The following is a 72,089-nucleotide window of genomic DNA, read 5'->3' as shown; positions in this document are numbered from 1 at the left end:
CTAAAATTTACATGGAAACCGAAGAGACCCAGATTAGCTAAACCAATCTTGAAAAAAAGAACAGAGTTGAAGGAACACACCTTCTGATTTCAAAACTTGCCAGGAAGCAACAGCAACCAAGAAGTGTGCCAGTGGTGTAAGGACAGATACAGAGATCAATGAAATAGGATGAAGAGCCCAGACATAAACCCGTGTATCTATCTAGAGTCAATTGATTTAAGATAAAGTTGCCAAGACCATTCAATAGGGGAAAGAATGGTCTTTCCAGCAATGGTGCTGAGACAATTGGATAGCCGCATCTAAAAGAAAAAAGCTGCATCTGTACCTTATACCATATCTAAAAATCAACTCTTAGGGATCAAAAACCTAAATGTGGAGTTAAAATTATAAAATGTTTAGAAAAAAATACAGAAAAAAATCTTTGTGACTTCAGATTTAGCAATGATTGCTTAGACATAACACCAAAACTATAAGCTATAACACAAAAAAATAGATAAATTGGACTTCTCAAAACCAAAAATATCTGTACTTCAAAGAACACTATCAGGTATACCTGGCTGGCTCAGTCAGTAGATCATTTGACTCTTGATCTTGGGGCTGTGAGGTCAAACCCCACCTTGGATGTAGAAATTACTTTAAAAAAAAAAATCAAAATGTTAAAAAAAAAAAAAAAAAAAATTGTATCAAGAAAGTTAAAAGGCTATCTGCAAAATGAAAGAAAATACTTTCAAATTACATTTTTTTAAGATTTTATTTATTTATTTGACATAGAGAGAGAGATAAAGAGAAAGGGAGAGCACGGCAGGGGGAGTGGCAGGAAGAGGGAGAAGCAGGTTCCCTGCTTATCAGGGAGCTCGATATGGGACTTGATTCCAGGACCCTGGGATCATGACCTAAGCCGAAGGCAGATGCTTAACTGACTGAGCCACCCATGTGCCCCACATTTCTGATAAGAAATGTATATCCAGAATATGTAAAGAATACTTTGAACTCAATAATACAAAGAAAAATAACCTACTTTAAAAACGGACCAAGGATGTGAATAGATATGTCTCCAAAGAAGATATACAAATGGCCAATAAACACATGAATAGAAGCTTAACATTATTAGACAAATAAAAATCACAATGAGATATGACCTCATATCCTCTAAGATGGCTACAAGACAGATTATATCTCCCTCAGTACAGACGTGTGATAGAATGGGTGGACAAAATACGAATTTACGATATTTGAACAACTTGATTANCAAGACAGATTATACCTCCCTCAGTACAGACGTGTGATAGAATGGGTGGACAAAATACGAATTTACGATATTTGAACAACTTGATTAGCCCTGGGGACCTAAATGACATACACAAAACACTTCAGAATGTACATTCTTTTCAATTCTGAGAAGCATAGAATATCCCATTTTTGAACAATTTCAAATAATGAAATGTTGACTGCACTGATTTGAGAAGTTTTCTGTAGGACTTTCAGCACCCTAACCACTTAGGAACAAAAAACATAGAAACCGAAGAAGTTCCATATGGAGACAGACTGAGCTATGAATTTGACCTACTTCGGCCCCATGCCCTTCCACAACTATTTCTATGTCTCCGGACCAGTTCCTTAATGTCTGACCTCGGTTTTTCAATCTATAAAATAAATATAGCAACATGTCAGAATTAAATTCTGAACTATCCAACGCATACTCAACAATGTTAGTTTTCTTCCTTCTCTTCCTCTTCCCAATCATCCTAAACATTACAGATGCAAATTATAATCAGTTGCATCTAGATAGAACAGCTACCACAGAAAATGCCACGTGTTTACGACACAGATATAAGATGCTACGTGTCCAAAACTCTAATGTGGCCTAAAGAAATTGTATCCCTCAATGAATCATTAAAATTTCTATCAATGGGCTTTAAGTATAAACATAGAGATCTTTTTTTAATTGTGTCAATGGATCTTTATTTTGACTTTATTTTTATTTTCTTTCTTCACATTTTTATTTAAATTCTAGGGAGTTTTATTTTTTTTAATTTTTTTAATTTTTTTAATTTTTTTATTTTTTTGTTTTAAAGATTTTATTTATTTATTTGACAGAGAGACAGCCAGTGAGAGAGGGAACACAAGCAGGGAGTGGGAGAGGAAGAAGCAGGCTCATAGCGGAGGAGCCTGATGCGGGGCTCGATCCCAGAATGCTGGGATCACGCCCTGAGCTGAAGGCAGACACTTAACGACTTCGCCACCCAGGCGCCCCTAAATTCTAGGGAGTTAACATAGAGCGGAATATTTGTTTCAGGAGTAGAATTTAGTGATTTGTCACTTACAAAGAACACCCAGTGCTCATCATAACAAGTGCCCTCCCTAGTGCCCATCACCCATCTAGCCCATCTCCCACCCACTTCCCTAAATATAGAGATCTGTCAGTGTTTTTCTACCTTTCCTTTCTGAATTCATTTGACAGCAGTAAGAATCATTAAAAACAAAGCATAGATACAAAATCCTGAAGCTCCATTTTCAGTGAGACCAGGAGACAAGATGTGGTGACAGAACTAAGTGACCCCCTATGATTTGCTGGTGTCCATGGCTTTGTGTCATGCCCCCCTCTCTGCATGCAGATTAGACTTGTGATTTGCATCTGGCCAATAGACTATGGCAAAGATCATGGGATGTCACTGCCATGATTAGGTTACTTTGTCTAAGTCTCTGGCTTAGGCTGGAGGGAGACAGCGAGCAGCTGTGTTGAGGAAGCCCACAGGGCAAGGACATGGAGTGGCTGTGATCACTGGCATGGCCTGAAGGGCCTGAGGGCAACCTATAAAAACAATGGCCAGCCAAAACGCGAGGCCCTCCATTCTACAGCTGCAAGGAAATGAATTCTGCCAACAACCTGGAAGAGCTTGGAAGCCATTCTTCCATAGCCAGCCTCCAGGTGAGCCCATAGCCCAGCTAACATCTTGATAAGAACCTCATGAGACCCTGAGCCCAGGACGAGGCTAAGCTGGGCTCACGCTCCTGCCCCATGGGCTCGAGGTAACACATGTGTGCTGTTGTAAGCCACTAAATTTGTGATTTCTTACATGATGATAGAAAATGAATATACAAAAATAATTCCCAGACAACAAAATACATACAAGGACTAGTAAAATCAGTGAATCAGAACCAGTGAAATCAAGTAGAAACCTTCTGAGAAATAAAGCAGCAGGGAGTTGGAAAGTGAGTGGGGAAAACCTCAGAAAGTGCCAATAAAAACACATTCTTTGAAAGTGAGAGCTAAAAACAGAAGAAAAAAGGAAAAAAAAGTGAGAGCTCATGCTAACCTACAAAAGCTTTAGAACTTGTTCTCAAATATTGTATGGGATCTGGGTAAGTAGTTGCCATCGAGGACCTAGGTTAGTTTATAGGTAGATGCAAAGAACGCGGGATTACAGAAGGCACGGCATGGATGGGCCATAGCTGAAGAAGCTGAAGAGAGGGACACGATGTCCAGCTGACGGTGCAACCGTACCCTCTCCTTCCCAGGAACCTCCTCGACTGACTCACGGATTCAACAAGTTCCGTTTTTATTTAATGCTGATGCAATTTACTCTTCCCAGAGAGGAAAAACATCACGAATTGCACTGAAAGGGGCAGGGATAGTTTAGGTTAATAGAAGGAATTTGATCAAGGATCACACCGTAGGGCATAAACCATATGATGTAGAGAATAACATTATTATTTGACACATAGCATTTAACCCTTGTGCCAAGCCATTCAGGTGATTAATCATCAAATAGGTTTTTTGTTTGTTTAGGTTCTTGGACCCCTGGGGATAAGATGCCAAACAGCAGTAAAGGTCAAACTTCTAAATGTCACCTGCTAGTTTATGACCTTCAATGTATTTTTCATGAAGTCGGGATATTGAGGTCATTCAACTGACTGTGAGGGCCTCCACAGAGTCATAGGTGAGGGAGTCTGGTAAGTGATGAAGCTGGGAATCCAAACCCAATTCTGACTCTAGGTCTGGTAAAGTGAATGACCAAATGCTCACATTTCCTGAATGCTCACTCCAGGCCAGGCACCGTGCTAAGCATAGTGCGTGTACTGGCCGGGTTAATCTCCGAGCGATCCAGTGAGGTGGGTATTGGTATCGGAACTCACTTCTCTCTGATTGAAAGCCACCGGTGGACTCCTACTTTATTCAGAGTGAAAGTTCTGACAAGAAATGTATGAATTGCATGTCACTTCCAAAAAACTATTTCACAAAATTCTTCTGAGAAATTTCAAAGTCCAGAAATTATGCCAACTTGCTGTGTAATGTTGTTATTAAAGAATAGAAAGAAGCCTGCCAGTTAAAACTGCCTCAAATAAAGAATAAAGTACTGTATTTGGTACCATTGCCCATTATCTCTGTCTCAAGGGTCATAGTGAAATTAGTAAAATACACAGCTCTCCTTGGGAAAAAAAAAAAATTCCTATGGACTCCTCAAAATACAGGGATTCTGAACCTGCCCAGATTTGGGGGAAAAACAAAAAAAGTCATCTCACCAACAGAGGCATGAGTGTGGACAATATCTGCATGTTTAGTATTATTTCAGGTGGAAAATAAAAGAGCAGGAAAAAAATGCCACTTATATTGGTCTCTATCCTGAATTCTTAACCTCATTAATTTTAAAATACAATTTTAGAAAATAGCCCCTAGCCCAAAACTGGGATTTTCACCTAATGCTGACAAGGTATGAAAAATAAATTAATTTTCTCATAGAAACCATCTCAAGTACATTTATTTGATTCATGTTTGGAATAAGCAGCAGCAGGAAGAAAGCACTTATAAATGTCTATCCACCACACATGAATTGCACTGAGCTTTTATGGTGTGTGAAATAAAGCATTTGGCTTTAAATAGAGAAGGAAAAAGGAAAAAAAAAAAAAGAAAACCGAATTAATTGTGAGTGTGGGTAGAGCTGACATAATTAATAATAGATAAAATGCATTAATAATCATTGTATCATACACTAGTCACATTGATGCCTTCCTAAATTATCTAAAACATGTTATTTAGACACAAAAATAATCCCAAAGGGAAAATTAGCTCTCTGGTAAAACAATTTGACAAGTTTCGTCTCTTTTTATATAAAGTGAACACCAGTACACACAATGGAGATGATTTTTAATTTATAATAAATTAAGATATATTGCCAAATTTTAACTCGAGATCTTTGCAGATTAAAATCTGCTTAATCATCAAGATCGTTCTGGATATTTATTTGATAGGCTCCTTGGAGTGTGACTAGTTCCATCTTTTACTTTTCTTACCAGCAAATAGCATTACAGAGCTGCTGGTGCAGAGAGGAATAGAAACTAGTCAGTGGAATACAGAAGGCCCAAGTCATGATGTAAGATTAGGAAGGACAAGCAGGCTGTTTAAAAGGGATATTTTTCAAGCACTATAGCCAGAATCAACTGACTTGGGATGGAGACAAAACCTCAAGGGTAATGTAAATTAGCTATGAAGCAAACACCAGATCTGAAATCAGACCAGGCTCCGAGCTGTAAAGACACGTCAGAAGACAAGTCAGATTCCCATTGTGAGAAGAACAAGAGGCCAAATGCTGGTATTAGCAGTTTCAGTTCTCAAAAAGACTTGCTAGTTCATGCCTACTTCTGTCTTCTCTGCGATATTCCAAAGTCACTCCCATGGGCGCCGCCCCTGTGATGCGCAAATGGGGGGATCTGGCAAGGAGCGGGGCGAGGATGCAAACTCCGTTCTAATTCTGGGAGGCAGGAAATACAAGACAAAAAGAAGAAGAAAAAAAAGGACAAGGAGGAGGAGGAGATGGAGCAGGAAGAGAAGGAGAAGAAATGAAAAAAAGAAACTGAGGAGGAAAATAAAATTTAAAAAAGGGGATCCGGTGGTGAAGAAAAAGAGGAAAAGAAAGAAGAGGAGGAAGAAGAAAATCTTTTACACACGCTAACTCATTGCACGTGTGGCTTAGGCACTGTTATAACTCATGCCCTCCAACAGGCTCTTCCCTTATTCAAACTAAGATCGAAACCACTCTCATAGCCACAGAACGCCCTCCGCTCCGCTGCCATCCCACCCACCTGCTCTCCCTCTTCCTCTCCAGTTCAGCTACACGAGCTTTATTGACTATACCAAGCGAAGTCCTACCTCAGGGCCTTTGTGTTAGCTATTTCCTTCCCCCAGAATGTTCTCTCCCTTTCCTGCCCTCATAACAACTGACTTGCTTACCTCTTTTCAGGTTTTTTGCTCAAATGCCACCCTCCCATAAGGACTTCCTGTAACCACTCTTAATACAATAAAAATCTCCCATAATTCTCTGTCCCTTAGTCTGTTTTTTCTTTGTCTCATTTATTGCAATGTGACATTATACACGTATTTGTGCATTTGCTATCTGTCTTCCCTCCCTCCTTGGAATGCAATTGTTGTGAGAACACCGACTTTGGCTGTTTTATTCACTGTTGTGTCTTGATTCCTTATCTATCTATCTATCTATCATCTATCTATCTATCATCTATCTATTTTTTAAGAGCGAGGGGTGGGAGGAGCAGAGGGAGAGAGAACCTCAGGCAGTCTCCTTGCCCAGTGCAGAGCCCAAAGCGGGGCTTGATCTTACAACCCTGAAATCACGACCTGAACCAAAATCAAAGTCGGATGCTTAACGGACTAGGCCACCCAGGCGCCCCCCACTGCTGTATCTTTAGCACCTAGAATCACACTTAGCCTGCAGTAGACGACCAAGAAATAATTGTCAATGACTGACTCACTCACTCACTGAAGAGCCTTGCTTTGGACAGTAAACTGAAGCACAGAGAGATAAAGAAGCTTATCCAGGTTACTTGGCAGATTAAATATCTTCCCATGCCAGGCCCAGCAAATTTTGTACCTATTTAGAACAACAGAAATTTCATTCAAATTTTAAAGTTCTGTTTTGTTTGTGTATACCTGTAGGGGTTTTTTTGTTTTGGTTTGTTTTGTTGTTCTCCCCTTTAGAGTGTTGTTCTTATGTTTTCTTAGCCTCATCCATCAAGATAAGAGTCTTACTCTATTGTCAGATATTTGGGATGTGTGTTGATGTGTCGATTGGAGATAGGAAATTAGACTAATTGGCTGAGATAATAATTTGATTCAATAATTTGAATTGATTCACATTCTTAGATTACTTAGCAAATCCCGTCAGAAAGATGGGCTAGAGGAGCATACGAGTTTTTCAAGAGTCAGTAAATACAGTGAAAAAAGTGGGGGGACCCTGGTTCTCAAGGTCTCAGGCACAGAGATCCTGCACTCTGATCCCCGATTTCTGTAAGTAGCACAAACTCTCTGAAGCTCAGACATAATAGAAGAGCGAGGGATAACCCTAATTTTAATCTGATAAAATTTACATTTTTATTTCATTTCTGCCACCCCGCTGAACGGGAGGTGGAAGAAGGTGTCGAGACAAAGACGATTTATGAAAAAATACTGACATTTTCTGCATCTGAATTTGTGATCATGGATATTAAGTAAACACATATAAAACAGGATTCCTTTGAAATGTTATTTGATTTTTCTGAATCAAGAGGGTGTGGGGGACTGAGGGCCCCCCAGTGAAGAATTCAGCATTTTAAGAATCGGACTGGAAAGGGTATTCGTTTCACTCAGGGACACATCGCCCTTGTGGGTCAGATGCGTCCAGCATCACCAAGTTAGAATCACAGAACAGAAATGTGACTAACCTGGTTTGATTCCAATAAAATCACATCACTTTTTTTTCTTTATTTCCCCCTCTTCCTATGCCTCAGATACTTGAGCCGTTTTCTTGCCTCTCCCCAAGTAACCTTAGATAATTATATATTTGCTTTAACTTGTCTGTGATGATCTATATTAAGAAAAAAATTTTTTTCAATTAGAAATTGAAACTAGGCATTTCTGTGAAATTGCCCTTTCGCTTGGAACCTGTCCTATCACGTCCGAGCGGCTTGCACGGTCTACAGGCCAGATGCCGGTCTCAGCAGAGCTCTGTAACCAGCAACTTAACTCCGACTCATATTTACTTCTACACATGAAGTGAGTCTATTAAAGTTAGAATGTAGATCTATCTTTTAAGAAACGAAATGTAAATACACTAATGTCACATAGCATATATTTCCTTGAGCGTACTTTGAAAATGATGAAATCAATACAAATTTTGTGGGCACTTAGTAACAAATATTCAGGTTTCTTCCGGCATCATATTACATCTATTAGCTTCCCCAGATGCAAAGCACCGGCTCATAATACCCACGGTGCAGATTTACTGCCCAGTGTGCATCGTACACGGGAGAGAGGGAACCGTTATAGGAGAGAGAGGTTGCAGGGGTTTCTGCCAACGTTTGGCTTTTTTCAAATTGGCTTCCAAAGAGCCTTCTACTCTTGAAGTCAACGGAACAACAGGGCTTCTCGGGCACAGCCCACGTGTTCGTGCTGCCCCCGGTGTCTTTTTCTGCTTGTGCTCAATCACGGGGGAGGTGGGTGTGACTGCACAGTGTGTCCTCCACTCCCTTCGAGATGGGAGCTGGGAGGCACCGGCAGAACACCAAGCCTCTCCTACCTCGAGGGCTCATGGAATTTACCTCGCCCAAAGAGCACTGCAAAACCCGTTTTTCTTGAAGGGAAGTACTTTTCTTTTATCGTTGTTTTCCAATAATGGTGAAACACACTTAGCCCAAGACCTACAACAAAGGTTTACGTGCACAATATAGTATTGGTAACTCTAAGCACAATGTTGCATTTTCATCTTGCAAGACAAACTCTATCGTGGGCAACAGCAACCCCCTGGTTCCTCCCCATCCTACTCGCCCCCAGCAACCACCATTCTTCCGCTGGCTGATTAGTGGTTCCCAGAAGCTGAGGGAATGGGGAAATGGGAGCGGTGGCTTAAAGCGTTTTCTTTTTGGAAATTGAAGGATGAAAATGTTCTGGTTGCACAACTTTCTGAATAAATGTCACTGAACTGTACACTGTAAAATGGCTCAAAAAGAGCACCTGGCTGGCTGGGTCGGTGCAGTACGTGACTCTTGATCTCAGGGTTGTATGTTTGAGACCCATGTTGGGTGTAGAGATCACTTAAAAATCAAATCATTAAAATGGCTTAAGTTAGGGGCGCCTGGGTGGCTCAGTCATTAAGCGTCTGCCTCTGGATCAGGGTGTGATCCCAGGGTCCTGGTATGGAGTCCCACTTCAGGCTCAATGCTCTTCTGGGAAGCCCACTTCTTCCTCTCCCACTCCCCCTGCTTGTGTTCCCTCTCTCGCTGGTTGTCTCTCTCTCTGTCAAATAAATAAATAAAAATATTTTTAAAAAATGGCTTAAGTAGGTGAATTTAATGTTATGTGAATTTTACAATAATTAAAGGGAAAAAAAACAAAACAGTAAAGGGAAAACAAAAGTTTTTAAACCGATGGAATCAAAACGAGCCATCAGAATGGCCAGACCTGCAAACTCTATCTGGATCCTATTTAAGTCACTGCCATTTTGTTTTCTGTCCACACAGCCAACCCTAATCCTGACTAATACAAGAGCCAAAAATAAGCTGTCTAGAGCTGGGATTAACCCTTAAAAAACTGTTTTAAATGTTACCGATGTTCATTGTAAAAATGAACACAAAATACAAATCCACCATAATTCCATTGTCTAGAAAGAATCTGTTCAGATCTTTTTTGTATATATAAACATAAACTCTTCCCTAAAAAAAGAGATCAGGTATTGTAGTATATTCAACTACATTTTATTGCCTATATACCTGACCCTTATGTATCATTCACTTTTACAGGCAGTGTTCTACGTGCTATAAATATAGTATCATTTAGTCCTGCCAATAACCCCCTGAGGTTGGTATTGTTATTCTGCTTTTAAAGATCAGAAAACTCAGACTAAGAAGGGAGTAAGTAGCCTTTCTAAAGTCGCACAGATAGGAGTGGCAGAGCCAGGATTCACAGGCAGAGAGTCTGACCCTGGACTAGACGTGTCCCTTCTCAACCGCTATGAGCCAATATTTAACCAAGTCAATTCTGCTGGATGCTTGGAATTTACCGAATGTTTTGGTATCAGAAAAAAAAAATTCAATGAACATTTTTAAAGACAAATATTTAGACATAAAAATAATAGTGACAATAAAAGTTCCTGAAATTGAAAATATTGTTCAAGTTACACCACAATTTAAAACTTTTGATACAACTCATACATTTTTGAAATGGTCAGCCCTACCTTTGTGGGAAAGCACACACACACCCAGGGAAAAGATTCACTGTGAAATACACAGCACCATAATTTGGTTGTGAACAAAGTTTGAAGGTCATATATTCTGTAAGTGATAGAACAAAGATTGAAATATCTCTTGTTTTGTTTTGTTTTTAACCCATAATGTCTCCCCCCTTGACTACACTGCTCCAGGTAAGAATGCTATACCAGCATTTTATTTCTCAAACACTCTACAATTACAACTACCTTCCAATACTTCTTTACCCCATAACAATCAGACAGAGATATATAGGTTGATATCATTTGTAAGGCTGTGCCCCAAACAGTGATCTCCCCCCAAATGGTTTAATATATAAATGATGTTGACAACCTGGTAATGACCCATTCTCTAAAATAGTCCCCAGGAATACAATGAAGACATTATCGAGGGTCTATTTTCACACCAGTCTTAAGCACAATTTTACAACATGATCATCTTGGAATCATTTAATCTCTAAATATAGCAAAGACAAGATACCGAGTTAACAAGTTTTATTACATCCTATATCTCAACTATTACTTTACACATCCAATTTTTGCTTATTTTAACCTGCCATGTTTCTTTAAAAGCAAAGTAACTTCTTTTAATGGGAGACTTAAAGTTCTGTTAAAAATGCTGCAAATAAAACCTCACTGCATTTTAGACAGTTCACTGCTTCCTTATAAAAATATGAAAAAAAAAAACAATCTGTACATTTACATTAAAAATTCAAGAATATTCACCGGAAAAAAAATGAAAGCTATTTTCACACTGAAATAGCATAATTTTCCCCTTACACATATGAGGAAAGAAGAATACCATGTCATAAATGTTTACATTAAACGTAAGAAGACTTTAAAAGGAAAAGTACCCTTTGAAAAGCCTAAGTCTGAAAAATCTAGATTTCAGGGGAAAATCAGAAAACGGGAAATGTGGCATCAAGTAAGCAACGGAGACACACACTTAACTGAAGGCCTTCTATCTCAGCGTCCAGAGGACTACATAAGGAAGAAAGTAGTCCCCATGATTGCCTTGTTTGTTCTGCACAGACAGTTCGGGCCTGTCGTGCAAACGCCTGCAAAGGCATCATGCAATCAGCACTCCCCTTGATTCCAGACTCCAAATAAGGTGAGGCATGAAGAAAGGGTTGGTGATATTTCGCCAAAATCAAATGGGAGCTGCCACTGGTCCGGGAAAAGGAAAAGGGAGGGCCTGGCCTAGGAAAATTTACGTAGTAAACAATATTGTCTTTATTACCACTCCTGTCCCTTTGTTGGCTTCTCTCCTTGCCCTTGAAGGCCTGGGTTTTCATGTTGCTGACTGCCCAAATACCCTACTTGGGCCTGTACTCACCCGAAGTCTCCTGTGTTCCCAAATGACTACTGGATCTTTTTCTTTCCTGTATTCAAAATCTGCTTCTTCTGTTACTTGAAAAAGCCTTGTAAGAAAGCAATTGCATAAAAATTGGTTCATACTAAAGGGTGATTGACAGCCTGGAGCATTTGCCACCTAAGTGTTATTGAAAATATTGGGAGGGAGATTAAAGAAAGGGGACTGATGAGAGAGCTCGATTTCTTTGAATCCTAGTTTAAACCAGGGCAGTGAGTAGGGAAGTGGTATTTTATCATTTCCAGGCTCAAATCAGAACCTAGCAAATGGTGACGAGCCTTGAGATGGTCATGCCCCACTCAGTCCCTTCAGTAAAATTGTGCTCCCACCTTGGCTCTCTTTATCCCCTGAAATGTGGCCAACAGAGTATGGTTATTTGGCTCTAAATTTTAAAAATGTTGGTAGACAGGAGAGAAAAAGAAAATGGTGATAGAATCCTTTTACCAGAATTGGGTTTAAAAAGGCTTTCAGTATTAGCTCCAAGAAAAGCATTTCATCTTTGGATCCTTGCCACTGGGATTCGGGCAGCCCTAGCTCTAACAGCCTTTGCCAGTTTGCTTCTAATTTGTGTGTGCAGAACGAAACTGCAAAGCAAAGCTACTGTTCCACTTCGTTTCCTCTCTCCTTTCCACTGAAACCAGAGACGTTTCGTTAGCTGTATACAATTTTAAAGAAATTACACAAATGTACATGAACTATTTCCTGATATGCTCAGCTCTGCAGCACAGAAGACCTACGTATAAGAGGCTCTCTCTTTTTAAAACCTTGGATTTCTATGGTAGGGCACACCCAGCCTTTTATTATCATCGTCCCCTTTGGTTTTCATTTTATTTTAAACGTGGCATTGACTAATAGTTTTATATAAGTATATATTTATATAATATGTTTGTGTGTGTTTAGCCTTGTAGCATTCCTATGAAAACTGTCATAAACAGAAATGGCATAAAGCAAAGAAGCAATTACCATTCATTTATATGGGAAATTTTTCAGTGTCTCCAGACCCAAAAATTAACCTCTCTTTGGTTTTCCTGGTAGCCTTAGGATATATCTTACTAAAGGATGCACAAAATAAATGGAGATAAAGCACAGATGCTCACAGACACCATTCAAAGCCCTGGCAGCTGGATGCGGAGAACCAGAGGACAGTTCCCGGGGAAGGAGGCTGGCGGGGCCGTGCTTTCTGCTCTGCGAGCAACCTGCCACTCTGTAAGGCTCACTGCAAGACAGAGCTAAATGCTGTTTTTGCTTTTTGCCTTTTTTCACATAAGCAAAAGTCTTCTTCAGGTATCTTTAGGTTAGCAAAAACAGATACTAACACAAACTTTTGAAAAGCGGGGGACACCACTGTATCTCTCTCTCTCTCTCTCTCTCTCTGTATATATATATATATATATATATATATACATACACAGAAAGAGAAAAAATTCAGTTAAGCCTACGTTTATACTGAACATTGCCACTACATGGGCTAGCTCACAAATTCTGCCTCAAAGTCAAATAAAGAATTTGGGGGGGGTGAGTCCCAATTCTTTGGGTAAGTCCCAAAAGCTGCAAAATTTTTAAGTTAATTTAGTCTTGTTTCTCTTCCAAAATTCCCTTCAACTGGTGATACCTAATATTTCTTGTCTATTTTTTAAACTAACACTTGAAGTGAGTATACAATAATGGGATACTAGATTTATCATAAGATTAGGTGTTATTTTAAGTTTAAACACCACTGCTTTGGGGGGATTTTGCAAATTCTTCCAGATGCTCTATCACAGGAACAAATTTGAGAAGCACTAAATTTTAAGCAACACTTTGGAAGATATTAAATTGCACCAAGGGGTTCTTTGGATTCTTCACAGCTTTTTAAAATATTTATCTGCCTTAATAAGGAGTTATTTACATGAAAATGGTAGTGAGTGGAAATGCACACTCATCCCTCATTGCTACTTATAACTATGACGGCATCTGTTTCTTCAGAATATATGGCACGACACAATTCCTCTAAGGATAACATATTCTAATTGCAAATAACTACCATTGAGAGAAAACAGAAAGCCATACGTGTGAAACCTGCAAGTAAAAATATGCAAGAATAATATTAAAAAGAAGAAAAGCAACTTTTTTTCAGCATAATTTTCATTACTGCATTATCAATAGTAGTCCTGAATCTCAGGGAAAAAGATGTCAAGACTTGTGATTACAATCTCAATAGAGAGAATTACTGTAATTCTCTGTATAGTGAATATAGTTCTATTTCTTGAGAATAAGGAAACTTAGATATATTCCTCATAATAATCCTTTTGCAAACCATAAAGCACACATTCGAAAGCATAAAAACAACACAATGTTTTGGTCTACACTCTCCTGGTGTAGTTTAACACCATAGCTATGTATTTTTTAAGACCTTATTAGGGCAATCAAGTAGATAGAAATGCTCTTCATGATGTAAATGCTAACCAGAAGGAAAATGAAATTCTAGTAGTCTTTGGAGCTACCAACTCAGTGGTACTGATTTTTTAAAGAGCTAAAAAAAAAATGCAATATAATTTAACACAATGTTTGATATAATCCTATTCCACTTAAATCTAAATCTGGAACAAGAACAGAATTTCTAGCCCAAAGAGCTATTCTATATTCAATCAAGCACAGCTTAGCTATCATTGGACTAATATTAACTCAACACATTTACTAGTAAAATATCTATAAAGAATAGCGGGTCCTTTATAGACCTTAATTCCAATGATACAGCATGAGATTTTCTAGCTGCCTATTTACTTGGCAGTAAAGAAGACAAAATACATTTTAAAATTTCAAATTCTTTAGAAAACATAAGCAACCAATTGCTATAAAAATACAAATGGTTAAATAGTACAATTCAAAATTTAGAAAAATTATGTATTTTTTCTAATGTATAGATATATTTAAAATATATCTATGTATCTATATATCTTTATATATATTAGAGATTTAAATTCTAATATATCCATATAGGTATTAGAAATTGAAATTGAACTTTACAATATCCCTTTTGGAAACCTCCAGAATGTCTGGCAAACACGTGTCTAATTGGAGCACTTTAACATTATCTCTTCATGCATGTCTCTGCTAATGTAGTAAATTTGGCTCCCAAATTATTTAAAAAGTCAAGACCATCTTCTTCCTGTTTTTCACTGCAGCAACCTACAGAACCAGCTGGAGAGCCTCTTCCTTCATAGCTGTATGTAAGGACGTAATCTTGAGATGGCACGTGGTCTTCATTCTGCTTACACAGATGCAATTTCTGTAAAATTTAAAAAAAAAAAAGATTGTATTATTGTTTTAAACACTCTTAAACATATGAACATAAAATTTATTTTTTTATTTACCTTTTATGTTTAATTTTTAACCAGTGTGTCCTCTAATGGAGTCCTACACACAAAAAATGCACATGATTGGTCGATATCATAACCGTACCGCAAAGTCAGTACATTTTACATTTCTAGTAATCCATACGAATAAAAAATTATATATATACAAATGTTATACTTAAGTACATTTAAATTATCATTAAATGCTTAGCCCTAAATTTTGTATCTAGAGGTCAGACTGGTCCACAAAATGATGACAGTATGCATGGCAGTTAAGAATTTGACACTGGATATTCCAACAGTTCTGGTTTTGAGTCATAGCTCTGGCTTTACCAACTACGTATATGACTTTGGGCAGGTTACTAAACATCTTCCAGTCTCACTTCTAACTCTCCTTATGTCTAAAATGGGAATATACACAGTGACTATCTCACGATAATGATGAAATAATAATGAACCAAAAATGCTCTTATTTTGCCCAGCACATAGTAAATATTCAATAGACGTGAACTAAAACCACTATTATGTGCAGTTGTAAAGAAGGCAAGAATTACCACATTGGCTTAGGAATTAAGTTTCCAAGATAGCCAAAATGTGACAAAATAAAGAGATGCACAAAACATTTTAGTGAAATTAAAAATAATCAACATCACCCACATTACAAAACCGGGCCTTTGGAATGGAGCACCCAAGGCTTCAGCCACACCCAGCCTCACTGTTACCAGCCTGTCAAACTCCCGTGTCTCCCCCCTCCTCACCAGGGTGCCTGCTCCCTCTCTAACCCACAGCTTATTTCTTTGCCTTATGGTACCAAATGCCTTTCTTCACGACCATTCCAGCCTCATATCCCATCACCTGATGCGCACATTAAAGAACACCCCTAAGATCGCCTCTTAAGTTCCACTCCTTCCCAACCTGATCTTACACGCATACTGACTATCTAGAAACAGAAAAAAGATGAACACTTGACTCTGATGGGAAAAAAAACTGCTATGGACATGTGATCAGCTACAGCCGTGTCTCAGAGCGATGCCTATTTGCAGTCCATTAAAGGATTAAGGGCTTCTGGTCCACTGTGGGGGTGACCATAGTACGGGTACCCTCCGAGGAACACAGAACTTAGTGCCAGATAGAATATTTAATCCCGCGCTTCTCTACCCAGATGGCACATGTGAATCGCCTGAGGAGCTTTAAAAAAATAATAACAATAAGCCAAACCAATTTTATCCAAATCCTTCAAGGTGGAGCACAGGCATTAGTATCATTTAAAAGCTCCCCAGGGGATTCTGATGTGTTGCCAGGACTGAAAATCCATGATTTAATCCCTCTTTACTTTGACATCCTTGCTTTCCCGAATAGAAACACCTTATATTTGAACGGTGCTTTTTACATTAAATAGAGTTCCAATAGCTCATATTATTTAATGTTCACCCTAGAATTGTGTACAGATGCTTTCTTTTCACAGAGAAATGCAGATTTGATTGGGGGAGTTTCGTGATTGTAGGGAATGAGATTTTTTTTCACATTCTTCTATATAAAAATAGTTCATGAGATAAACATCATCTCAAAATGGCATGTAACTTTAATAGGGATATTAAAATCTTCCAACTCTCATGAGATTTTAGAAATTGAAAGAAATATGACAGATGGAATAAAATCTCTTTTATGTTAAATAATGTAACAAAATCAAATGCCAAGGGTGGGGGGAAGTGCAGGGAATGACCAGAGAGTGAAAGAGAAAGGGTACATTGAAAAATATGGAAAAGTAGCTTCTGCGACTCTATGTTAATTTCAACTTCCTATTGTTCTACACTTGGACACTAAATTGCAGAGGCAAAACACTCGGGGAAACTCACTTCACCAAGACGGGGCTGAGTGAAACTATGCCACTCGGAGTAAGTGTATCTGCAGTTGTCCACGTCCACGTGTCCTCCCCTGCAGGAATCCAGGGTGTGAAGGTGCCCGGCCCCCCGGCACGATTCTAGGGTCTGGTGTCCGCCTTTCACCATTTCAATGGTCTCCTGCCCTCCATTTTTCACTCCTGATCCCATGGTACCGCAAAAGCCTTGGCCAGAGTTGTTGACTGTCTGGGTCATAAACCCATTGCCAGAACACTGAAATAAAATAAAATAGGTCCATTTGTATTGAGAGGAAATGGATTCCAAGTAAAGTCATAAGAAGATGAGGGAGACAGAATGTTTATTTAACCTTTTATTGATTCATCCATTCATTAGCAGACCTTTGTATTTTCTAATTCTGTGCCCAGTGTAGGGAAGCAAAGAGGGACATGATCCCTCAGGGGCTCCAAGAAGCTCTTATCCCAGTGAGGAAGAAAAATAGGTAATTACCCTAAGGATGTATACATAGGTGAAGACAGAATTCTATAGAAACACAGAGGAAGAGCATTAAAATCCAAGCCCAGAGGTAGTAAGTGGAGTAGACTAGAAAACACTCCACTGAGGGACTCGTACTTGAGAATGGGAAGAAGAAAGCACTACCTGCAGGAAGGCCTACACGCAAGGGCAACAGGCTTCTTTGAGGGCCCTCAACTTTCAGCCTGCTGAGAATGCCTACCATATAGGGTCCCAGAGAGGAAGCGGAGAGGTTACAGAAGGCCAGAGAATGTTAAGATCCATCTGCCATGCTAAAAAATTAAGACTATCATGAAGACGATGGGGACTCAAAGAAGGATTTTAATAACATGGGAAGGGACATATTTTTTAAAATCATTCTAGCCAATAATGTAAAAGACGTGTAAGAAGAAGACGTGTGTCGTGGATATCAGAGAGGTCACTGAATCATTCTAGGTGAAACATGATAAGGACCTAAGCCAAAGGAGAAGCAACGATGATTTAAAGTGGTTGGACTCCATACAAAGTTAACTGGTGGTCAGATGGATGAAACCGCAAAGGGAAGAGGCAGGAATTATTCCTATGTGCTCTGCTTGTGCAACTAGGTAGATGGTATATTTCACTGAAGTAGGGATCAAGGACACGCTTGTGAGTGAGAGGAGGGTGAACAGTTCAATTGTGAACATGGTAAACTTGAAAAACCTATGGCTGTCCAAAATGAGTATATGAATAGGTGGGTCTGGAGTTCAAGTGGGGGAGCCGAGCTGGAGCTATAATTCCAGAAGTCATCACCATATAGGAGATAGTGGAAGCCACGGGAATAAAGTATAACATCGAGAGAAAATGACAGACTAAATGAAAAGAAGGCTAAGACTAGAACCACAAGAAAAAAAATGTTTTAAGGGGTGGATAAGGGAATTGGAGGGCAGAACTGATCTGAAATAGCTATTGGAGAATAGAGGAATCCAAGGAGCACAACTCTGAAGCCACGTAGAGAACTATGGTAAGGAGAAAACATCAAAGAGTTTAAGAACTGGTTCAGGTGCCCCTCGGACCACTACGTTTGTATCTTTGGGGTAAATACCCAGTAGTGCAATTGCTGGGTTGCAGGGTAGCTCTATTTTCAACTTTTCCAATGTTTGTAGCAGCAATGTCCACAATAGCCAAACTATGGAAAGAACCCAGATGTGCACAGACAGAGGAATGGATAAAGAAGACGTGGTACATATATACAATGAAAAATTATGCCGCCATCGAAAAAAATGAAATCTTGCCATTTGCACCGATGTGGATGGAACTAGAGGGTATTATACTAAGAGAAATAAGTCAATGAGAGAAAGACAATTATCATATGATCTCACTGAAATGCAGAATTTGAGAAAGGCAGAGGATCATAGGGCAAGAGAGGAAAAATGAAACAAGACGAAACCAGAGAGGGAGACAAAGCATAAGAGACTCTTAATCTCAAGAAACAAACTGAGGGTTGCTGGAGCAGAGAGGGGTCAGAGGGATGGGGTGGCTGGGTGATGGACATTAGGGAGGCTACGTGTTGTGGTGAGTGCTGTGTATTGTGTAAGAATAATGACCTGTACCCCTGAAACAAATAATACATTATATGTTAATAATAATAAAAAAGGACTGGTTCAAATAAAGTAATCCACCTATTAGATTCAATCAAAAAAAGTGGCCATTGGTGATCTTTGTCAAAAGCATTTCCAAGAAGTGCTGAATGAACAGGAAGTAATATCATGGAGAAATAGAGTATAAATCTCCCAAAAAGCTCCGTTTCAAAGAAAAAGAGATAAGGAGGGAACTGGAGGAGAACAGAGTCAAGGGAATGTTTGAAGATAAAAAAGACTTGACTGAACATTGACTTCATGCGGGAACCTCGCATGGAACTCTGGGCCGCAGGTGAGAAGTCTAGTTAGAGCAGTAACCTCAAGCGTGTCAGTTCTAATTATGAACTCTTACTTTCAGACAAGACCTCCATTAAAACCTGGCTCCACTGTGCCATCTTCTTACCAATTTGCTTTTCTTCTATTTAATATGCAGAGTCTCTAACTAAACTGGAAGATTTTCAAGTTGGGATGATTTCGAGTTTCAGATATTTCAGAATCTGGAATGTATCTATAAGTGTGATACATGATATCTCATTGCCTTAGAATATTATACCACAAAAGAGAACTGAGAAGTAGCCATTTGGTGGCACTGCTACCCTATATTTTTTGCTTAGGCTGCTGCTACAGTGAAATTCTATTTCAAAAAAAAAAAAAAATCCTCATTATCAAATCTCCTTAACAATTCAATTTTTGTCATTATAAATACATGTTCAGAGATCATGCAAACTAATACCAGGAGAATTGAAACTAAACTAAAACCAAGGTCGAGCCCACAATGCCCTGTTTCACATTTTTTCTATTCTCTGTTCCTTCCTGACCATCTCCATGTGCATTGCCCAGTTTGTTCTCACAGGTGTCAACGACTCCTTTTCCATGTCCGTGATTTCCAGATGTAACTTCTCCAGTCCTGAATTTTCAACTAGCTCCTAACCCCACCTGAATGCCTTTGCTTAAACTTAGCTCCAGAACTAAAGTCATCACCTGTACTCACTGTACTAAAATAAACTTACACGTTCACTAAGAAATTTTGTTACACTTTGTAAAAATACACCTAAAATTATGTTTTGGTATAAACTGATAATTGAGTCCTTTTGAGAAGTGTTCCTAACAGAGAACAGATAAAGACGGGTGTGAGTACATGTGGCAAAGCAGCCACTTAATGCTACCAGCTCTAGCGTCAAACGGCAAAGAACAAATATCACAAACATCTCAATCACTCCCTTCTCGAACGTAAAATAAGAGCGTACTGAGTCACGGATGATTAAGGGACTATATGTATTTTCTGAATGGAGAAATAACTACGGGGTTCCACGTGTAGGCATGTCAAGCACAGGTGGGCTGTGATTTTCCATGACGGTGGGAGGTGGCTTAAGAGAGAAAGTCAGTAAGATAGATGCCTTCACACCAAGATATAGAAAAGGCTTGTTATAAAGTCATTGTCCTTGGTTATGGCCTCTGTCACTTTGACTTCACTTTTTATATTGTTACTCAAAAGTTAACAATCTTATCATTTACACTTTTAAAATATTTACTGTCCCTGTTTCCAATGACCATTACCCATCCTAGCAGAGCTATCCAATGCTTTAACTACTCAAAGACTCTAATCCTCAACCTTCCCCGTCCCTAACATCTTCCTTGTCTCACTAATCACCCTGCTCACTCAGCATCACGCTGTACCCATTATGCCCTCTGTGCAGAACAGCCTTCACTGGCTCTTCCTTACCAAGAGAATAAACCCCAAATCCTTAGTGTGGCATACGACAGCCCCGTGTCCTACTCCTCTCTTAGAACCTCTCTCCCCAAAAGCCTAACTTGTTTCAAGCTTCCATTGCAAAACATCACTTCTTCCATTTCGAATCAATTTCTTCACTCTTTGTTGAGTAATCCCTAAACTTGTTCATCTCCTTTTTTATTCTTAAGGCTGTTTTCCAGCTCTTTTGCTATTCCATCTCTCCACTTTCAAACCCTTCCTATTCCTTAAGTTACAAAGGAATCTGTACCTCTTTCACTAAGCCTTTCGGTTGATCCAGACAACAGAACGCACTTATGTATCTCAAGTGTCTCTGAACAACAGCAGTGCTCTATCATATTGGTGCTATGGTTTACTGGCATGTTCCTACTTACTTTTCCCATAAAAATAGATTCAGTTTCTCATAAATACTTTGAAATCTTTTTGAGGGAAGAACATGCCTTGTAAGAACTTTTTAAATACACATCCCCCTGGGTGCCTGGGCGGCTCAATCATTAAGCGTCTGCCTTCAGCTCAGGTCACAATCCCAGGGTCCTGGAATCAAGCCCCACATCAGGCTCCCTGCTCAGCAGGAAGCCTGCTTCTCCCTCTCCCACTCCGCCCTGCTTGTGTTCCCTCTCTCACTGTCTCTGTCAAATAAATTTTTAAAAATCTTTAAAAAGAATAATTAAAAATAAATAGACATCCCCCCAAACAAGAAGCCTCACACTTGCCGATCTCAAGAGAGAGAGAGTGGCAATAATCTTCCTGTAATCTACCCTCCTCCACTTTTTTAAAAAATATGTATCTCTTTGATATTTTCTTAGTTTATCTTAAAAACTTTTAGTAAGTTTTTTTCCTATTATAAATGGCCAAAGAGTCAGATAAACAAATAGTATCTAGAAATGTACATGGTAGAGAGCAGCTGAAAGACTGTTATTATAATAATTTCACACCATCAAAGAGCAAGTTTCAAATCATAACATTAGAGAGTGGAAGAATGATAATTAAAACAACACATCTGATTTAAGAAGTTTAATAAATGCCACCTACATAAATATTTGAATATTGACAGATAAAATACTTACGCCTACAAGAGCTGACCAAACTAAAAATATAAATATTAACTCTTAAATTACAAAATAATTTCATGACAATCAGTAAAAGAAATTATGAAAGATACTCAAAGAAAAATACTCATTTTAAAAAATTACTTACCACCTTATCATCTCCAGGTGCTTCTGTGTTTGATATAATCAAATTTTGCTGTGCTAAATCTTCAGGAAAACCTCTTTTTTTTTTGGCACCAACAATGCCACATACCAAAGTTAGCAATACAGCTGCATTAAAAAAAGAAAAAGTTTAACATACATAGAATATAAAATATTCATCTTTTATTTTTTTTTTTATTACTTCTGGTACACAGGAGAAAAACAAAGGCCACTAAGCATGGCCCCGTGAATTACCTTGGCTTTTCTAAATTAACAAGCCATGATTTAGCTTAGACTTGAAAATCTGAATTAATTATATGTATATTTTGATTATAGCTCTTTCAAAGAGTTTGAATTCTATCCATAATGTTAAAGTATTTACAATTGTGAGTTAAATAATAAATTTTCAAAAAATTTAATGACACTTATGTAAGACAGACTTTAAAGAGATTTACTGATTCCCAAAAGAATGGTTTGCCTATATGAAAACACGACAGACTTTTCTCCCCAGAACAGATTTATCTCCAAATATCTTAATTAAAACTACTCTGTATTTTGTCTGTTCAGAATTTTCATTCTACATCATACCTGTGGGAGGTTGAAATATGGGATAATAAAATTAACAGAAATCATAACATTCTTACGATGTTCTACAAACCCCTCTATCAAGGGTGGCCACAGCCCCAATTCCAGCCCACCACATGGTTTTGTATGGCTCATGGCCTATGGTTTTTAAATGGTTTTTAAAAATTAAAAGAACGGAAGTTCATTACATGTGAAAATTATATGAAATTCAAATCTTAGTGTCCATAAATAAAGTTCTTCCGGAACCCAGCCATGCCCATCACTAAAATATTTTCTATGGCAGCTTTCCTCCTAGAAGGGTAGAGTTCGTTGATTCTAAGTGAAACCACATGGCCTGCAAAATGTAAAATACATACTATCTAGCCCTTTATAGAAAAAGCCTGCCAACGCCCGCACTCTATGTGGCCCCTTGTTACTTTCTGGTTCCACGTCCAACCCTGCTCTCTGGACGCACTCCACTCCAGCCGCGCTGGTGTCCCTGCCATGCCTTGACTTCTCCAGGTACCATCTCACCCTAAGGGCCTTTGAGCTGACTTTCCCCTCTGACTGAAAACCTTTCCCCCAGGTACTGCACTTGGCTGATTCTTTTACCTTTCCCCAAAATCATCAAGGATAAACTTGTCAGTTAGCCCCGACCAAACCATCCACTGAAAGCTGCAGTCACTCTTCCTAATCCCCCACGATCACCCACACACGCTCCACAGGACTACAGCTCCTAATTATTTTGCTCTATTTTTTCCTCCACAGCATTTCCTTTATTTATTAGTTTAATGTCACAAGGCACAGTGTTTCTGTTTGGTTTTATCTGTTTTGTTCACTGTTGTCTCCCAAGCACCTAGACAGTTTCTGGCATATCATAGGTCTTCAACAGATATTTATTTTGTGGAGTTGCTGAAAAATATTGAAAACTGTACTATTTTAAGCTCTTCACATGCATTAACTCAGTTAATGCTCAGCGCTGCCGCATAAGGCAGGCTACTCCAATTATCCGCAGGCTACTCCAATTATCCCCTTTTACAGATGAGGACACTGAAGCACAGTTAAGTAGCTCGCCCCAGGCCACATGGCTTGCAAATGACTGAGCTCGATTACAAACCCAGATAGTTTAGTTCCAGAGTCTCCCTAGTCCTATCACAGAACAAAGGAACGACAGCTAATCCAGACTGGAGAAGTGGATGGAAATAGAGGGAAAAATATGATGCCATTGGGAACTATACAACCGGCAAGGAGGAGGTTAAAAAAAATCAAAACTAGCAAGATACACCCAAGAAGAGATATTGCTGTGATCCAAGTCATTCCCATAAGGCTGTGGCTAAATGATGAGAAGAGATCACCATGGCTTGTCCAGGACTTTGATTTGGCAGAAGTTTCAGACTTTTATTTAGCCCTAAACAGTGTAGTACCAGGACCAAGAAATGAAAACTTTATGTTGACAGATCTGGTACAGTCTAAGGCATTTTAAACAGCTCTGTCCAAGGACGAAATCGTATCTCAAATAGGATCTTGCTTCCTCTCCTTGAAAATATTCCATCAGAACGCAGAAAATAACATAAAAGCAATTTGTAAATTACCCACCCCTGATGGATAGTTGGACAAGATTACTCTTTAAAGACCCTTTCCTGCACTTAGGTATTTATGATACATTTTAACTTTAAGTACGTAAAAGGACTTACAAAATAGTAGTGCTATCCCCAGCAGGATTGCCAGGATCGCCCATTTTCCGAGTACTACTCCTGCACTCCTTGGAGCTGCCGGACACTGACTGGGATGAGTACAATCACACAGATTAACTCTCAGGGTTTTTGTTCTAGATTGACCTCCTCTATCTTTGACAGTAATAGGAACACTATATTCCTGAAATTCAGCATTCTTCTGATATGAAAGACGGGCAGCTGTATCTGAAAGAAAATGAAAGAATTTTATCTTTAGGGGCGCCTGGGTGGCACAGCGGTTGGGCGTCTGCCTTCGGCTCAGGGCGTGATCCTGGCATTATGGGATCGAGCCCCAACATCAGGCTCTTCCGCTATGAGCCTGCTTCTTCCTCTCCCACTCCCCCCTTGTGTTCCCTCTCTCACTGGCTGTCTCTATCTCTGTCGAATAAATAAATAAAATCTTTAAAAAAAAAAAGAATTTTATCTTTAGTGGACATTTATTTCCCCCTTAGCATTTGTTTTGCCACACTTGTTTCTAAACATATTATTCTCAAGGAACCATCTGCCACATGAAAATGAGTTAAAATGGAGAACTACCTTCGACCTTTCTCAGCACTAATATTACTATGTATGTTCATTGTAACTTCTTACAAGAGAGGCTGAAAGACATAATTTGACATTGGAGTGATCCAGCAGCATTTCAGTAATATTTAATATTCCCTATCTTTCCCTTATCTACAAACCTATGATGGTAGATTGGCCCCTGACATGCACTTCAAGCATTTTTTAATAGTACCAGTTTATGGTACTCATAAAAAATTAACAATTGTTATACACAAAGTACGTCTTAAATTGACATTCTCTTGTCCATTTACTTACCATTTACCCATCCATTATCTTTACATATAAGGTAATTTTTCAAAGTACACTAGACCCTTTGTTATTATGCCTTCCCTCTAGAAGTGATCTCAATACGAGAAAGCTAATTAATGTCACCCAGGCTAGGTACAAGGCTTACATAAAAACAGATGTATCAGTAACATAACAATACGTTTTTATCAACTATGATATTTCCCCAATAGCCTTGATACCTATTTTAATGACTTCATTATCAACTGACCAAAAGCTCTACTACACTTTCCATGCCAATTACAGCCTTCCGAATTTTGCAGTAAGTGAAATGACACAGCAGCACAATGCACATGGTGGAAGTCATCTGTAACTTCTAAGCCCTTCTTAAATGCACTGTTACAGCCGATAAGAATTTCAAAGATTTTTGGCTGCACCTCAAATGTAAAGCTCCCCAGAGGAACGTGAATTACTACTGAGGTTTAGGTGGAACCCTCCCAGATCATACTGTGGCTAAGATAAAATCCCTCAAATTCCTCCCCTCCCTCAAGACCACAAGCTCAGCTGTAGTCACGTCTCGTTTATTCACAGTAATGCAGTAGCCTGTGACGTCCTTGCCACTCAACTCTGCCCTCTTCAAACTGTCCTGCCAATGTCACCTTGTTAAGACATAAATCTGGGCATAGCATTCCTTCCCGGCACAGTCCTAGTGCACCTCCCTGTTCCTACTGTACAAAAGTCAGTCTCCTCCGCCTGGTACATAAGCCCTTCACCACCAGATCCCGTCCGTCCTCCCACCCAATCTCTCAGCATGCCTGCTAAAACCTAAACTCTAACAACACTGGTTTTCCCTAGCATTTTCCTTCTTTATGCATATTTATTAACCAATTATTGATTAAATAAGCACTTATTAAGCAGTTAGTATCACGAAGCACTGGGTTACGTGCTGGAAATATACAGATGAATCACAAATATCCTGAGAAACTCATGTATTGGAGGAGAAAGGTAAACAGATGACAACACAACATGAAAGGAGCTGTAATAAAGGGAGAAGAGGTCGTGATGCGACTCCCTCTACTGCGAGAAAGACCTCATGGATGTGAGCATCTGAGCTGGAATCCTGTCTGTCCTATTATCTCCACATACCTCTGCAGGGTCGGAACAGTGCATGGTAAATGGTTCCCGCTCCACAGGTTATCATGAGTTAATATCAAACTATGAAATGGGAAGGGAGTATTCTAGGCAGAAGGGACAGCATGCACAAAAGTCCACTTGCAGGAAAGAGCATGATACGGTAACAGAACAGCAGTGAATGGTGGCTGAAATACAGAATCCCACACTCCCCCAGAAACCACTATCACAGGAGGCTGTCCTGACAGCTCCAACGCCACGCCTCTGTCCATGTCCCACCATGTTTCCTTCCAGAATACCATGGAGTGCTTGTCTCATACACCCCGATTCCTCATTTCCAGAGTTTGCTTACACTAAAATTTAAACTGCCCATCTCTGTTCTCTCCTCGCCTCATTGGGGTCACTTTAAAAATACACCAGGGGCGCCTGGGTGGCTCAGTTGGTTGTGTCTAACTCTTGATTTCAGCTCAGGTCATGATCTCAGGGTTATGAGATTGAGGGTTTAAGATTCTCTCTCTCCCTCTATCCTTCCCCCACCCACCCTCTCTCAAAAAAACCCCAAAAAACACCAAAAACAATTTATATTAATGATAAGCCACCCAATATTTTACCAAAGCTTTTTTGTCTTTATTGTAAATTTTGCCTTCACAGAAATTACAATTTCTTTCTTTTATATGCAATATATATAACACAGTCCCCATATAATATTTGTAAAAAATCGAGTTAGTCTTCTAAAATACATTAATGAAAAATTAGAGTAAACAAGGAAATCCACTCTCAGTTATTTTAGAGCATATAAATCATTATTGTTTATTAAAACTTTTGGGAGCCTGGGTGACTCCGTCTGTTAAGTGTCTGAGGCTCAGGTCACGATCTCATGGGTCCTGAGATCCAGCCCTGAGTGGGGCTCTGTGCTCAGTGGGGAGTCTGCTTAAAGATTCTCTCCCTCTGCCCCTCTCCCTACTTGTGCACACACTGGCACGTGTTCTCTCTCTCTCTCCCCCTCAAATAAATAAATCTTTAAAAATGAATGAATAAATACCATTAACTTTGGTGAGGGTCCATATTCTGTTTGTTTCTGGAGAAGGGTTTGCCAAGCTGAAATAAAATGGAGCGCCATGGACAGGGTCATCGGGGTCGACAGCGGAAATGTCGGCATACTTCATCTTTGGTTTGCAGACTGTTATGTAACTTTGAAGTATTTCTGGTGGATTATCATTCACATCTTCAACGTTCACGGCAAGTGTTCCAGTACATGATCTGCCGTCTAGGAAGAAAGAGAAAAGGCTTAGTGTAGTTTTTTGCCTTTTTTACAGTTTCCTAATAAAATAAATTAACTACATTCTACATATGATATATGTTTTCTTAAATAAGCTAATTATTACAGAATAAGGGAGATAAGAACGTAGAAAGATAAAACAAACCTACAGAGCATTAAAATGAATACTGCCATCGATAACATCAGCTACAACTGCCAATAAACCTTATGCCAGGATTATTACCAAACAATAATAATCAATGTGTGAACGGCAGACTCTGTGTTTTGTGGGGGGTCCTTTCTGGTAGAGATGTTAATGTGGAGTAAAAAGCCTACAAAAAGTTATTTGAATCCTGATACACATTTAAGCCACTTAGGGAGATTTTTAAAATATGTGATGCTCAGACGCCCCAACCCAGGGTTCTGATTCCGTGTGTCTAAGTCATGTCACAAAATGATTTTTTTAAGTCCCCAAGTTAATTATTATTATTTTCATTGAATTAGAATGTTATTCTAATTATGAATTATTCTAATAATCTAATATGAAACCGGGGTTAAGAACCTCTGGGTTGTTTTAAGGAACAGAATTCAAGGAAAGGATCACTTTGACCTAATAACCAATTAAGTTTCTCAAAGATTCTATTGAAAGTGGCATAAAGAGATACACAAGCATCTAGTGAGACCATTTCATCTGATCCGAGACTTGAGTTTCGTCTTTGCCCTCCAACACATGGATCTATAAGCATCTGAGGTCCCGCCATGCTGGGGATATAAAGATAGAGAAGACGTGGCTTACCTTACAAGGTTCACCTTGTTAGATGATTAAGAGAAATAGGAACAGCCTTCAAAGTAATTTCTAACAATTCCAAATACTTATCACAAAAATTCTGCACAATAATAATTGGGTTATTCTCCAATTCCTTTCTAAAATACCATATTAAAACTTTTTAAAAAACTCAAAAACTTTTTTTTTACCTTGGTCTATTGCCAGGACTGTAATATTATATAAGTCATTTCTGGGAGTCATCGCCTCCCGGTCCAGGACTTTGGAGGTTGCAATTGATCCCAAAATCTCATCAATGGTGATCCATCCTTTAGGATCATGCAATTTTTTGTACCTATTAATGTAAAATAAAAAGTCTTCAGCAATATAAAATGTATTAAAATAAGTTACCATCTCAATTATTGCAAATACATTACTCGTATGTGCTTATAGACTTCTTTGTACCTTAGGCCGTTGCTACTTCTAGTTTCAGGGTCATACGCCTTATAGCCATTGACCTTTGACCCCACTGCTGAGTTTTCTTTAATCTGTACATATTGGGTCGCAGGGCTGCATTCAGGCCCTTCATCCTGATCCCTCACGTGAACTGTGACCAAGGCTCGGTTCATGGCTGCCATTCTGAGGGCGACATCTCTAGTAAACAGAGCTTCATTGCTTACTCCAATTTCCAGGGTCACCTGGTGGTTTTCTTCATAATTCAGCGGCTTTTTTAAAAAAGCACATGGACATCAGCATCAATGTAAAATACACACGATATTCCAAATAACAAGTGAACAACTGTAAATATGAACAGTGCCACATGAATTCTATGTTCCCATTCAATCAATACTGACTTTAATCCTTGGCTAAAGAGAGAGGTGACTCTTCACGAAGGCTTTAGCAAGAGTGGTCTGAAAGTTTCTGCGGGTGGTTTTATGGAGTTTTGGAAAAATAATTCCTGAATTACTTTTATAGTTCATTCTTACAAGCGAAAATTATTCTGAACCTGGAGATAATGCAACAAAACAACAGAATTTTTAGGGCCCTGCTTCAGAGCACTCAAGGACCAGCGTAAGGGGCATCTCACTCCAGGAGAATGCAATTTTGTTTGACTTATTACTTCCTACTGACTATGTCCATTTCTGTAACCACCGCACTATGATCCCTTTGCTATACGATGCTGCTTAACGGGTTCGACTGTCTCTAAAAATATTTAAGTGAATCCCCTGATTAAAATTGATTTTTAGACAGCAAATCAAGCAAAACCCATAAAAACATTATTTTACATTGCATTGCAAACACGAAGCATTTTTTTATGTAATTTTTCGACGCTTACGCTGGGTATTACATTACAGGCTTAAAACTCTGCAAGACTGGAAATCTGGTGGGATGAAATCAGTGATTAATGAAGAGACAGGAATTCTCTTCCACCACAAGGTAGCTTCATGTTTTAATCAATTTAAAAAAAAAAAGCTCAAAAATATCCTATATCTGCACTGAGATATTAATGACTCTCTGGAAAATGACGTGCTGTTTTGTAGCAGACCCTCTATGTTGAGCGGCCGAGAACAGTAGCTTCTTCACTTAAGCCCGTGTGCACCACTGGGGCTGCTCAAATAGAAAGAAATGCTGGAATGGAAAGATTCCCCAGGCCTGAGCTAAAGACTGCATCGGCTCATGCTCTACGGTTCCAGAAAAGTTATCCAATATGGAAAATTATAACACTAGCCCCATGAACATGTAAGCCTTCTAAAAATATAATAATAATAGAGTTTGCCAAGTGTTTTCATTTTCATTGTTATAATGGAATAGCTATTAGGAAGGCAGAGAGAAGTATTTTTTTTACGTTTTATAGATAACACAGCGGCTAACTTTCCAAGATCACACAGCTATGCAAAGCAATTTCACACGGTGCTTACGAACGTGTACTTGCAATCAAAAAGACCTCGGTTCAAATCCTGTCTTACCGCATCCTCGCTGTGCCACTTCGGCTGAGTTTCTTAGTCTCTCCGAGACTAAGTTTTGTCCTCTGCACAATTGTGATAAGAATAACATTTAACATTGTAAGCCCACAGTGAGTACTTTCCACTATAGGTTATAAGACTCTCTCAGGCTGTCACACAGGCTCTTGAAAGAAAAAGGTTATTTTTTGTTACCAGCCAATATAATGCAAAAATAGGAGACACCAACTAACAAGGTAATGTTTGGAAGCTAAAAGAAGTATATTTGAGCAATCTTTGCCTTAACTTACTGATTATTTAATTCTTTTTGGTATAAAGGGATGAATAAAGTTCATTCCTAGCCATCATTATGTAAGTAGTGAAAGAATGATGGATTTCAAAATGTCTGGATTACACAGTGTTTGATTTTAAACTTTTTTCAAAGACTTTATTTATTAGGGAGAGAGAAAGAAAGTGAGCACGAGTGGGGGCGGTGGGGGGGAAGAACAGAGAAAGAAGGAGAAGCAGACCCCTGCCCAGCAGGGATCCCGAGGCGGCTGGATCCCTGCTCTCAGGACTCGAATCATGACCTGAGCCGAAGGCAGTAACCTACTGAGGCACCCAGGCACCCCCAGTGTTTGGTTTTAAAACAGAAGATGCCTCATCAAGGTTAGAAAGTACTTAAAGATATAACTTAACTACATGAACATGAATCTTTAGCAAGAAAAAGTATAAGATAACTTTAAAGACCAGTGTGGCTACCAAAGGAACTGTGTGATGAGTTCACGTATTCTAAGGGTTTGAGGAAATGAAATTTTATTGACCAAAATGTTAGAGACTATTATGAATGGCTCCAAGAAAGAGAGAAGGTAAAATTACCGAAGGAGCTAATCATGACAGAGGAAAGAGATAATTTAAAAAGTAAACCCAGAGAAGTAAAAATTAATTCAAGTTCCAAAAAAAGACTCCCTTGTGCAACTAAGTCATGGTTTGATCAAGCCAAGCAACCCAACTACGGAAAAGGAGAGAGACAAGGGGACCATGACAGCTAAACACAACCTACATAAGGTGCTTAGCGTCATTCCCAGTGACAGATGTGAAAGGTGATCAGTACTTGATAACTGCTTCTAAAATTCTAAAAGCATTTCCTAGATATAAGAACTAGGATGTAATTATAAAATATAAGTGCGACTACCTTATGTTTAAAGGTAATGGGAATAAATGCATATACATTTTATTGGGAGGGATTTTCTTTAGTCTTCATATGTGAAATTAACTTAAACTGAAGCAGAGACAAACAAGTAAAGTCTCACCATCTAATTGCTCTCCCTCCTGGGGAATCCTGAGATAGTACCAGAAGCTGTTCACCAGAACTAAAGCAGATGTTTATTAGTCACACAGACTGAGAAGTAATCTAGGATCTAGGCTAGAAGTTCTGAAAATATTTGGAAACATTTTTCTTAATGTCTCTGTGATCAACACTCCATGGGGGGGAAAATCCACTCTGAATATGAAGAAAATGGAATGTGTTGACACACTGATTTCTCTTAGCATATATTCCTTTGAGAAAGTTTATTAAAATTCACTTTGTATTCGTTAAAAAAACTGACAGTAAAAATTTAATTCCTAGTGTTACTTAAATTTTGTCTTCCGAAGCAAAGATAAAAACACTGAGATTTAAAAAATAATAAAAACGGGTCTTTAATGACGGACTTGAATGGGAGAGAACTGAAGAGCAGCCTTCTAATCGAGCAGCAGATACGGAGAACTCTAGAAGCTCTGAGCTTGCGTCTTTGACTTGAGCTACTGCAGTTGGCATAATCCATCCATCTCAGATCTGAAACTATTTCTTTGACTTATTTCTACAAAGAAGACAAGGTGAGGGTGAGGGGTGAGCAGAAGAGGTGTCCGGCAGAAATCTTTTACAGAACATCTGTTGGCAATCACATCAATTTTGAGGCAGATGCCTGCACTGCATAGGTGTGTCTAACTTTGGAAACTGACGCACAACAGCGCTTTTCACAAGAATTCTACACCACAGACCCTCAGCGTACCCCACTTGAGCTGCAGCTGTGGTGGACACTCCCCCATGTATGCTGACAGATTCACATCTCAAGCACACAAAGATTCAGCTCTTGACATTCAAAGTTTGCTCCAAAGCCGGAGTGTTCTCCCTCAACGAGGCACAGCCATGCCCAGAAGTGCAGGAGAGCTGAGGTACCCTGGAGGGACCTTCAACCGATGAGGCATGAGTATCAACCATGAGAGTTGATGGATAAATGCCCCAGGTAGCATTTTTAGAGGAGATAATTCTAAAGTACACTCTACATGGTTCATTCCAGGACTGAACACCAGAGGTGACTAGGTCAGTAATGCCGACGTAATTGGCTTTTCATTCTTGCCTGTTTTACTTTCCCATTTTTAATCTGGCTTCTTGGGATCCACTTTCTATATATTTCCCTTCATTGAGTTCTTTATATTGAGTTCTGCTTTCTGGAGAGTCCGAGTGAAGACTGGATTGAGGTGGGCCAATAAAGAGGAAAACAATCAGTACCATCTGCTTATTTTCTTTCCTACTATCAGTTACAAAGTTTCATTTTTCTTTAGTTGGTTTCAGTATTCAACTTGAGCAGATCATATTAGAGAAAACTGAAATAGAGGTTTGATGTTGAGAGTAATCTGGAACAAATATATTTGACTATTCACATCTGGGTAGAACTTGCTGAGGCTTATTACATAATCTCTGGAAATTTTTAGAGGAAATAATTATAAATAGCTATTTATGTATTAAAGTCTCCACCATTTTGTTGCTGGCAGGAAAGCTTCCTTTAATCAATGGATGACTCCTTTACCTGCCCATACGATAATTTTTTTTCCTGTTCTGGGTTATAAATATAAAACCAAAGGTCCTTCCCAAATAGGGCCTTTTCTGCCCTCATAACCTGGATCTTAGAATAAAACAATGCAACCAAAAATACAATATATAGGATAAAGAGTAAGTTCCTTCAGTGCTGTCTCATACAACACTCTATTTCATCCTCAACACCACCTATAAAGGATCAGATACAACTAGGCATATTCCAGAGAAAGAGAGAATGAGAAGACTATGGGCTTCTAAATTATATCATGCAAGGAATAAAGGAATCAGGAACATTAACCATAGAGAAGGTAAGTTTCAAATGAACATAGCAATCTTTTCAAAAGAATTCTATTTCTTCCATTAGAAATGGAACCCAGACCATTAGAGACAGAACCCAGACATGGGATATAAGGAGAATAATTTGGACACAGAAGTAAGGACTTCCGAGAGTCAGAGCTCTCCAAATATGGAATCAGATGTCAATGGAGATATGGATATCCTTTGAACTGAAAATGTTCAAGCATAAGCTAGGTAATAATGATGGCAACAAAATTATAGAAGAAAGACAGCATTAGATGGAAACAACTGGACTAAACAGACTAAGCTCTATTTCAACTTGTGGAGTCTTTGATCTGAAGCTATTTAGCTGATTAAACCATTAGTTGAATAGAACTTGTTAGCTCGCCAAGTTATCAATTATTATTACTGTACCTTTACCACACACAAAACACCTTCATTAGTTTCTTTGTCTGTGCTGATTTTGAAATGTCCGTTTTCATTGCCCTTCAAAATGGTAAAATTGGCTCTCCAATTGGCAGTGTTAATTAAATCCTTATCTTCTATTGGTATTCGTAAGATCTCCACATTGTATGCATTTTCCTCTACTGATGCTTCATACTGAAACAGAAAAAACTCATTAAAAACCTCTTTTATAAAGAGAACTTCTACAAAGAAAGTAAAATATTTCTTCCACTCCAAGAACACTGGTTCTTATAGTTTTTATCTGGTTTATTTGAAAGCCACAAATTACAAGGACTGTTGTTTCATTAAGGATTATCTTTGAAATGAAAGAACTACACTACAAATGAAGACAAATTTTACTTGCTTTTGTTAGGAGGAGATAATATAAATACTACTATGAATAAATAAAAGAGATTTATAGGTCGGCTGTTTAAATTTTAATTTTATTCATAAAAAATAAACATACATCAAAATATGACAGGTATTTTGTTAATTCATAAATAACAAATAACAGTTGACAATTAGAGATAGATTCGAAACTATACACTTACAGTATTTTGTTTGAAAGTAGGTGCGTTGTCATTCGAATCTTTTACTGTTATCATACAAGTTGATGTACTCATCAATCCAAAAAACTGACCATCCATGTCTTGTACTTTCATTACCAGTGAGTACTTATCTACAGTCTGAAAATGAAGCAAACATTTGATTAGTTTTGAAAACATATGCTTTGACTTACAAATGAAACCTCAATTGTACACTCTTCTGCTTGTGCATACCCATGCTTTTATTGGATTCCATATTTGTATACACTTTAAGAATCTGGTACAGAGGGAGAAGCTGAAAAACTAAACAGAGGTTAAATTACAAAAAGCTATACTTATAATTTAGACTTATAGGTAGGTATAAGTAATAAGCAGGTTGATTGGAAAAAGTTTTATGGGAGTCGTAGGGGGAGCACAAAATAAGAACATCTGAGTTTTAGAAAGAAGTTTCTTAAAGATTTAGCATCATCTGCAGTAAATTGAGCTGAAAGTCAAAGATACTGTCTAAGGCAGGTGATTCAAATCTGAGGCAGTTGCCATGAGGACAGAGAGAAAGGGTGACAGGCAAGTTCCTTGGGAGTTATCCTTTAGTAGGATGTGATGGTAGATTCTACACAAAATTTAAGAGGAAAGAAGAGTTGAGAAAGATGCTCAGCCGTCCTACTCAGACAGGCAGATGGTGTGTATCATCAACCATTGTAGCAAATGCAAGAGAGCCTGTTCTCCGCAGAAGTGAACACTAGCAAGGTTAGCAAGGAGGGCCAAAAGGAATGAGCCGTGTTTGGCATATACTGGATTTTATGCGTCTATGGGAAATCTAAGGAGAAAGGTTCAGAAGGCACTTGGATGTATGGCTCCATACTTAACGGGAGAGTTCACAGCCAGTAATACCAATCTGGGGGTCATAAGTATGTAGACGGTGGTTGAAATTATAGCAGGAATCAGATTATCTAGGAGAGGTTAAAGGATGAGAAGAGCTGAGGATATAAGGAACAGCAGCATTTCAAGCATGAGGGAAGTAAGAAGACTTAAGCTATGCACACTAAAAAGGAAAGATCAGAGAAACAGAAAAAGAACCAGGAGAAACAAGAGTTTTATTAAGTGCCAACAATAGACAGGGGCTTCAGGCAACAAGTGGATGTGTCCATTAGGAGGTCACCACTGACTTCAGTGAAGAGAGTTCTTGCAAATGGTGTGGTGGTGATGAAATGAACTCATTACTTTATGTCACAATTACCTCTTCTGCCTTTCTCTTCGGTCTTACTACCCATTAGTACTCTTTCTGTTTTGTTTTGTTTCCACTTTTCTACTTTTCCCCATTCTCAATTTCCTGCTATCTCTTCCTCCATTTTCTTATCCCCCTTCCACATTGGAAACCAACATTCCCACCCTGAAATGTTCCTCCTTTAGGCCCCATTGTCTGATACCCTGCTTTTCCTTTCTCTAAATGCACTGGATTTTTTTATTTGTTTGTTTTTATCTCCCTCATTCATTTCTTTGTTTTCTGTGTTGTTCCCATAACACACTTTGCGGTTGTTCCCCAAAAAATCCTGCTGACTTTTTTTGATCAGGAAAACAGATGGGTTTTGACCACAAATCAGTACCTTACAAGCTGTGTACCCCCGAATTACTGAATTTTTCTGAAGCCTCATTTCTCGATCTATGTGTAAAAAATGAGGGAAAATGCTCATTTTTGCTTGATTACTACATAGACTCTACCTATCCTACCTATACAAAAACACATTCACATTGCCCCTTCAAACTTACCCATTTGTTACTACCGTTCTGTGCCTTCTCACATAGTATGTCCTGACCACCCAAAAAAATAAAAATAATGACAAATAGAACCTTTATACTATTTTTGATTTCTTTTCATGGGTTCTCACTATCCCTTTCCTTTTTCTTTGGCATCAAATTCCACTGATTTCTTCTGTACATTATCTCTCCACGTCATACTGATCCCTCTATTTGTGTTAATCAAATGGAAACCACTGAAGTGTTGTAATCGAGCTCTTTAGTGCACATGAAATCGATTAATCTGCCTCAGTCAATAATTTAGGGCTCTCAGTTAAACACTGGCTGACAAAATAGACAGAGCAACAATAACAAAAATCAGAAGATTCAGTGCAGTAATTTGATTCAGGTAAATCACTCTTTTGTCACGTTGGTCCTCTATAGATTGGACAGAACACTTATCTAGTCAAACAAGGAAATTCTAAGGACCATATAATTATGTATCAAGAATTTGAACATAAAGTGCTACATACTTGACAATATGCTAGCTCTCTCATCCAAACAGTGTGACAAGTTTCATAATAATCCATCAACCTTATATCAACTAATCTGTTCCTCCTAAAAAGCACGTTATCAACAATAACTGGATAGGGATCAGTCTATGATCTAAACTCAGGAAACAAGCAAAATTAATTGTCCTACATGAGAACTGAAGCCTTTACTGAGCTGGAACCTTTACTAGCCACACACAAGACTAGAATAATAGTTAACAATAGCAACTTTCATTAGAAATCTATTTTGTTCCTAACTCCTTCTAAGCACCAACGGATCTGCATTAATCCTTTGGCTTCTCTTACCCAAGGAAATACAAGTAATATTTAAAAACATAAAACAGGTAGCAAGATCAGAAATTCTTATTGTCTTACACCTAAATAAACTAAAATAGAAAGACCTAAGATGACGGGAGAGCAAACTGCAGTAAGTGGGGTAGGGATCTCAGCCCCCAGTAACATGAGGCTCCTCAGAGTGGAAAGCTACCTCTCTGTCCAAATAAGGAGCGGCCACAGTGATGACACCCGTGCTGGGATGCACAGCGAAGATCCCCGGGGACCCTGGGCTCTGCTCCAAAATGCTATACTTCAGGCGTGTATGCATCGTGTCCGGTTCATCTCTGTCTGTGGCACAAACCACTCCCACTGTGGTACCTACATGATGGGAAAGAAAAAAAAAAAGAGTCTTTAATTTCCAGAACTGCAAAATATGTTTCAGAGTATTTACACTTGTCAAATTTTAACAATGACAGTGGCAATCTAATTTTAGGTGTGTTTCTTATCAGAGCTATTCCATCTTTAGGTAGGACCAATGAAAATGACTTCAAATTTATAACGTAAAACACGATGGTGCTGGGAATCAAGGTACGCTTTTCCTTTGTTCACCATGAAAATGTTTGATAGTAAGTTACTAAAAACTTATTTAAATGGCAATCAAGAATATTTTCAACATGGGGCGCCTGGTGGCTCAGTTGGTTAAGTGTCTGCCTTGGGCTCAGGTCATGACCTCAGGGTCCTGAGATTGAGCCCCACATGGGCTCCCTGCTCAGTGGGGAGCCTGCTTCTCCCTCTCCCTCTGCCCCCTGTCCCTGCTCCCCCTCCCCACTCATGCCCTCTCTCTCTCAAATAAATAAATAAAATCTTTTTTAAAAAAAGAATAATTTCAACATGTATTTCCACACACTTCAATAACAAACTTAGCTGGAGAGAGAAATCGTGTTTCCTAATTAAATCAAATTTTTAAATTTAATTTCTGATTAATGGATAAATCAAGACTGACTTGGGGTATAACTGTATAAATGGTCAGGTTGACGTTTCATGGTCTAATCTCCATTCTCTGATGTTTCTTACTAGTCTCTGACGTGTCTCATTCTCTTTTACCCACTTAGCATCAACGCCCCACTACCCTCAGCCCCACCTAATCTGCAGGAAGGGATTTCATACTATTCACCCTTCAGAAGGAATTTAAGTCAACTGTATCTACAACTGGAGCTATTAATACTTGTCATCTGGATGGAATGTAAGAATATTGCTCTGGTAAAGGATTACAGCTCTCAAAGCGTACAAATAGGTGGTATTGTATAATGTCAAGGACAGCATTCCAGTGCCCATGAAAACATAATGCATACATCTACTTTGCCTAAGGCCTGTATAAAAGGCTGATTTGAGGAACAACACATGGACATATACAGTCACACATATATACATACTCACACACATACACAGATTTGTTGAAATACTATATTTGAAAGAAATAAAAGCAAATTAATTCAAGAAAATGTTAGTTTTAAATAATTTTTTCACTAAAATGTCTTTAAAATTTGTATATACGTGTGTAAATAAATAAATACATATATACACATACATATATAACATTGTAGAGAATGTCCAATTACTTATTTATAAGTAATAACAAAGTTTTTGCAGTGGATCCATATGAAGACATGAAGTAATCATTTTATGATAAGAAAACAAATGCTATTCATCTATGTTTGCACAGAAAAAGAGTTTCTAATCTTTGTAAGGCAGAATATTTTCTTCCTGCAATTTTACTGACAGGACACAAACACTATTTTAATTCTCTGGATAAGAACTACTTTACTTATCACAAAAATTCTTCCTAAAATATTGACTTCAAAAGCCCTTTTCATGAGTGCTATACTTAAATATTAGCTGAGCACCCTTCGTCCAAACCTCTGTGTGTGAGTTAAGGCGAACTCAAGGAACACCTAATAGTTCAGAGTATCACAGCCCAAACTGGTCTGAACCTTCTTGTGTGAGATGTTTCAAGTGCCTTAGGCTAATTTGGGCATCAAAATATTTGCCCTTGATTCTTGTCTGTCACTATCATAGAGAACAGAATCCTCAAGAAAGACTTTGAAACCAACAATCTCTCTTTGAGAAAAAGAAAATTGTACCAGAGTCATAGTCACTGTGAAGCTAAAAATATTATAGGTCATCTAATGCAATTAACTCCTTTTACAGGTCAGGGAACTCAAAGGGACTTCTACCATTTCCCAGAGTGAATTAATAACAGACCCCCAGTCAAAAACTAGGTTCCTTAAACTCCAAACCAACAATTTTTATTTTTTTAATTGTACCATATGAGTAATAAAGAGGTTAACATCTATGACATCAAATTATCAAAGTAAAATATAAAGGGGAATAGCAACTATAAAAATCTAGTGAAGATCTAAGTAAGTACTTGAAACTTTAATGGGCAAGTTAGCAAAGTCATCCTTTATGAATGAGTCCACATTCTTTCAACTTTATTGTGAATGGTTATTTTCCATATTGTAAGTTTCAGGAGACATCATAATGCCACCTTTGAAGGGCCAACTAACCTGAACACTTTGGTTTTCCATGATCTGAATGAGTGTTTAGCACATGTGATGTGTCTCTAAAGTTACCCGTGTATTCATTCTACATTAGAAGTAGTAAAGTAGTAGTTTTAAGAAAGGAGATAATATAAAGAAGAGCTTTAAATAATTGTGTTTTCAGTAGATGTCACTTAACTCCTCCCTAAATAAAACCTAATAAAAATATAAGTATTAGTTTTAATTTTATTGTAATTCTATTCTGTATGTCCTCTCTTGGAGGTGAGAATAATGATAAACCCACAAAATGGTAAACTGAAATAAAGTATATAAACTAAACATGATTCAAAGCCTGAATAATGATTATTCGCTTTTATAATTAATTGGTATTGTGTTGACGACACCAGACTCCTGTAATATCCTATAGGTTACGCTCTGTTTGGATATGATAGGATTAAATGTATTCTGGTAAATAGATACTGGTTCGATATCTTCCCAGAATAATCTGGTCTTGGGTATAAAAAAAACCCAGTGTCTCAAAAAATGTAGACAAACATATATAACATAATACATTTTACTTTTAAAAGTTACACAAGACAAAAAAGGCAAAACTGAACTATTGGGACTTCATCAAGATAAGCTTTTGCACAGCAAAGGAAACAGTCAACAAAACCAAAAGACAACCAACGGAATGGAAGACGACATTTGCAAGTATCTTATCAGATAAAGGGCTAGTATCCAAGATGCATAAAGAAGTTATCAAACTCAACACCCAAAAAACAAATAATCCAGTCAAGAAATGGGCAGAAGACACGAACAGACATTTCTCCAAAGAAGACATACAAATGGCCAACACAGACACATAAAAAAGTACTCAATAGCACCCAGCATCAGGGAAATACAAATCAAAACCACAAGGAGATACCGCCTCACACACCAGTCGGCATTAACAAGTCAGGAAATGCAAGACATTAACAATCCTAACATTAACAAGTCAGGAAATGACAGACGTTGGCGAGGATGCAGAGAAAGGGGAGCCCTCCTACACTGTTGGTGGGAATGCCAGCTGGTGCATCCACTCTGGAAAACAGTATGTAAGTTCCTCAAAAACTTGAAAATAGAGCTACCCTATGACCCAGCAACTGAACTACTAGTTATTTACCCCAAAGACATTAATGTAGTGATCTGAAGGGGCACCTGCACCCCAATGTTTATAGCAGCAGTGTCCACAATAGCCAAACCATGGAAAGAGCCCAGATGTCCATCAACAGACAAATGGATAAAGAAGATGTGGTATATGTATACAATGGAATATTACTCAGCCATGAGAAAAAATGAAATCTTGCCATTTGTAATGACGTGAATGGAACTAAAGGGTATTATGCTAAGCAAAATAAGTCAATTCGAGAAAGACAATTATCATATGATGTCACTCATATGTGGAATTTAAGAAACAAAACAGAAGATCATAGGGAAAGAACAGAAAAAATAAAACAAGCTGAAAACAGAGAGGGAGACAAACCATAAGAGACTCTTAATCATAGGAAACAAACTGAGGGTTGCTGGAGGAGAGGGGAGTGAGGGGGTGGGGGAACTGGGTGATGTACATTAAAAAGATATGTGATATAATGAGCACTGGGTATTATATAAGATTTATGAATCACTGACCCCCACCTCCAAAACTAGTAATACATTACATTTAATTAACTGAATTTAAAATTAAAAAATAAATAAATAAATAAAAGTTCCCTTACCATAAAATATGGAAGGAAAAGGCTTTTGTGAGTCTAATAAGGATAGATTTAACTAAATGGAAGTCCTGAACTTCTTTACCTCAAAAAAGTAGCTTTGATAAAACTAAAAAGCAACAATACACTGGGAGAATATTTGCAATGTCACAAAGGTTAATATCCTTAACACGTAAAGAGCATTTTTAGCTAGATTTAAAAAACAATTGAGAGCAAGATAAACATCAAGGAAAGTAAGAGCAAAGGGAATGAACATACATCTCCTAGAAGAAAAAATACAAATGGCAAAAGAAAGCACATACAAAACAGTTCAATTAAAAAAATTATCTTACCAACTCGGCTACTTTCTGGAACTTCAAAATTATAAATAGCTTCTGTGAAAATGGGGTGGTTGTCATTTTCATCCTCCACTCTGATGGGCAGTGGAAGAGGTAAGTCTGCTGAATACCCATCCGCAGTCGAGGCATAGGCAATCAACTGGAAAACAAGAAAAAGCAGGACCGATAGTCTATTAACATAAGGTTCTAGCAAGAGAGGACACTGTGATTTACCTGCTACCTTCTTTGTAAATCTTTTTGGTAATTAAACACTTAAATTCTATTCAATTCTTTTTTTAATCATCAAAGCATCAAATGGAAAAGCACTTTCAGTGCAGTAAGAGGGATCCAGTGTTTCAGAGAAATGGCTGCACTTCAAATAAAACTCCAGAGTACGGTCATGTCAGAGACAACTCTGTTGATTAGACTCAGATTATAGTTCTTACTCTCTCCGTAATCAGAGAGCTATATTGGGGAGAACAATTAAACTCACTGCAATGGGAAAGATCCCTAGTGCATCATCTAAAGAAAGCCATGATTCTCAATCTTGCAACTAACAAGATTTTTATTGTTTTACCTCATAGATCACATATTTGTAAGAGATTTTGTAACAAAACACACTTACTAGTTTCTTGCCAATTAATCAAAGGGCAATGTAATGTCAAATAGAATGTATTTCCTTTTTTATATTTAAATTAAATCAGCCAACATATAGTATTTCTATTCAGCATGCGATTACAACACCAAGTTGAAAATTTTCTAACGAAAAGCGAAGAAATGTCATGTGGTGAACATCAGTTACGTTTGCTTACCAGCATCTCTTCCTTCTTTTAGAAAGAGAATCCCTCTTTCTTATGGAGAAATATCCCCCCCTGCACCGTAGCGATGACCACATGACCCCACAGATTTTACCATATTACACTGAAAATTTTCTGAGTTATTCTTCATTGACTATAAGCTCATTCATATCAGAAGACTGACTTATTGACTTTGTTTGGGTTTGGTCTCCCACTTTTGCTTCCTTACCTAATTCTCAGACATGGTCAGAGTATCACATAAGTGGAAGGAAGAACAAAAAAAAATTGTTTTTAATAAATAAACAACACAGAGCAGAAGAGGGTTCCAATCAATGGTGGCCATGTCCGGGAGAGAGGAAAATATAGCAGGACCAGAGAGAGAAAATATCTCATAAACAAAACCAACCCCTGGAAATGTACCGGAATTTACATCCAAATACAACTAAACCTCTTTGTTTCATTTTAGGCTTACCTAACAGAAGGTAAGATAAAGAGCAGATCAAATATTCCAAAATATTGCACTACCTATTTCCTTTGACTCTGAGAGAGAATGCAAGAAGACAGGAAAGAGTACATGGAGTATCAGAAGAAAAAGTTAAATCATTTAAAATCATGTATATCAATAAAACTCCTACATCAAAAACGTCATATTCTTCACGATCCACAGCCCGGGTACAATACAGATTTCCAGTGTCTTTTTCTATGAAAAACAAATTTAAAGGTTCTTGGTCAACTCCACGCCCACTTATTGAGTAGAAGATGGTATAGTTCTGTGCTGCATCGGACTGAACCTAAGAGGGAAAAACCATATTTGTAAACATTTTAAATTAAAATCTGTTAAAATGCTATTTTTTAAAATGTACCTTATGCATTTCTATTTTTTAATATTAAAGAGACTTTAATAAAATAATAATCACATTTATCACTTCATTGGCACACAAAACAATAAGGAGCATCTAGCGAAAGATTTTTTCAAACTTCTCAGATTTAATGAAAATAATGTTCAACATAAAGAGTAACCAAAAAAATGTAATTAAAAACAATAAACCATAATTTTCCATCTAGAGATTTGGCAAAGATAGAAAAGAACAACAGTACCCACTGTTAGCAGGAGCCAGGCCATCAGGGACTCTCACACACTGGTGAAGGGAACGCTAATGTGAGTATTTCTTAGGGAGGGGAACCAGCAAAAACTAGAGGAGTGACATATGAGAATAAACAGGGAAGACTTTTCCTGGCAGAGGAAACACAAAGTACAAAGGGACCGGGGTTAGGGTTGTGCCCGGAGTGTTCAAGGAGCAGTAAAGAGGCCACTGTGGTTAGAGCAGAGAAAGCTAGCAGGTAAGAAACATAAGTGATTCCAAAGGTGTTGACTTTTCCTTGTAGTCAGGTGGGAACCTATTAGAAAGTTTAGACAAGACTAATATATGTAATTTATATTTTAAAAAGGTAATACTTGGTGTTTTGTTAAGACTAAACGTGGGTGAGTAGGTAAGCAAAGAAGCAGGAAGACCATTTAGTTACTGCAAGAATTCATGATAGCAGTACGGGTGGTGAGAAATGCTTAGATTCTGGGTATAATTTGCAGGTATGGCCAACAGGATTTGCTGATCGGCTGGATGTGTGGTGTGAAGATGACACCATTGTCAGAGGGTGCTAATATCCCCTAATATCTATTCTGCCCATGTTCCTTTGTGTTGGAATTTATAGCTGAGTGCAAGATTGCCCAAGAGAAACACATTTCTCAGGCTCCCTTACAATTAGGTATGGCCACATGAAAAGATCGGGACAATGGGAGATGAGCAAAAGTAACATGAGCCCTAGACTGTGTCTACCTCTGTCTTCATTCCTAGGCTCAAAATCTACATGAGAGCCAAGGTTTGGCTAAATTTATTTCTAGGGTCGTACTTAGAGCAGCACCTTCCGTGGGACACAGTAGGTGCTCAATACTCGCTGCTAAATGAACGAGTAAGCTCATAAAGATCATTTAATGGCTGTAGTCTTTTTCATATTATTATTAGTTTTTTAGTGATTTTCTCATTTTACTCATTTTGCTTATACTTCATGACTATCTTCAATCAAACCTGTTTCTTTTTAAATGTCTGAAGAGTTATGAAACCTGAACAAAACAGAGACCGAGAATTAAAACACTCCCAATCAGAAAGAATGTAAAACTTACCTGTTGAAGAAACAAAGGGAACGGGCCCAGTGAATTCTCTTGCATTGAGCAGGGAATAGGAGCCCATCTCCTCTTGGAACGCCTGAGGACGGGTTCTTTAGTATCTCTTTTCCTCAGTACCTGAATTTACAGAAAGAAAATTAAATAAATAAAAGTATCACAGCCAACTTTGTTGCAAAGGAGTGGACAGTCCATCAACCTCATGAGCGAAAGGCCAGATGATAAGATCTTTTTGCGTTAGATGGGGAATAAAGAATGCATCCAGAGTTTAAAGTTTCATAAACGGAAGAACTTCATTTTGTATACCTTTCTAACACTGACCATACTTTCAGGTTAGGAAAATCATCAGTGCACTCTTAGTTCTTCCTCTTCTCTCCCACATAGAGATAGCCAACATGTCCTCTTTATAACAACTCTAAAGACAGCCTGTTCTTTCTGCTAAAACCTCACACTCTCAGGAGAACCAGAGCAAGAAAAGGCTCATTCTTCATTGCCTTAACACTCTCAGCAGCCCTCTCCAAAATGGCAGCTCTAACTGTAGGTGATTATTTAAATTTAAATTGATTGTAATTAAATAAAATATAAAGTGCCATCCTTTGGTTGCACTAGCCACGAGCCAACTGCTCATTAACCATTAATATTCAGCTACCATATGAGGCAGTGCAGATGATAGAACATTTCCATCATCACAAAAAGTTCCACTGGGCTTTTGAGTGGTTTCCATCCCATCTCATGGTGTTGCAGGGAAGCTATTTTATTTCCAGACAATTAATTAATAATTTTATTGAACATGTATTAACGTGAAAAATAGTTATTTAATTTTATCATTAATTCACTTAACATGAATTCACTGTAACCCAGTCTAAACCTTTGAACATTTTTGTGACGACCTTCACAAATGGCATTCCTCATGATGTGGAATCCAGAAGTGCAGCGAATGACAGCCAATACCATGTCATGTATCCTTTTATCCATTCTTGCACACACTTCAGGATCCCCATCCTATTTTAACATCAGAGTCACTGTGACACTTGAAATCAACCTCTTATTCACTGGAAACCACTGTTCTTAACATTAATTTAACATACACCTACTGACTACAAGATAGGTATTACTGAGGTTATAAGCACAAAAGGAATCAATTTGTGCCCTCAAGCAATTACAGATAAATTGTTTGCACAAATTAAAAAAAAATTCCAAATGCTTATAATAGAGGGGTAACAAACTGACATGGACACACAAAAGCAATTAGTTGGACTTTAGAGGTGGAGGAAGGCTTCCCAGAAGAGGTGCCATTTAGATTTAACAAAGAAAAACCCAAAGCCAATGTTTAGCCAGTGTTGGTGGGGGAGAAGGGGAAGAGAGAAAGGGAGGGAAAGCAAACTGAAGGAGGGAGTAAAGAAGAGGATAAAAACCGATTTATCCTTTTGTCCTCTTTGCAATTTTTTAAATTTTTTAAAAGTTTTTAAAAGATTTTATTTGTTTATTTGATAGAGAGAGAGCACAAGCAGGGGGAGTGGAAGAGGGAGAAGAGGCTCCCCGCTAAGCAGAGAGCCATGCATGGGGCTTGATCCCAGGGTCCTGTAATCGTGACCTGAGCCAAAGGCAGACGCTTAACCGACTGAGCCACCCAGGCACCCCCACTTTGCAATTTTTAATGAAAGTATTTAAATGAAAAGAAAAGCATGCCTGACAATATCAATGTATTTTGAATACCTTCTTCTCATGTTCCAGGAGCACCTTAATCTCTTTCTGTGTCTGTGTCTTGGTGTCAGAAAGCCATATGGTGAATGATCTTTTCTCATCGGACAACACCACAGTGCTGGCTGTGTAGACTGAGCCGTCATCTAGAACTCTGAAATCAGGGTCACGGGACTGGATGAGGTCTGCAGACCTGAGGCAGTCTTTCAAATTAACTACAAGCAAAAGTTTCCAAGTTGCAAAGTAGAAACACATGCAAAAAGAAAAAAACAAATATTGAAACAATGTATACACCTTCTTCAAAATCATGAAATGAAATAAATCAATCACTTTGCATTTACCAAATATCTTTAGTTTCTTCCTAAAAAAAAATTGTTTTTCAGTTAAAAAATAATTCTTGATTGTACACATGTATTAAGTAAGGTGTTTTTAAACTTTCATATGCTTCCAGAGGCTTCTGAAAATGATCTTCCTATCAAAGAGGCGTGTGTGCTGCAATCATGACAAAGCTGAGCTACACGCCCCCACACACAGCTGAATAAACAAACAGAAAAGTTTTCCTTAGCACTTCTGAGTCTTTTAAGATTCAGCCAGAAGTTATACACATGAGCCCAAACAGCAACAGAAGGTACGAATTTAGCAAATAGTCAAATAAGAAAAGTCTATCTTTGAAATCTTCCCACTGGCACTCCTGTTACCGCGTCCCACCAACCACCAGCTCCCCTCATGCCCACAGTTCTGTGTTCCTAGTCCTAGCTTTCCAGGGCTCCTCACTGAAACTCTGCATGTGGCTCTTCTCTCCCTGGGAGTTTTCCTCCTGGGAGTAAAAAGTAATGAACTATACATATCAACAGAAGTGGTTTGAAACTTACATCAAAAGTATCGAATTCATCTCATTCTTCAACTATCTGTTTTAACAACACCCAAACAGATATAGGAATGTGCACTTAAGTAATATATTAATGCACACTTAAGTAATCCTCTCAAAGGATTACCGTTACCCGTGTAAAACCTCGTCACTTTAATCCAAATCTGTCACAGATGGAAACACTGAATTAAAAAGAAGTGAACATCTTTAGGAACGAGGACATATTTCTCTCATCTTTACATTTTTAGCATAATGATAACTTCTCATCTATCCCCCAAAGGAACACCCCTCTCTTTTACATCTTGTTTTTTCTTCCTTCCCGAAGGAATTAAAGTGGCATTTGTTTAATAAAAACTAAAAGAGGCACTTAACCAGAAATGGGACATTTTGCTGAAAAAGTAAATTTGGGATGTCTGGGACAAGCTATATCTCTTTAAACAAAACAAAACATGATTCTTTCATCTTGTATTCCCTATATCACATGAAAAGTCCATCTGGCCAGAGCTTCCCAGCTCCTGGGGAAGTTTATAAAGTTCCCCAATTTCTCCATGTGAAAATGGCTGATTAAGTCCAGCCATCTTGTGCTGTTCCTCAATGCAGCTCTAGCATTGATTTAAAAAACTGCTCTGATTTTCTCAGCCACTTATCCATACTTCTCTAATGCTTAGAATACTAAGGTAATAAAAGGGTTACATTCTACATGTAACTTTTTTTTAAGATTGTATTTATTTATTTATTTATTGAGAGAGAGAGAGAGAAAGGGCGAACCTGTGAGTGGAGGGAGGGACAGAGAGAGAGAGGGAAAGAGGGAATCTCAAGCAGGCTCCACTCCCAGTGCAGAGACCCACGTGGGGCTGGATCTCAGGACCCTGATATTATGACCTGCACTGAAATCAAGAGTTAGATGCACGGGGCGCCTGGGTGGCACAGCGGTTAAGCGTCTGCCTTCGGCTCAGGGCGTGATCCCGGCGTTATGGGATCGAGCCCCACATCAGGCTCTTTCACTATGAGCCTGCTTCTTCCTCTCCCACTCCCCCTGCTTGTGTTCCCTCTCTCGCTGGCTGTTTCTATCTCTGTCAAATAAATAAATAAAATCTTTAAAAAAAAAAAAAAGAGTTAGATGCTTAACCAACTGAGCCCCCTACACATAACTCTTAACAAACTGTGCCCCCTACACATAATTCTTCATGTAATCTTTAAACTGTTAAAACATAAATAAATACAAAAATGGGGATTAGAACATTTGCATTGGAATCAACCACAGAATTCAATGGAGTTATAAAGAGCAATCTATATTTAAAACTATCTTGAATTGTATCTAAGTATAAATAGATTAAGGCTAATTCCAAAAGGCAAAGATGGAATAATATGCTCTTTTTAGCATAAGTAAACTAAATTGCTGTTTTAAAGACACTTGTTTTGTGGGGCGCCTGGGTGGCACAGCGGTTAAGCGTCTGCCTTCGGGCTTGGGGCGTGATCCCGGCGTTCTGGGATCGAGCCCCACATCAGGCTCCTCTGCTATGAGCCTGCTTCTTCCTCTCCCACTCCCCCTGCTTGTGTTCCCTCTCTCGCTGGCTGTCTCTATCTCTGTCGAATAAATAAATAAAATCTTTAAAAAAAACAAAATAAAATAAAGACACTTGTTTTGAAATTTCTCACCTCTGCCAACTATTTTGTCTGCCTCTAGTTTGGAAGGTATATTAAATGTCACCTTTTCGCAGGCTTCACAAGCAAAACTGAAGACCTAGAATTAAAAAAAAAAAAAAGAAAAGAAAAAGTGTTACATTAATACAGTATAGAATAAAGAACAAAGTTTCAGATAAACAATAAAAATAAATCCTTTAATCTGCTGTATAGCATAATGCCTATACGTAACAATACCACATTATATACTTAAAATTTTTGTTAAAATAATACAAATTAAATAAAGAGGGTGNGAAAAGAAAAAGGGTTACATTAATACAGTATAGAATAAAGAACAAAGTTTCAGATAAACAATAAAAATAAATCCTTTAATCTGCTGTATAGCATAATGCCTATACGTAACAATACCACATTATATACTTAAAATTTTTGTTAAAATAATACAAATTAAATAAAGAGGGTGAGAGGAAATTTTTAGAGATAATGGATACATTTATGTCATAGATTGTTTTGGTGATTTCACAGATGTATACTTATCTCCAAATTCATCAAGTCATATATGTTAAATATGTATAGCTTCTTGTATGTCAATCTTACTTCAATAAAGTGGTTTTTAAAAAAAGAATAAAAAACAAAACTATATGATTATCTCAATAGGTGCAAGTAATTGACAAAATCCAACCTCTATTTACAATTAAAAGCCGTCAACAAACTAGGAATAGAAAGGAACTTGCTCAACATGATAAAGGACGTCTCTGGAAAACTTAAAACCACCATCATACTTAATGAAGAAAGACTGAATGCTTTCCTTTGACATCAGCAACAAGACAATGATGCCCTCTCTCTCCACTTCTATTCAACATTATACAGGAGCTTCTAGACAGGGCAATTGCACATGCACACACACACACACACACACACACACAAATTAAAGGCCTCTAGACTGAAAAGGAAGGAGTAAAAAGTCTCTATTTGCAGATGATGTGATCTTGTACATAGAATATCCAAAGGAATAAAAATAATAAGTGAGTTCAGCAAGGCTGCAAGATACAAGATCAACGTACAAAAGCCGATTGTATTCCTATCTACTAGCAATAAAGAATCTGAAAATAAAAGCAAGCAACTACTTCCATTCACAATAGATGTTCCATCTTCATGGATCAGAAGATCAATTTCCAAAGCTCACCAGAGTCAATGCAATCTCTATTGAAATCCCAAAAAACTTTTTTTCAGAACTTAAAAATTAATCTTTGTAGAAATGCAAGGGACCCAAAGACCCAAATAAACTTGAAAAACACCAAAGTTGTAGGACTTACATTTCCCAATTTCAAAATTTACTACAAAGATACAATAATCCACAGAGTGGTGCTGGCATAAGGATAAACATATAGACAAATGGAATAGAACTGAAATTCTATAAATTAGCCTTTACTTTTGTGGTTAGCCAATTTTGGGCAAAGGTTTCAGAAAGTTCAAGGGAAAGAAATCGTCTTTTCACCAAAGGGTGCTGAGACAATTAAATATCCCATTAAAAAATGAATTTGTACCCTTACCTCATACCATATATAAAATTACCTCAAAATGGATCACAGACCTAAAGAACTACATTTAGAGGAAAACTGAAAATAAATCTTTATGATCTTGGATTAGGCAATGATGTCTTATAACACCAGAAGCACAAATGATAAAAGAAAAATTAATAGGACTTCATCAAATTTAAAACTTTTGCTGTTTAAAAGATACCATACCACAGAAAGTGAAATTACAACCTACAGAATGGGAGAAAACATTTTCTAATCAGATAGCAATGAAGGACATATCAAAAAATATTAAAAACTTTTAAAACTCAATAAAAAGACAAACACCGCAAAAAAAAATGGGCAAAGGATTTGAGTGACTGTTATCCAAAGAAGATATACAAGCAGTCAATTAGTGGATGAAAAGATGCCCAACATCACTGGGCACTACAGTCATGCAAACTTAAACCACAATCAGATACCCACTAGGATGGCTGAAGGAAACAAGACAGAAAAATAACAAGAGTTGCCAAAGATGTAGAAAAACTGGAACCCTCATGCATTGCTGGTGGAAACATAAAATGGTGCAGCAAATTTGGAACATAGTTTGGCAGTTTCTTAAAAAGTTAATCATATGCTTAACATATAATCTAGCAATTTCACTCCTACCCCTAAGAAGTGAAAATCTACACCCACACAAAAACTTGCACATGAATATTCACAGCAGCATTACTTTCAATAACGAAATTGGCCATCAACCTCCACACATTGGCGGTGAGAAGCTCTTCCCAATTTACAAAGTCACATAAGTAACTTCAGCAAGACAAAATTGGATAACAACAAAGAAGCATTTCACTTCTGATATAATCAAATGTAAAACAAATTCCTTCACAAAATTAAAAGACTTTAAGTCATGGTGGTAACAAACTATAAATATATATGCACGTACGATATGCACAATCATATCTTACATCAATATGTTACTGCAATATAACTGCAATGTAAGATCTTATTGTTGCTTGAATTAGTTCAGTAAAACAACTCAAAAATAGGGTCAACATTTAATAGTGTTGTTTAATTTAAATATAATAAGCAAAAAAAGTCATTTTCACAGTCATAATCAGATTGCTGTGACAATAAAGCAATAAGTTGTTTACTCTTAAAAATAATTCAACCATATTATGTATGCTCAGGTGAATATTGTCCCTCAGAATACAGTTGTCACCATGGGTGAAAAATGGTTTTATTTAATAATGCACCTATTGGTCCAACTATGTTTGAACTCTATCAAAAGAAAGTCATGTTCAATATATTTTAATCACAAATCTTTAAAAAATATTTGAAGTTAAATATGAAGTATTTAAATCAAACAGAACATACTAGAATAAATGTGTATGTACCTATCCAGATTTTTAAATTAATTTTGTAATTTTTGCTTTTTTTTTTTTTTGAAGTTTATTTTTTTTAGTAACCTCTACATCCAACAGGGGGCTTGAACTCATGACCCCGAGATCAAGAGTTTCATGCTCTTCCAACAGAGCCAGCCAGGTTCCCCATTGCTTCATTTTTTTAAATTAAAATTTACACATATGGCTTTGCTCTACTCCATTTCCATTTCTCTTCTTCAAGGAAGGGTTTTTTCTAAGTTGGCATTTAAACTTCCTCTGCAGGTTTTTGTACTTTTATTATGTATGTATGTGCCTGTAGAATATAAACTGACATTGTGTCTTTATGCATCCTTTTGCAACTTGTATTTTTCACTCAAAATATATTTAAGCTTTTTCTATAACTACACAGGTTTATTTTTGCTCATTCCCCTATGATAGTCATTTAGACTGTATTCTTGTTTTCCATTTTCTCTATTACAAATGACACTGTAATAAACAGCTTTGCAGGTGCAGAATATTAGGACAGAAATATATTACTCCAATTTGATTAACTATTACCAAGTTGCTGTCCAAAATACTAACATCAATTTATATTAATGTTGCCAGAATATTTGATTCCTCTGTTTCTCGTATCCTCTACTACAATTGGCTTTTCCAATTTTTGCCAATTCTATAACTGTCACTTTAATGTGCATTTCCTTAATTTCTAGTGAGATTAAGTATCGTTTCTTGTGTTAAGTTGCCATTTACCTTCTGTAAATTATCCATTCCTCTCATTTAATCATTTCATGTATTGTCTTTTTTTAAATTATATTTTACTTGTAGGCTTATGTAGGTTGCTTTTGTACTCTTTTAGTGGTATCTTTCTGATAAACGGTGCTTCAGTTTTAAAGTAGTCAAATTTATTAAGCATTTCCTTTAGTTTTCTTTTTAAAAGATTTTGTTTATTTATTTGAGAGAGAGCTCATGAGAGGGGTAGAAGGAGAGAATCTTCAAGCAGACACCCCCCCCTCCTGCCCCACTGAGTGTAGAGCCCAACTGGGGGCTTGTTCTCACAATTGATGAGATCACGATCTGAGCTGAAACCAAGAATTGGACGTTCAACCAAATGAGCCACCCAGGGACCCCTCCTTTAATTTTTTTAAGTAGTCAATTTCATTAAACATTTCTTCTAGCTTATACTTTGTGTATTAATATCTCCCTCTCTACCCTGTCATAAACATATTATCTGGTATTTTCTTATAAAACTTTCAAAGTTACTTCCAATGTTTTAATCTTTTACTCATACGGAATGTATTTTGTGTGTGATTCACGGAAGATATCTAATCTTATCCTTTGCCATATGGATAGACAACCATGTAGAACCATCACTGAGCTACTCTTCCCTTCTTAACTCACAGTGATAATGCTGCATACATCATATGCCTGGACCCCAAATACAGAATCTATTTCTGAGCCCTCTGCATTATTTCATCAGTATATGTGTTTATCTCTACACCAACACTATATAGTTTTAATTAATATAGCTCTATTATAAATTGTAGTACTTGTTATGGTGGCCCCAATCCCTATCATCTTCCTTTAAATTATGTTTGCTGGGGTGCCTGGGTGGTTCACTCAGTTAAGTGTGTGCCTTCGGCTCAGGTCATGATCCCAGGGTCCTGGGATCAAGCCCCACTTGGGCTCCCAGCTCAGTGGAATGCCTGCTTCTCCCTCTCCCAGTCCCCTTGCTTGGGTTTCCTCTCTTGCTGTCTCTCTCTATTAAATAAATTAATAAAATCTTTATAAATAAATAAATAAATAAATAAAGTTTGCTTTGTTCACCTCCTATTCTTTCAGAAATTCTTATGGTCAGCTGACCAATTCCATGAAAAATCTTTCTGCTTTTTATCCAGGAAACTTGCTGACTTTTACTAGTTCTAGTAGTTTGTAAAGATAGTGTAGGATCTCCCTGGTAGCTAATCCTCTAGCTGGCAAAATGGCAATCAGATTTCTTTCTTTAAATCCTTAACCTCTTTCATTATTGTTATTACATATTTTATCTGATGCATGTGCTTGTTAAGACCTCCAGTAGAATGCTGCATTGGAACAGCTATAGTGACCACTGTGGATTTGTTTCTAAACTTTAAAGAAAATGCTTTTTGTACAGTATGGTGACTAACATAATATAATAAAAAAAGTTATTATAAAAATAAATGAATAAATAAAGATAATGCTTTTACATTTCACCATTCATTAAGGGTTAGTTTCTTCCCTCCTTCCTTCCTTCCTTCCTTCCTTCCTCCCTCCCTCCCTCCCTCCCTTCCTTCCTTCCTTCCTTCTCTTCCTTCTCTTCCTTCCCTTTCTTCTCTTTTCCATTCTTTCTTTCTGTCTTTTTTCATTCATTTATTTTTGTTAGGTATGCTTCAGTATGTTATGCACTGGGCTCTGTGCTGGGCATGAAGCTTGCTTAGGATTCTCTGTCTCTCTCTCTCTCTCTGTCCCTCCCCCCACTCATGCAAGCACATGTACCCATGCTCTCTCTCAAAACAAAAAAAATAATAATAGATTTTGTAATATGAAACCATCTTTACATTCCTGAGATAAATCTTACATGGGCATAGCTTTTTAAATATGTTATTGGTTTGGTTTGCTGCCATTTATTTTAGTGTTTCAAATATATGTCTGTAAGTGAGATCTGTCCACTACTCTTCAATATCATACAATCCTTATAAAATGAGTTAAAGACAATTCCACTTTTTTCTGTTCTTTGAGACAATTTATATAGGAGAGAAATTATCTGTTCCATATAATTATGCAAGAATTTACCTACCACAGTTCTGGGCTTGATGGATATATGAAGGTTTCTGTGTGTCAAGACATTTTGACTTCTAATTCAATATCTTTAATGGTTTTAAGTCTATTTAGGTTTTGTAGACCTCCTTGAGCCAGTTGGTAATTTGTATTTTGTAGGGAACTGCTCATTCTGTCTGTTTTCAAATTAACTGAAGTAATACATTAATATTATTATCTGTTTATCTAAAACATCTGTCCTCTCTATGAATATGCCTCTTTTTATTTCTAATATTGCTTTATCTGCACCTTCTCTATTTCTTACTTGCTCAACCATAGCAGGGTTTATGTACACTTTCAAAGAATTGCTTTTAGTTTTGTTGATCCTCTGCACTGCTCATTTCTTTTAATGTCCTTTGTAAGATATAAATACAAAAGGCTTTATATATACATATAACATATATATGTGTATTTTAAAAAATAATAAAATGAACACTAGGGTGCTCACCTTCAAAGTTAAGAAATAAAATATTACTACTATTTTCAAAGTTTTTATATACCTCTCTCCTCAGGTGCATTTTCTTCCTTCCCACAACCCCTAAAACTAATGGATAATTTTTGCGCTAATCATTTACTTCCCTGCCTCTGCTTAATTTTACCTCATGTCTATGTGTCCTTAAAGAAGATACAGGTTTATTTTGCCAATTTTGGCTTTTACATATACGCAGTCTTTGCACAAATTATGTTTGTGAAATTTATCCATGCTGAGCATACAGCAATAGTTCATTCATTTTCATTGTTATATAGTACATCATTAGAAATAATGCACAATTAATTTATTAATATAATTTTTGAAAGGGAACATATTCATATATAGATTTCAGTTATGTCATGCTTCTTGAAAGCATAATTTATTATTCTATTTGTAGAGATTGGCTATATTATTGAAAATAAAATAAAAATGTAAAGGCACCATTAGATTAACAAAGGTGAATTAATGACCTTTAAAGATTATTTTAAAAATAACTTTTGTATAGAAGAATGCCCAATAAAAAAAACAACATCCAAAAATAATATTAAGGTTAATGAATTATGGATTGGCTATTTTAGTTATAAAAGACTTTCTTTGAATGGAAAATCCTCCAGGTCAACTTTAAATATCTGATTTATAAAGCCTAGACCTGTAGGACTTTAAATTAAAATGTAGCAAATTGAGTTTTAGAAAATAACATAAAGTATTGTCCATGTGGTCTGGGAAAAACTAATTACTTTATTTCATTTTACAGTATTATTCAAATTTTATTAATTGTGTGATAGAAAGCTTATCATTACAAATAATTAAATTCTGATAAGAAAATCTAATGCCAAAAGGAGAGTGAAAATGAGAGGGGTTATCTGAAATTGTTTTACTTTTCTCTTGTGTACAGTTTTACTGTGAATACACACATAGGCTTTCTAAAATGGCATCCTTTTTCAACAGAGGGAAAAAAAGCTAAACAATGGAAATTTATGGAAAGTTTGAAAAAGAAAGAGGTTCTTCTTACCTGAGCACAATAGTTATGAAATTTTAAATCTGACATTTCTCCTATAGACACTTGCCTTCTGCAAAATGGAAATACCTTTCAAACTCTTACCAGCTCAAAGGTAAATAAAAAGACTGAACTTTCTGTACTCTCAATACTTAAATCGTGCTAATTAGTTTCTTTCTAGCCAAACTCTTTGTAAGGCAGGAATCCTAGTTAAATGGAAAGCATGATTAACCGCAGAAGGCCACGGATTCCATATATGGAATGCTAACTGCTAAGGGGATTACAGCAGGACCAAAAAATGTGCATAGGTTTACATGTATTTAGTGCTTCAGAAGGTGTTTCAGGATCTAGCTGGATCTCAACACAAACATCAGCAATCTCCTTTTTAAAGGCTAGCGGATAATGCACCCATCAAATGTACACCAAAACTCTGACTTTCTTAGGATCCTGGTTATAAAATAAACTAGTTCTCATTTGTTTGCCTCAGCCTTTTTGTCACTGATGCAAAAATTAATAGAAATTATTGTACTCTTATTTTGAAAAGACGAATATGTCAAATGTAACAACAACAACAAAAAGTCTGCTAAAGGAATCACATTATTCTTGTTAATTAATGCTATAAAATCTGAAAAGATAGAATGCCCATTTGTCAGCATAGGGGCAGGCAGGATTCACATCCTCCAAGGGCAAGCAGTATGTTATGCTAGAAAGGAAAACAGTATTGTAATTCCTTCTGAAGAGTTCTTTTAGCAAAATGAAAGATTCACTGTGCCCAAGAACATACTATTTAAAATATATAATAGATAACAACTCCCAAAGTGGTTTTGGTATGGTGAACAACAGTAAACACATAGTTGAAAGGCGCTGTTATTTGTAATGTGGCAGGACAGCTGAGCAACTGAGCTAATGCAAATTTGTTTTCAATTTTTGTTACATTCAGAGAAGAAACATTTTAAGAGACATTCAGCACTTTCAACAGCAGGGGATGGTCTGATATGTTTACTTTCTAGTCCCCACCCCACCCCTCTGCTCTTTTCTTTTTTTCTTTTTCTTCTCTTTTCTTTGTGTGTTGGGATCATTAGGAATTTATTTTGTGGCAGTAGTTTAGAGTGTACGGAGGACAGAGAGCTCTGAAAAGGATGCAGATGCAGGAGAAGGGTGCAAATGGGAAGGTGACTCAGCTTATGGGACAGCTGAGTGGGAAGGCTAACCTGTTAAAAGTCTCAGTTTTGTGTTAAAGACTGGCTTTGAAAAGCTCTCACTTCAAACAAGGAATTGTTTTTGAGAGATCCATTAAAGTATCTATAAAATGAAAACTGTGTCTCTAAAGTGTTATGCCATTAATACTATACTGGGAAAGTTGAGAGTCCTATGAGGCAAAGGGAAATACAAACAGTAGATGGTCAATAGAGGTCTTCATTTACCCATCAGGGCAGCAACTGAAGGGATGTGTGCACTGGGGATTCTGAATGAAAGAAATTATTCTATGTACACTCTCCAGTACTCAAGTCTCCAGATATCCCATTTAGTCTAAACTTTAGGAAATTCTTTTTTGAAATAATCCTAAACAAGTACGTCAAATACTAGAGCTGACACGATCTCCATTTGGACTAACACGCACTTTCTTGCCTTGCCACACCCCAACACCTGCAGCACCATTCCTGTCACCGCGACAATTGCTTGAATTTCACACCCTTCCCTCCAGCGAATACACGGGAGATCTTGGGAGCACGACACCTAGGCAGTTTCTACTCCCCATTCTCCAATCCCTTTCGCAGAGAAAACTCAGAACACTAAATCCATGCTTTTAAACATAAAAACTGGAAACTCTTCCAAATTTATCACAAAAGAGCACACTTGGAGGCCAGTTCCCATTTGTAAAGAGTCACTTCATCAGCTCATTTTGTTGGAACAGCTGCCTTACAGATCAACGCCCTCATTTGTACAATTCATTGTCCATAAACATATCTTAGATCATACATACCAACCCAATATTTATAACTCGCTGATTCAAAGAGAAGACAAAGCTTTGATCCATCCACTAGCCCCGCTTGGAGGCAGAGAAATACGTGTAGCCAGAGCCGACCTATGTCGAGTTAGTCAGGTCCTCCCCGCACCGGACCCCCAAACCCATCCTTGGATGCCGGGATGCGGGTCTGCGGCTCCTCTCCACAGCGCTTCTGGAGCGCAACCCGGGTCTAGACTGCGCCGTCAGAGTTCCAGATTTTTCGTTGCGTGTCTCCCAAATTCTCGGAGAACTGTCCCTAATTTCCTCTCCAGGCGAATCTCATCCTGAGTGACGGGCTTCCAGGACACAGAAGACCCGAAGCTGGGCTCCGGGCTTGCGCAGTCCTTCCCGGAGCGGGACAAAGTACCACCCAAATCCACGCCTATCCCACCCCTCCACCCACCCGGACTCTATCCTCTCTGCTCCACCCCAACAGCCCCCCTCTCCCGCTTCACACTACCGACCCCAACTCCAGTCGGGATCCAGCCTTCCCACGCCCTTGCGCCTCAGGCACACTGCGCCCCGGGCCAGGGGACTCCTGGGTGAGCTCTGAATGATCTTTCACAGAAGCAAAATCTAGAAGCCGGTGTTCAGAGTTAATTCCACGCGGAGACCCTGGGGTACCACTCCAAGCCCCTCCACTCACTAACGTCCCCATTCCAGGCGACCCTGGGGTGGGGCAGCCTCTTCAACCTCCCCTCACGTCTGCTTTACTCACTCAGGGATCCTGAAATACCCGACCAAGTACGGTTCGTCCCTCTCCACCGAGACATGCCCCAATCATCGCCGCTAGCCCCGGGAGCCAGGTGAAGACGGCCAGCCCCAGGCGTCCGCGAAGGCCCGGGGCCGCGCAGCCACGCCGGAGCGCCACTCGTAATTCAAACAGTCGGACGCGATGTCCCAAACAAAACTCAGTCCCGAGTCGTCCCTCCAAGGTTCGTTTTCTGCTCTCACCCGTCCGGGCCCAAATTTGCCTTGTCCTGCCCGGGAGGACTGAGCGGGGCCGTCAGCTCTCTGTCCGCTTCACCCCGGTTCCGCTTTCCCCGCGGGACCAGGGCGGGTGCAGCCCTTCCCCATCCCGGTTCCCGCCCGGGCTCCCACTCACCGCGACGGTCAGCAGAAGCCTGCAGAGGGCTCCGCGCAGGGGAATCCGAAGCTCGGCGGTGGCCATCGGGGCGCAGGCCGGAGGGGGGGGGGACGCGCGCGCCGGGCGGGAGGCCGGAGGCGAGAGCCCACGGAGGTGCAGCGGCGCGCGCGGTGCGGGCGTGCTTCGCTGCCACTCCTCTTTAAGTCTCCTTGGCCTCTGTCGGGCTCGCCTGCCCGGGAGCGCGTTCGCTCCTGAAACGGGATTGGACCCAGGAGACGCCGAGCCGCCCCTCCTGGTTATTTCTCAAGTTTTATCACGCGGGGAGCTGGGGAGCTGCCCTAGCCTGCCTCTCCGCTCCCCCGGGGCCGCGCCGAGCGCTGGCTCGCGCGAAAGCGGTCCCAGCCCCACCCTCTGCCGGCTTTCCCACGCCCCTCCTCTGCCCCGCGGCGCTCCCACTCCGCCCTCGGTCCGCCGGGCCGGGCCTCCCAGATTGTCCCGGGGCTTACCCCTTACCTGCGCTGCGTGCGCATTCCCGCTGCAGGACCCAAGTCCGCCTGCAGGGAACCCTGTCCCAGCACGGGCGCTCCGGGGTGCCAGGAACACCTTTGTGAGTGGATCAGCGGAGCCTCCCTTCAGCTCCTGATCGAATGCTGGGCGGTGTCTCTTGGTTAATACAACATTTATATATTCTTTCCAAATTTGGCTAGCCTAGTAAGATAAAGGACGGAGGGAGAATTATCCCAAGTGCCATAAATAACCAGAAGTTAAAACCAAGTAGAAGAAATTCTGATATCTGGCCAATTTAAGTACCTCAAATATGAGTGATTACATTTAGAGCTTTCTTTACTGCCAATTTTGTGACCTTATATGAAGCTTCAAAGAAAGAATTTGTTCTCGTATGTAAATTGTTGATTTAGTAATTACATAGTAATTGTACTAAGGTGCCATTTTTCAGTTTGCTCCAAGGAGAATCTATCACACAAAACCCTCTACTCAGTTGTCCAGGCATTGAGTGAAGGGCTAGAGGAAAGAGTATGTACAAAACCCAGTTCCTGCCCCAAGTTACCCAAAGTCGAGGAGGGAATAAAGGCAACCATTATAGCCCAACATGGTGAATGTTTTGATAGAATGGTCACTTACAACCACACCTAGGCACTTTCCTTCATTTCTCTCTAGATGAAATTTTGTGTCCTCCAAGCCCCGATTGGCAGATTCAGAAGGAACTCCTTCTTAGATGTGTTGCTGCTCCTGAAGTCCATGCCTAAGTTCCAACCTCAGAATCCTCAAATAGTCCAGATTAATCAGGGAAGGTGCCATGGCCTTCATTCATCCTGCCCTGGTCATCCCAGTAGGCTGGTTCACTGAAGTCTGGGGCTTCCCTGAAACTCACAGGGTCTTAAGATTTGGACAATAAGTTCAGCATCCAGTCCCATCTCTGAGGCATTCAAGGTACCCATCAAAAATCGTGTCTCACCTCTGGAGGCCTCTGCATGAAAGAGCTTTCCCAGTCTCTCCATTCCAATTATTTTCACCCCACTCAAGAAGGAAAAGTCTCTCAAAGATACCTCTGGTCCCACCCAGCCTTTAGAAACACAAATGAATCATGGCTTTCCTGTAACATAGATGATGCCATGGATTGAACTGTGTCCTTTCAAAATTCTTATGTTGAAGACCTAACCTCCATACCACTGCATTTGGAGATAGGGCCCCTACGGAGGTAATGAACATGAGCAGGGTTATGATGGTAGGGCCCTGATCTGTTGGAATTAGGGTCCTTATGAGAAGAGCTCCCCTCCTCTTGCTCTATCTTTGTCCCGCTCTGCCTCTGTCTCTGTCTCTGTCTCTCTCTCTCGTTCTCTCTCTCTGTTCTATGTGTGGACACAGTGAGAAAGTAGCTGTCTGCAAACCAGAAATAATTCTCATCAGAAGTCAAATAGACCAACACCTTAATTTTGGACCCTTAGCCTCCAGAACTGAGAACTAATGCTTGAGGTAAGAACCAACAGAGAAAAGGAGAGGGCAGGCGCGTGTTCCAGACCACTGACTTACTAGAGAGCCTTGTAACAGCTTCCTCCGTCAGGGAAACAGGGAGTTTCTTCAGAAACCCTAGTGTTCAGAAGTTCTATGACTGGGAATTAGGTTAGAAAGACAGGCTTATAACAAACGAGGCTGAGGAGTTGAATTTCATCCTGGAAAAGATGAAGAACTTTCTACTTAACCTGTAAAAATGGTTACTAACTACAGTTACACAATCATCACTTTTGGTGAGTTAATGAACTCATTAACTTCATTCGTAACCTGTTTATGTCTTCACACAGGTTTCCATTAATACTTAGGGAATAAAAGTCTTCGGAATGTTTTTCTTTGTTCTAAGTAGCCCTACTTTGCAATGATTTCAATTCTATCTACTAGACTGAGTCTGACCTGTTTGTTACTGTCATCCCTATGACGAAAACTCTAAGAGAGCTATTATCTGGTTGTTTCAGCTGTACTGTGTGATTGAGGAGATGTCTAAGCCTACTGACTATGGAACAGTTACTCTGAGCTTCCATGTTTAGCTTCTACAAAATAAATGTGATAGGAGTCTATTCCAGAAATCCTGTAAGAAAGCATATTGGGGATATTTTCCATCTATATTGCAAATTTCGGTGCAAGACCAATACTGAATAACTGGGTGTAGTTTTAGTTACTGAGTTGGCATGCCCTGTTTTGCCATAGCAGGTGCTTGTCCATCATGAGGAGACTAGATTCGGTTCTAATGAAAAATGCATTTTTATAGTTTAGAAGAATCATCATAGGCAGTTATAATTATAATATAAATGTGACTTGAGAATAAATAAAAATTGCTTTTATTTTTCCTACGTTAATTATAATATAAAATGAGTTTGTTGAAAATCTATTTAAAATAGGAGCCTCAGTTTGAGTAGACCGAGAACTGAACCCTTCTATACAGTTCACTTTAAATCATCATGAGACATAAGAAAGCATGAAGAGTTATTCTGAAATGTCGTTATTTTAATTCCCTGTTTCCCAAACTGCCAAAGCAGTTGGAAGTCACTCCTAAAGGGATAACATACAAAAATAGGAAAGAAACGTCTTATTTTTGCATGTTACTTTCTTAGTTTGAAGGGTAAGAGCAGCAATAATAAAGGATCAAAATGGGAAGTGATTTTAGGCTGAAGTACGAAACTTCAGGAATCCAGGTAAACTCTAAACTTGTCAATAGAAAGCAAACCTAAGGCTATTAAGAAGAGTTGTCTGTACTGAGGCGGAACCTCTGGCCACAGAAAGAGTAATGACCTTAAGGGGCGGGAGCTCACCCCCGGCCCACTGAGAAGCCTGCCTTGCACAACGCAATGCCAGCAGGTGCTGGTCTCACACACTTCCTCGCCTCTGTGGCTTATGTGGGCGGTGACATGGCAAGTGTGGGTCTCCTCAAACACGCCTATAAAATACAACTAGGGCGACTGTATGATGTTTGGAATGAAACTGCTAGTAAAGGAAGAAAATTTTACGAAAAGAAGCTTAAACTAAAACCAAGTAAAAGATTGGTCTTGAATAGTCCTTCTGGAGACATAGCATCAGCTCAGCCATGATACAATAGCTCAGAAGCACTTTGAGAATACTGCTTAGAATAGACGGTCACAGTAATAAGCAGTAATCGGGCAAATTACCTGTTGGATCAGCAGTGGGGAATACTGTACAAGTGTGCACTCAGATGCCAGGGGCCCTTGCAGACTTTAGTTTTGGAAATTAGCTCTCCTTAATCTACCCACTTGCTCTTTCAGAGAGACTCCTTCCTCATACTTGGGAACCAAGCGGTCGTTTTCCTCCAGGAGTAAACACCTCTGCTACTGTCACTCAGGTTCCAGGAGAGGACTTTCCTGTATCACCTTTCCACAGTATGACTAGAGGCCTTCCGCTAATTTCCCAGATCGCCACTGAGAACAGCCTTGACTCTTTGGTCATTTAAAAAGACTGCTGGATGGGGCATCTGGGTGGCTCAGTCAGTTAAGCATCTGCCTTCAGCTCAGATCATGATCCCAGTGTCCTAGGATCGAGCCCCATGTAGGGGTTTCTGATCAGCAGGGAGGCTGCTTCTCCCTTTGCCCCTCCCCTCCAAATACTAATGCGCTCTCTCTCTCTCTCTCTTTCTTTTTTTTTTTAAATAAATAAATAAAATATTTTTAAAAAGTGAAAAAAAGACTGCTGGGAGTAATAGACAATTGAAATCAAGAATAACCTATAACATTGAAGAAGAGGAAACAGAGGGAGAAGAAGGAGAAGGAGGAAGAGGAAGGGGAGAGGAAGGGAAGAGGAGGAGAAAGAGGAGGGGGAGAAGAAGAAGAAGAAAAGAAGAAGAAGAAAGGAGGAAGGGGGAGGAGGGGGAGGGGGAGGAGGAGGGGGAGGACCTATCATACTGCGTTGCTGCCCAGGACAAGAGCCATCCCAGAATCCCTGTCTGCCTCCCTCCTCTCCTGTCTTCCCATGGCAAGTACATGTCCCAGCTCTATCTCCACTGCCATGAAAATGCTCCAGGCAGCTAAGAGAACCTCATGTCTAGACCAAAATGACCCTGGCCTCCCAAGGTAGAGAAGTGTCCCTTCCTGTTTGTTATGTTGGGCCTGTCAGGTCCTCAGTTATCACTCAAGGATTAATTTCTACCCAGAGTAATTAAAAGAGAGAAAACTCACTCCCATACACAGACAGGTGGCTTTTCACTATAACACTGGCAACAATCACACAAAATTCAGATATTTGTACATTTCTCAAATTCAGAATTATCCAATATAAATGAACACCATGACAATCATCCAATCCAGTTAGAATGTATCAGCCTCAGAAAGGATCCTTTTAGTCTGTCTTTATTAATTAATGATTCAAGAACTATTAAAATGGTTTTACTCTCCTTTCACTAAACTCTTCAGACACCCTTCCAATTATCTTCTAAAAACAGGCCTTTTTAAGGCAGGAAGTGGTCTTCCAGTGACTTCTCGCTGGACTGGAAGGAATGGTGATTTCCACACAAAAAACAAAACCCCATTGTACGGGTGATAACTTCTTCCAGGAAGTGGCCAAAAGCAGTATAACAAAGTCCTGACTCAGGGTGAGATGTTAGTCCCTGTCATTGTGGATGCATCCCATAATACTTCACTTCAGTCTCCCTCAGAGACTCCCTCCTCCCACTGGGTGAGGCTGTAGTTTCTCTTGGACATTCTCATGTCCCCAGGAGCTCACTGTGTGCATCTGTCTGTTCAAAGGGCATTGCTCAAGCAGGAAGGTTTACAGGTGTGAGTGGGCTGACTTCCAGGTCCCATGTGTCATTATCTCCACATCATCCTCTGATTCACTGCCCCATCAGCCTTCTTTTCTCCCACACGCTTAGGAGGACCGTCCCTCAACACCAGTTTGGGGAAGCAGCATACCCACCCCCTGGCTCAAAGGCCTATCAACCAGCTCAGGACTGGAAAAGCAGCTTTTCCCATCAGTTCCCTATAGGCACTAAATTATTTACTTCAACTTTCATTGATTTATTTGTTATTAATTTATCTTATTGATTATCAACTATCTATTCATTCTTTTTACTTACTCAAGATTTATTATTCTTGACTTGTCTTTACTTTTCAGCCTGCCCAGTTTCCCAAGCCCTCCTGTCACTAGAAGAGGTTTGCCCCCAATGAGTTACTATGTAGTGTTCACTAAATTGTTTACCCGATGCCACCACAATCATTGGTTCTTTTCTTGTGCTGTTTTCAAGCATCATATTTGTGTTTGCCTTTCAATGTTATAAGCTACTCACGTTCCTAACTGGTAGAGTGTAGTCTTAACTTGCACCTACCTATGTAAGGTTATGCGGGATTCTTCCTCCTCTCAACAACCCTAATGCAAGGGTCCTACCCAAACATTTACAAAAACACGAAAACTGAAGGGCTAGTAATATTCCTAGTAGGCATATGGGCATGTACCAGGAAAAATATTTTGTTGTCACCTTCTACTAACTTTGTTTTTTAAATTTATTTATTTATTTATTTATTTATTTATTTCTTCATTTAAGTAAGCTCGACACCCATTATGGGGCTCAAACTCAAGACTCTGAGATTAAGAGTCACGTGATCTTCCAACTGAAACAGCTAGGCACCCCCCATTTTCTACTAACTTTGTAGTTTTCTCAACATGTTCAGTAAAATTGGCTGTTTCTCCCAGATTCCAAGTTCTGTTCAGATGGTGGTCAGAGGAAGGTCTAATCTTAACTATAATACTTTACTTTTAAAATGAGAATCTTAGACCAAAATCTCCTTGCCAGGCCCTCAAAGTAATAAATATTTTTTGTAAGTGTCAGAATAAATGATTCTAAACTCAGAGGCATCCATAAGAGCTTCTTTATTTCCTCTTCAAGGGAACATTAAGTAGCAATCAGATATTCCCTGGAACAGCTTCTCAACCATATGATGAATTATCTTACCTGAACTAGCTGTATTGTTCCAAAGGTCTAGGCAGAGACTGGAGACCACTGTCTCCCACATTCCTCTCATCCAGGGTAGGCAGACAAGAAGAAGTGGGGAAGAGACAAGGACTATGGATGTAGCCTTGACATCTTTTCTTTTTTATGGTGACCTGCCTTTCTGTCATATTTCCAAGAAAATTGACACCAATATTATCCAATCTCAACTTTTCCTTTCTCACTTGGTACACTGAAAGTCAGATTTTCTCTCTCCGGAGATACTGGAAAGTGATAAGCACACAGTTACATTTTTATGACACAATGGAAGACGAAGGATATCTTATTTTCTGCCATGTTTCCTTCTTATAACATATAAATGGTTTCTGAGAATTAGGTGGTCTGAGCCTTGCTCTACCAGGCTTTCCTGTGACAGTTTTCCAAATTCATCTATTCATGGATGGAAGTACTGTATTATGGTGATTGGCCGGGAATATGCTAGGTCTTTTCCCCCCAAGTTCATCCAAAGGCCTCTAGTTCATTTCTCCCCTTAATCCCTTTTTTAAATTTTGAACAAATGGGGGCAATGTTCTTTAGTTCACAATAAAACTTTGTACTTTGCCATTGTTGAGGCAAAATGAAAGAGACTCTTTTGGCAACCACATAATATTAGTAAAACAAAGAAAACCACTTCAAAAATAACAAGAATTCAAGGGGTGCCTGGCTGGCTTGGCCAGAGAGCATATGACTCTTGATCTCAGGGTCTTGAGGTCCAGCCCCATGTTGGGCATAGAAATTATTTTAAAAATAAAAAAAATAAGCAAAACAAAAATACAAGTCAGCCTGACCTGGGTACTCTAGCCCCATTTGTTTAGAGAGTCTAAGTAAAGTTTTAAAATGTTTGTTAATGTGTTTGACATAATTGTCCCATGTTGTTTTAGAATATTTGGCCTGTCCATCTTGTAAAAATATAAAATTTTTGAAACAATTTTTTCTTCTCAATTTGATCCAACTATGTGATTGATCTATAGCACCTGAGTGGGTCCCAATTTACCTCCCCGAGTTGGTCAAACAATGATGCTCCTGGACCCTTTTATTTTTCTCCATTGAAGTATAATTTACATAGGGTAAAATTTATAGACCTCAAATGGACACTTCAATCATTTTGACAAATATATCTATATCTATCTATCTATCTATCTATCTATCTATCTATCTATCTATCATCTATCTACTGGTGTTACCATCATTCAAATCAAGATATAGACCATTTATTTCACTCAAGTCAACACCCATCCCCACAAGGAGGCAACCACTGTTCTGCTTTCAGTCACTGAGTAGTTTTGACTTCCTTCTAATTTCACATAAAATGACATCACACACTGTATTGCCATCACACATTGTTATCTGTCACTGCACCACTTTTTATCTGTTGGAAAACTTTGGTGTTATTCGGTTTAGTGGCTTAAAACAAGACCCGGTGATCTCACAGTCTCTGTAGAATGTAGGCGTGGCTTAACTGGCTGCCTCTGGCTCAGGCGCTCTGTGGTGAGGTGTTTTGCTGAGGCTGCATCCATTTCAAGTTTCCATGGGATCTATGTCTTAGTTCACTTCTGTGACTTTTGACAGGCTTTCCTTGATGACTGTTAGCCAGAGACATCTGTTCCTTGCCCCATGGTCCTCTCTAGGGCAGCCCACAAGATGGGTTCGTCTTCTAGAACAAGCTAGAAGGATGAGGTGACCAAAGTGGATGGCACAGTCTTTCTGTAATCCAGTATCAGTAGTGACATTCTTGCACCTCTGCCTAATTTTGTTGGCTAGAAGTCACCAAGGATACTCTGAAGTCAACAGAAGGTGATTACAGGAGGGCACGAATACTGGGAGGCAGAGATCTTTGGATGACATCTTAGAGGCTGACTGTATGCTTTTGTGTCTGGTGTCTTTCATTTATCCCACTAATAATTAGAATAATGACTTGTTTTACTTAAAATATAAAAACTTTCACAGACTTTAGAATTTTAGTGTTTTCTTCTGTCTTTGCTGGTTTATATTATCAGAATAAGAGTTGATAAGCATTTTGTTTATTTAATTCAAGTTGTTATCCTACCCACTTTTGAAAAAGAATGCTTATCAAGTTAAATTATATAAAGCAGATAAAAAAATTAGATATGAGGAAAGCAACTGAAGTGGGTCAATTACAACAATTGAGTCCTAAATTTTGCTTCTAACTTCCTGGATACTCAGGCAAGGTACCCTACTTTTAGTTTTGGAGTTACATAGCTCTCATTGTGCAACAAAAGAAAATATGAAAGTTCATCTATAGTATTAAACGTCATCTTAGCATTGTATTAGCCTGCTAAGAAAACCATTAGGTGAACAAAATGAATCTCATTTTCAAATATGTTTTTTCAAAACCTTTACAGCATTATTTAGATGTGATGTTCCAATCATGAACATCTTCAAATGCAAATGGCATTTATATGCAACCTCTGTCCTATCTCAAATAGGATGACTTTTGAATGTGGGGCCATCCTTCTCTACAACATCATCCATTAGCACAGGGAGCCCTGGATCACATCAGGAGATTGGCTGGGAGGCCATTCAGTTCCTCCTTTCTGAGCAGTCAACTTTACAAGTGTTACTAAGACTTCCTTTAAGGGAAACATGGTAAAATGACTAAATAACACAGGATAGAATACTGCCATTTTAAATTTCCTATACAAATGCTGAGATTCAAGACAGGAACTTTGTCTAAATGACAAGAGACTAGAAATTGCCAAAAATATTGGCAACTTTCCTAAAGTTCCTCAGGCTGAAAAAGCAGAAGGGAGCTTCCTGAGGAAGACAAATGATGGAAATCGCAGCATCAAAAGTCCCAGATTTAAGACAGAGATCTGTTCATCTGCCCACCAGAGACTTGCTCACAGGGCCACTTACCAGATTATGTAGGTATGGAGCTAAAACCAAACTAATCCAATCCCACTTGTCCTGCCCCTGGTGTACAACCCCACATACCACAGACACTTGAAATACAATCTCTTTGACTTGGAAAAAGTTTGACAATCAAAGTTTTACTAATACTGAATGACCATTTCACTCATATTTAATTAACATAGACTCATAGAAAATTATAACGGAAATGACTCCATGTCGAATATAGTGTAACTCCTTATTTTATTGAAGGCAGATATATACCCAAGGGAATTATTATGACTTATCTGAAGATAAGAAGGTTGAGATAAAACCCTAGAATTTTAGACTCCTATTCCCTTCTCTTAAAAAATTTTATAGAGATAAGTGAATCAGTTAATCAAAACCAAAATGGTTGAAAGCAATAGTACTGTTTTCTTTCTCTCTTGCTTAAACCTAAAATGTTTTGGCAGGGTTTAAATTATTATCATTCTTGGAAGACATGGTATGCTCAATCATAACTGTCAGAAAAAAAACTGTATCTGCAAGTTAAATCCTGTTCTGATTTCTAGGAAACTATCCAAATTCTTTTATTGTCCTGTAGCTAATTTTCTGAAGCCTTATGTGCAATGAATCATATAGAGCTTTAGAAATATTTTATTATGAAGAAGGTTTTTAAAAATGATCTTCATATGATTTCTATCTGCATTATGCAAAAAAGAGGAATTTAAATTAACTGATGTTTATTAAAAAAACTTTGTAAAAAGAAAACATTTAAATATAATAATGTAAGATGTTGAAATTTTTTTCTTGCTTCAATTCAGTCATTTGCTGTGAATACAAGATGTTCATTGTAGGCTTGACATAGTAAGCCTTAGATTAACGGTTTTTCTTCACAGGTCAGCAAATCTCCAAAAATTCTAAAGCTTATGAGCTTTTTTTTTTTTTTTTTTGCTCTTCATTCTATTAATTTCCCCCTGATTTTATAAATAATAATATTCGTTGTAGGATGGAAACACAGAAACATATAATGAAAAAATATTCCCATCACCTAGGGATTACTGCTCAATATTTTCACATATTATATACAGTCTGATAGTTAAATGATTTTGGGATTATACTGATTGGAGAATTATTCTACTTTTCATTAATACTGTATTTTATGCCTATTCTTACTTAGTCTTCGAAATAAAATGATTGCATGACATTCCCTTATCATCACAAAAATAGCAATAGCTACCATTTATTGATATTCAGGAGCTAAGCACTAAGGTAGGATTTTTATATTGTTTCCTCATTTATTCCTATTTTGTCTCCATTTTGTATGTAAGAAATCTGAGGCTTTTCTGACTTCCCAAGTTTATCTTGCTGGTGAGAACAAAGCTACAACTTGAATTCATGTCTTCCTGACTAGGAAGTCGTTGTGATACGTTTTATCACAATAACGTATTATAAATCATTTGCTTTCCTGTCATGGAACATTTGATTTATTTCCAATTATCCACATATTTAATGCCACTGAGATAAACATCCTTGCATGTAAATGGGATCTTTGTACTATTATCTTACTTCTTTAGGATAAATTCCTTTTATCAGATTTGACTGGCAATTTTGCAATGAAGCTTGTAGATTGACACCCTCCCCCTGCCCTCCACTTCTCATGTTTTTTGTTTCTAGAAGTTTTCCAATTGGCCCTCTCTCCATGGAAACACTTCTTAAAACTGAAAACTCTTGATTTTCCCACGTCTCTTTTGTGTTTCATTGGCCACTTTGAATGTCCTGGCCATGCTAGTCACCCCATGAACATGACCTGTCACCCTACCTGACGTGGCTTCCACACAACAGCATAATGGTGCCAAACAGCTGCCACCTCATGGACAGAGTCACCAGACCCACATGTCGTTGGCCTCTCTGGTCCTATTTGTCTCTGGAGATTTGACGATCCCGACTTGCTTTTGGAATATACGCAATATAATTTGGATGCACCTTATTGGCTAGTCACATTTATGGAGCAAAATCAGCGAATTTTTATTGAGTGTTTACTAACTGTCCTGCTCCCACAATCCTCAGATTGTCTCTGGTTCACCTCCATGTGGTGAGTGGGAACCGTGGAGTACAGCACATTCTGAAATGGCTCATTTACTGCAAGTGTAGAATTTTACTAATCAGTGTGTTTCAGCTCTTTGGTACAATTCCAGCATTGAATGCATCTCATATGAAGAAGGAAGCTGAAAATACTTTGGTGTCATAAACCTCCAAACCATCACATAGTCCCAGTCGGTAAATCCCTATCAATGGTTCTTAACCTTTAGAGGATGTACCAGTAGCCTAGGAAACTTACTGAAAAGTGAAGCCTTCCATCCTTCCTCCCTGTCATCATTGTGATTCTGATTCCATAGGGGACCTTTATTTGGACAACATGACAGGTGACTGGATGCAGATGGTCTGTGAACCACACTCTAAAAAATAGTGTATTTCAGCAAACTTGTTCTAATCTTTGTCAACTGCAAAAGAAACAATATTCTGCTCTGTCCTCTCTCCTGCATCCTAACATAACAACAACGACGACGACAAAGAGGCAGCTAGTAGAAACTCTGCAGTTCTAAACTCTCAGCTATGCCCAGATTTCCTGACGGGGCACAAGGGCACAGGAGCTCAAGAATGGCACAAAACAGTCCTTGACTTTTCCTTTGCACTGTCACTACCAACAGGGGGCCACCAGTGAGATTCTTCTGCTTAGTCTCACATACACCCAGAATTTAAAACATACCCAATGGGTTTGAAAGTAAAGTTTTATGTCCCAAAGCCACGACACAGCAATATTCCTCTATAAAATAAGACGTGCATCTTTTTCAATAACATAAGCTCGCAGTGTTCTGTGTACTATACTAGCTATATGCAAAGCACTAGTTGTATCTTCATTTCCTGTCTTGCCAGCACTATGTTTTGTTTTATGTGAAAACTCTATGCTGTGGGTTTAAAATGCAGTTGGGTGATGCATTTATTTGCTCTATTTTAAAAAGTGAAGCAAAAGTGACTTAAGCTGTTCTGTAGCTATGGGGAGGTGAGGACAGACGACCCACCTAGGAAGGAAAAACAGGATCTCACTTTCTAAGATTTCAGTTCTCAGACTGAAACCCAGACCCGGGACAGAGGAAATAAAAGAAGGAGGCATAACCAAACAGCCAGAAGCGTAGCTGACTGGCTATTTACTAAGCCTTGCCCACCATTCACTGGGTGGGTCTGTTCCTTAAAACAGCAGGACAGGCGTCTCTGCCTTCTGTGTTCTCGTGGTCACAGCAGCAGCTCACAGTGCAGTAGAGTCACTGCCTCCAGGGCTCACAGCTCCATGTGTGCCTCTTCCTTTCCTTTCCCAACTTCTCTGTGGCCATGCACTTGAGCACCATGCTGTCCTGCTCTATGTCGGAGGAAGCTCTGAGATCGGCACTTCTCTTGCTTCTGGTTTCTCAAGATACTTCTTGAATCAAGGCCTGACTCTCAACAGTTTAGAATTAACTGGGCTTTGGCAAACCCATAAGAATCATTTCTTGAATGTCTAAGATACTAAGTGGCTCTTAGTTGCTTTTCTTCAGCGACAGGAGGGTAGTTAGCCCTTGAGCAAAACTTTTTTTCACTAGAATGAGAAGATGGTCACAAAAAAAGATTTCCACATTGGCCAACGAGTTTCACATGGAGGAAAAAAATGGCTCTTTTTAAAGGTTTTTTTTTTTTTAATCAAGTAAACTACTCCCAATGCAGGGCTTGAGCTCATGACCCCAAGATCCAGAGCTACACGCGCTACCAACTGAGCCAGCCAGGTGCCCTGGAAAAAAATGGTTCTTGAAGCAAAGCTGCCGTCTAATCTCAGTCAGGTACCTATGTGAATTCATTCA

General features: G+C 38.6%; 1 protein-coding gene across 2 annotated transcripts; it reads right to left on the bottom strand.

Annotated features, from left to right (window-relative positions):
* Positions 1–14,529: 14,529 nt before the first annotated feature.
* DSC3 (desmocollin 3) lies at positions 14,530–59,211 on the bottom strand. Of its 2 annotated transcripts, XM_034652450.1 has the most exons (17): positions 58,866–59,211; positions 48,562–48,646; positions 46,050–46,249; positions 44,334–44,453; positions 42,790–42,945; positions 41,373–41,517; positions 36,964–37,130; positions 34,198–34,332; positions 33,617–33,802; positions 28,571–28,830; positions 28,318–28,460; positions 27,127–27,351; positions 24,126–24,350; positions 21,875–21,996; positions 16,814–17,071; positions 14,976–15,018; positions 14,753–14,890 (listed from the first exon to the last, which is right to left on the bottom strand). In XM_034652450.1, exons 1-16 carry the CDS (start codon positions 58,929–58,931, stop codon positions 14,992–14,994), a joined length of 2,520 nt encoding a protein of 839 aa, XP_034508341.1. In that variant the 5' UTR covers positions 58,932–59,211; the 3' UTR covers positions 14,753–14,890; positions 14,976–14,991. The 2 variants fall into 2 exon arrangements, with proteins under 2 accessions (XP_034508342.1, XP_034508341.1); XM_034652451.1 differs by lacking the exon at positions 14,976–15,018 and having other exon boundaries at positions 14,530–14,890; positions 58,866–59,144.
* Positions 59,212–72,089: the final 12,878 nt, after the last annotated feature.

This window comes from Ailuropoda melanoleuca, unplaced genomic scaffold (genome assembly GCF_002007445.2).
Source record: "Ailuropoda melanoleuca isolate Jingjing unplaced genomic scaffold, ASM200744v2 unplaced-scaffold6034, whole genome shotgun sequence".
NCBI classification, from domain to species: Eukaryota; Metazoa; Chordata; class Mammalia; order Carnivora; family Ursidae; genus Ailuropoda; species Ailuropoda melanoleuca.
The sequence above is the reverse complement of the archived record's forward strand: the minus strand, read 5'-3'. Positions and strand labels throughout refer to the sequence as shown.

What these genes read in the sequence shown, in the direction of transcription:
- DSC3 (XM_034652451.1), bottom strand. Translation starts at nt 58,931, where the DNA reads ATGGCCACCGCCGAGCTTCGGATTCCCCTGCGCGGAGCCCTCTGCAGG. An exon ending in TCCAGAAAGTAGCCGAGTTG is followed by an intron (nt 37,131 to 41,372) that starts GTAAGATAATTT and finishes CCCATCATGTAG; the next exon opens with GTACCACAGTGGGAGTGGTT. An exon ending in GTGTTTTGTGTGTGGTAAAG is followed by an intron (nt 28,831 to 33,616) that starts GTACAGTAATAA and finishes TTTTTAAAAAAG; the next exon opens with CCGCTGAATTATGAAGAAAA.